Here is a 72089-nt window from a genome sequence, read left to right on the forward strand (position 1 = left end):
ACAAGCAATTGATTCAATCATAGAAAACCTGGGCAAAGTTATTCATGCTTCCAAAGTAATAGCATTCAATCACAAAAACTCTGGAGCTCAAAACCTCACATATAAGCTCATTCACATTTGACATACACATCCTGCTTAATATCACAATCACAATCACAATAATTTGCATTTGTTCACAAAGCTTGTGAACCACTTGTTTAAGCATGTAATGTGCACATCTCAACATCAATCCATATCAAAGCATCATCAAGCATTACTTATCAAACAATCACAATCATAGGCAAACCATCATAACAGATAAAGTTTCCAATTGAGTACATCAAACCCTATTCTAAAACACAAATAAATAAGTTCAGAAAACCAAACAAAAACATAAGTCCTGCTTAAGTTATGATAGCATTCATCAGTAAATTGCCCCAAAATAGGTAAGTGGAGCAGATTGGACACATCATCTAGTGTGACGATCATCTCACTTACCAGAAGAAGAAAAGTATTCTTCTCAAGTGCTACCGCTCTTTAAATGCTAGGATGAATCCCTAATCGGCGTAGTCATATGATAAGTTCACAAAGGGCATCAGACCAACAATCATGATAAAAGGCTCAATTGTCTCATGATATAATCGAAATTTATTAACTTTTTTGTCATGGGAGATTGCCTTCATCTCTCCTTGATCCTACATAACAACAAGAACAAAATATATAACAATATATATATATATATAACCAATTAACTACGAATTAACATTTAAATTGTGTACTAACTCGATCTTACTACAAGGCAAATGCAACATGCTGCTATAATGGGTAAATAGCGATGAGTCTTGTAGACCTCCTGGAAATCCACCTACTTAATCTTCTTATTGAGCAACATCCTCATGCTCAACATACTCTTGATCAACATACTCCTCTTGCTTTTCAATAATAAGTTATTTCTCAACGACATCAACATTAGTTTCTTTTGTACGTCCTCTACGCCTTATGTCGTGGTCTTATTCTCTTTTCATCCTGTGATAAAGTCTCACCTCGAGGAGTAGATGCATCTCTAGTTCTAGCCATATATATCAACCAAATATGTTAAAAATAGAAGATATTAAATACTTATATATCCATAAAAAAGTAAAAAAGTAATACAATATTTCAATTTTCCAATATTTCAAACAATATATAATTAACTAAATATAATATCAACTTAGGAAATAAAAATATAGTATTATTAAAATATATCAAATATTTGAAAATTAAAATTTTTCAAGGATATATAAAAAATATATTAAAAAATAAATCTAATATAAAATTACATAATAAAAAATATTTAAATATAACATTACAAATTATAAAAAAAACAAAATTAAATTCATATATTTATAAAAACTATAAGAATATATTTAAAAAAACATATTTATAACTAACATAACCAATATATATTTTAAAACATATATATATATATATATATATATATATATATATATATATTGTTATATATGAAGATTTTTATATATAACTAAAAAAATTTAAATATAAAAATTAAAACATAACATAACAAATTAAATAAATAAAATATAGAAAAACAAAATAGAAACCATAAAAATTCCACAAAGTATAAAAAATGATAACAAATTATAAAAAAACAAAATTAAAACCATACAAAGTCTAGAAAATATAAAAAACATAAAAAAAATAGTCAACAAAGCCTTAACCGTATTTCGAAATACGGTTAAGACTTTCGATGTCTCCATCCCTGATTCAACACATGTACACATCCTACCATTTCTTTACACACATTGCATTGCAGATTCAATTCATTTCAATCATCAATGAACCAGCACAACAACAAACATCAAGAAGAACCACCACAACAAGAGGTTGAACTTACCCTCATTGTGCATGCAGCAACGTGAAGATGACGACTAGCTAGCGAGAAAAAGATGGAAGACAATGCACCACCAACACCATCAATATGTGATCAACACAGACACACCACCAAACTGCAAGCAAGCAAAGAGATGAGGGAAGAAGAGGGTAAGAAAATTTAGAGGAGGCAGGGGATGAGAAAGAAGACCACGAGGGTGAGAGGCGTGGGGGAGGAGGAGAAAAGAGTGTGGAGATGTAAAGATTAGGTTTTCAGATTGTAAAAATAAAAGACAGAAGAAGTTTGACTAGTCAAAAATTCTGTTAGAAGGACAAAGATGGAAATAAATCAAAAGTTAGAGGTGCAAGAATAAAGGATGAAGGGGGGTGTAGGAAGAAAGGATTCGGGTATAGGAAGAATTAGAAGTAACCTAAACCCACGAAGTTCTCAAACTTCTAAAATATATAATTTCATAATTAAATTAAGTGACTTTTTATTTTTTTATAAAACACGTTATTTAATAAATACTAAAATATTAAATTAAATATAATAAAGAATAAAAAGTTTAAGATTCTTTTTAAAATTTTCGCTCCCCATCTTTTGATGGTTTGTGTTGGTCTTCCTTTCTCTCCCTTTCTCTACTTTTTTTATGAAGAAAAAGAGAGTTAAACATAATATGTTTTGTTTTACTTTTGAAGAAAAAAATAATTTTCTTTTATCCTACTTAATAGTGAAATATTATTTTTATAGTACTATATATTTAATTTTATTTTATTTTATGAGTCTTTTGTATAGTAATTTTTGTATGAATATAAGAGAAAAAGTTAATTATTTGTGTTTTTTCATATAATTTATTTTTTAAATCTTCGTATTTTTTAAAAAGATATATTGATGAAGAATACAAAAATAAATTAATATTTTAAGGGTGATAAAATGAAGATTATGTGAAGATGAAAATAATACAAATTCAACTTATTCACCTATTTTAAAACATTATATTAATAATCTAATTGTTCAATTAGAAAGAAATTCTTTTTTAAGATTGGGTCAATTAGACATTTACAATTTATATACTCATATATTGGCTTTTCATTTACAAAGCCATAAACACTACATTAAGCTATCATTTATTCTCTATTATTGTCTAATAACTACAACATTAAATTAATGACCCTTACACTCTAAAACTGATAAAACTCTTAAACAAAATAAATAACCCAATTAAATCTATCATGTTTAAGTTTATCCTAACAGTTTCAAGCCTACTTCCTTTCATGCAGTACCCTATTGAACAAAATACTCCTCGTTGCATCATGTATGAAACACTCTTCATCAAAAAACTTCAAGAAGCATGACATTTGCAAGGACTATAGTGTTAATCACACATTGTTCCTGACAAAATCAAACATTCAAGAATGAGCTTTCTTCATTCAAATATAAATTCAACTGAAGAATGCATGGAAAAAAAATATTGAGAGGTTTCATTCTTTATGCGAGAAATTACTCTCTCATTAATCAAGTGATTTTCAAGGCAGAATTTCTTAGTTGATTAGTTTATATTATAGCATTCTCAAAATGAGTTTGAGCAAGAAACGTTTTACAAAAATCATGTTCACCCCATTTTGTCATGATCTTTTTTTCATCAATTCAGTGTCAGTTTGGAAGACGATCAATTAAACAAGAGAAAGATGGTCTTTATCTTTGTCTCTAAGCAGATCCAGTTTAGTCCATTTGGCACGCCTTAAGAAAAGGAAGAGAGTTCCAGCTTGACATAGCAGCCCACAAATCAGACCAATCCATAAACCCTATACATTTTAATACAACTAAAATATTAAAACTCATGAATGCAAAAAGGTCTCATAATCATGATGATGCTTCAAGATATCAGAGCAAAAAACAATCAAAATATTTTATTTACCTTATACTGCAAATTGGTCTTAAATCCCAGGAGACATGATATTGGTAAGCCAACAAGATAAAAAGTTGAAAGATTAATGTATGCAGTGGAGTGTTGCAGGCCACATCCTCTGGCTGCCCCTGTAGCATTAAACACAGTTTTCACCTGAGAATTTGAAGTTTTTCAGATTTCATATAATTTCTTGGTTTTTTAACTTTTCAGACACAAATGTTTTTCTGAAACAAATAAGGGCCAGGTCAAACAATTAAAGGAGTTACAGTAAGGGTAAAATAATGGGAGGTAGGACAAGGAAATTTGACAAAAACATCAAAGATGTTAGCACAATTTAAGAAATTCAAACCTTGCATGACACCTTGAACAGCATCTAGTACTATAGAAATGGCAAGCAAGGGTGTCACTGAAGTAAACTCGTCTTTAATTTTAGAACTATCACTGAAAAGCTGAATCCAGATATCATGTCCAAATCCAAGCGCCAAAGCAAAGCAGAAACTAAGGAGGAAAGAGAGCTTGACAGTGACATTCATTGCATGTTTAGCTCCTTCCGGGTTGCCTGCTCCCAATTCATTGGATACCCTTGTGCTGTCTAAGTTAAACTTCAACTTTTCAATTCATGTACTATAAGGTTGATTCAGAACATTTGTAAAAATGCAAGCAAAGAAGAATGTGTTCAACCATCTAACCTTGCAGCAGCCCCGAGACCAATAGGGATTGTGTATGCAATGAATTGTGTGTTTAAACTGCAGATTTTTTTAAGATTGTAACAATAGTAAATCATTTGAATATTTTGTTGTTTTAGAGGAACAAGAGTATAGAGCTATTGGAACTCTACCATATTGCAACCAACGAAGTTGTTATCTGTGACTTTGGCAGTAGACCACTTAAGAATACCAGAACTTCAAAAGCCCAGTACTCCAAACTTGCATAGCATAAACAACAGATAGTATGATGATAACATTAATTTACAATAACATTTTCATAATCTGAACTGCAGAAATTGTTTCAATACACATTTATATCATGTATCTTTAGCAAATTAGGCTACTTCTACTGATTTAGCAAAGAAAGATCCATAGTCAAAAGGACTAACAAAATGAAGGGTTGTTTTGTGGCTCATACCATACCATTGCAGCAGAGGGAAGAGCCAGTTTAATGTTTGTGAATACGTAATGGAATGAATGCGTTGAAAAGCCTTGCCATGTCTGCTTGAACTTCTTAGCATACATGACATAAAAGGCCAGTAATAGCATTGATATCCATTGTGAAATAGAAGCTGCAACTGGTGAACCTATGAAGCTCAGACCTGACCACTGAACCAAGGCATATGCAATACCAATATGAACCAACAATGGAAGAGCTGAAAGTACAACCAACGGCATTACCACAGATTGTGTCTGGAGAAACCTCAGAATATTTTGCAAGAAGCTGTATGCAAATAATCCAGGGATCAAAAACTTCATATAAAGAGCAGTTGTTCTTGCAATGTCCTGAGATTGATGAAGAAACACTAGGACAGGTTCTGTATAGAACCAAATAATGGATACCATGATGGAAAAAATTAGAGATATGATACAAGAGGCTTGTAGGTAAATTCCCAACACTTGGTATTCCTTTGCTCCAAATCCTTGCCCACACAGTGTTTCCAATGCCCCACTCAAACCAACCTAATAACAACAGAATAAAGCTATGATCAAGGAGTTTAATCTATTTATTATTTTGTAGGAAAGGGTTTTGAAAAGAGAGAGGAATTACCATGACTGCAGAGCCTGTGACATTGAACCATGAGTTTGAAAGAGTAGCACCAGCAAGCTGAAGCTCTCCAAGGTGACCTACTAGCATGACAGAAACCGAAGTGATCAAGTAATAGAATATGTTAGTAAGAATCATTGGAAGAGAAAACAATAGTTGATGCTTGGCCTCTTCCATGTCCAACACTCTATTCCACCACCTTGTGTTCTCTTCTTCATCATTAGTTACCCTTAATAGAGGTGTTGCTGTGCTATCTGAACTGGGACTTTCATCCATTTTCTCTATCTCCTCTTTCATCTGCTCTATGCTATCCATGTATATATGCGTGTGATGAGGAAGCTCTTCAGTGATTGGTAATCCCTATTTATATGTTCTCAAACCACTAAATTTTCTGAAACTATGCACCAGAAATTACTTCATGACAGATAATTTCTTAAAGCAGATGTTTTTGTGTTTGATCATAAAAGCAGAATATGAGAAATATCTTTGCTCATCCGAATAAAAAATCTGGTGGGTGTTGTGTTCAGGCTTTCAAAGTTTCAAGCACTGGATCATGTTTGGACTGGGTCTAGTATTAGAATATTCTTCACAAATATGCTAGTGTTTGTCTGATCCTGCTCCAATCTGACCACGGCCATATGAGAACAAAGATTTGCAATAAAATTATTATATTTTCAGGAAATCTTATAACGAAATGGTATAGTGGTTGAACAAGCTGGATGAGATACTGTTCTGTATTTTGGACTAAGCAAAATTCTTTATGTAGACTCTGTTTTTTAATGCGTCAGAATTTCATATTAGGTAGAAAATGGTAGAATAATATATAGAGAAAAAGTAGTGGTACAATCTTTTATCTAAATGTGTTTATGATGATATTGTCCAGAAAAAGAACCCATATCTTTTGTGTCATTCTTTTTAATGATTTCACCGAAATTGGAGTTGAAGATTAGACTTCAAGAAAACATATTTAAGTTCAAACTAATCCTAGTGATCTAATCTCTTGGCTCAATGAAGATAAACTCTACTTATTTACTATGATGTAATTTTATTATAAAATTATAATTATGCTAGTTTAAAAAAGATTAAGTTTGGATAAATCGTGCGAAATTGTATGATTTGCCAAAACTTCAAATTATTTTTAAACTTGTACTATTTTTATAATTTCATAATGAAATTACGTTGGAATGGTAAGAAACTCGAGTTCAAAAACCATCAAGAATGCATGTATTAAAATTATCATGAAAATAGTATCCACCACAGAAAAAAAAGGAAGTGTTTGCACTTCTCTCAAGATGAATATAAGCAAGAAAAGTGCTGCCAAATTATGTCCATTCCAACCCATGTGAGATCACCTTTTACATATATAGAATGTGAACCTTTAATTTTCGCCAGTTCACCGTCAGTTTGGCAGATGTTTATATAAGAAGAGGATGGTCTTCGTCTTTGTCTTCGTGGGAAAGATCCAATTTAGACCATTTGGCACGCCTCATGAAAAGGAAGAGAGTCACCGTCTGACAAAGCAGTCCACAAATCAGACCAATCCATAAACCCTATATAACAAAGCAAATTCATGACAAATATATTAGTAAAATTAGTTAAAGCCGTTTCACAGAATCAAGATGATTCTCTTTTATATAAAAACAAACATAACCAGCATATGCCTTCAATATTTTATTCACCTTATACTGCAAATTGGTCTTAAATGCTAGGAGACATGAAATTGGCAGACCAATGAGATAAAAAGTTGCAAGGTTAATGTAAACAGCCAAGTGCTGCCAGCCACATCCTCTGGCCACCCCTGCAGCATTAAACACAATTTACCTTATAATAATTCTTTGTTAATGTTCAAGGTACAATGATAACACATGTCTCTTAGAAATCCCATATTAACTAGAGATAAGACCAATATATAGTATATAAGTGGGTCTCACTTTATAAACTGGTTTTATGGGACTGAGTTAGGCTTAAAGTTTACTTCGTAACATAATATCATAGTCTGATTAGAGTATATCCTAGCAATATTTGTTGGACATATTGTTCTATCCGCTATCAGACCACTATTGGAACACCCATTAATATTAGTCTTACGATCAAGATGTATATACCTCGGCGTGAGAGGGGGTGTGCTGGAGTCCCACATCGACTATCGATAAATCCAATTTAAAATATATAAGTGGATGCAAACTTCACCTTATAAACCAGTTTGAGTTAGACTTGAAGTTTATTTCTTAACAAAAAGTGTTGTAAAATAATCCAAGTAGGAGTTTCACACCAGATAAAATTGACAAAATTAATCATCATATATGTAAAAAATCTATAAACTCTACATTTCGAGGTTTTAGATAGATGAGACTAAAGTAACATACATATAACTTCTTCTAGTGAATCTAATTGTAAAAAATCCCACAAAAAAGTAACGAAGAATTCAAACCTGACAAGACACCTTGGATGGCATCTAGTAATATGGAAAGGGCAAGCAAAGGTGCCACTGATGCAAACTCCTCTTTGATTGTAGCACTATCACTGAAAAACTGAATCCAGATATTATGACCAAATCCAAGTGCCAAAACAAAACAGAAACCCAGGAGTAGAGAGAGCTTCAGAGTGACATTCATTGCATTTTTAGCTCGTTCTGGGTTGCCTGCTCCCAATTCATTGGATACCCTTGTGCTATCAAAATTAAATTTCAACTTTTCAATAATTTATTAGAAAATATGTGAAGTAATCGAAGTATAGAGAATGTGTTCAACTGACTAACCTTGCAGCTGCACTGAGACCGTAAGTGATCATGTAGGCTACGAATTCTGTATTTGTACTGTAGAGTTTTTGAAGATTGACAACATTAAACTACATGAACATCTCAATTTAATTAAGAATAGAAATATAAAGGCAGTTAGAACCTTACCATATTGCAATCAAAGAAGTTGTTATCTGGGAGTTAGGCAAAAGTCCAGCTAAGAAAACCAAAACTTCAAAAGCCCAATACTCCAAACTTGCATTACATAAACAACAAATAGAGTAACAAGGAACTTATATTTATACACAAAAAAAATATAAGAAATTATTTTAAGGGTTAAATATGTTTTTAGTCTCTAAATTTGGATGCAAAATTTGAATTTATTTATGTCTCAAACTTTGATAAATTTTTATTCCCAATTTAAAAATGAATAGATATAGTACATGTAATACAAAAGTGTTAACTTTTTTTAAAGGGTATTCTAACACGACATTTGATCTTAAATATGTCACATTATATAAACAGTTTAAATATAATTAACCTGAAATATAGTTTAAAATATAAAAAAAAATTTCAGGACTAGAATAACTATATTTATTTATTTTTCAAACAGTTGGACTAGAATAACTATATTTATTTATTTTTCAACCAGTTGGGCTAGAATACCTATATTTATTTATTTTGAAGATCAAAATGTATCAAAATTCAGATAGACGAAGGAATTTTAATTTTGCATCAACAGAAACAAAAAAAAAACATATTTAAACCTTCATTAATCTATAAGTTGCAATGTAAGTTTAGAAATGAAGCTACTGCTCCTCGATCAGCTTTCTAAGATGAATAGTTGGACTAACAAAGTGAAGGGTTGTTTTTGTGTTCATACCATACCATGGCAGCTGAAGGTAGAGCTAGTTTCATGTTTGTAAGTACGTAATTGAATGAATCCATTGAAAATCCTTGCCATGTCTGCCTGAACTTCTTAGCATACATTACATAAAAGGCTAGTAATAGCATTGATATCCATAGGGAAATAGAAGTTGCAACTGGTGCACCTGTGAAACTGAGACTTGACCCCTGAACCAAGGCATATGCAATGCCAATATGAAGAAGCAATGGAAGAGCTGAGAGTAGAACCAATGGCATTACTACAGATTGTGTCTGAAGAAACCTCAACATGTTTTGCAAGAAGCTATATGCAAACAATCCCGGGATAAAAAACCTCATATAAAGAGCAGCTGTTCTTGCAATGTCATGAGATTGGTGAAGCAACACCAGGATGGGTTCTGTATAGAACCAAATAACGGATACAATGACGGAAAAAATGAGAGATATGATGCATGAGGCCTGTAGGTAAATTCCCAGCATATGATATTCCTTTGCACCAAATCCTTGCCCACACAATGTTTCCAATGCCCCACTCAAACCAACCTATGACAAGAATAAGTTTTCAATCAAACAATAACATCATTCTTATGTATTCGTTATTATTATTATACCACTATTGACGAGGTATTACTATAAATTTAGTATCAACTTATTGTGTAATAGAGCAATACAATCTTCTCTGATTGCATTCAGTGAGCATTGAGAAAATGCTATGGTGTTAAATTTGGATAGATACTTATACGCCAAAAGTGAAGTATATATTAAGTTAAGAACTTAGACAAGTAAACAAGATAATAAAGTGGGAAGTAAAAATGAGATGAAGAGAAATGCTTCTCTTTATTATGCAAAACAAGAAAAAATATACTGAAAGTGCGCAATCAACCTATAAGTTGACACAACGATCATTATGTACGTGATGTGATGAATGTGTTGTAATGTTTCGTGTTCATGTAATTATCATTAATAATAATAGAATAATGATAAAATGATATATATTTAAATTCATTTGATACACAATAAAATAATCTTAAAAAAGTAAATTTTTATATTTCTTAAAAATAAAAGTAAAATGTAAGAAAAAATAATGTTAAATGAATATAAACTATTTATGTCCGTATGAAAGTATCCTTTCTATTGTCGTGATAATAACAATAACGTCTTCTCTTTCACTGTTTCAGGAAATATAATTATTTCTGTACAAATTTTATCATTATGGACATGGTTCGGCTGACTGAGTCATGAAACATTAATAAAAGTAGTTAAACAGGTTTGCCAACATATATTATAGTTGCAGAGACAAGTAGCAAATCGATTACTGTTTAAATCGAAAAGTGTGTAATATAATGAAGCCTATGTATCTATCCTCTACAACTAAGCATAGATTTAGAATCTGTATAAGAATACAACACTTTTGCCTGAAAAAAGATCATCGGAGAGATTATTTTTAATCCAAAATTTTGAAACATTTATGTTTAACTTTACTACTTTTATCCGATTTGAAAGTTAGAGACACAGTTAAATTATTTCTATAATGAAAAAAACATTTATATGCTAAATTCCAACAAGACATTGAGGAAAAGAAAGTAAAGGAAAGAAGTACCATGAGAGCGACGCCAGTTACACTGAACCATGAGTTTGCAAGAGTAGCACCAGCAAGTTGAAGGTCTCCTAAGTGACCAACAAGCATGACAGAAACCAAAGTGATTAAGTAATAGAACAAGTTTGTAAGAATCATAGGAAGCGAAAACAAGAGTTGATGTTTGGCCTCTTCCATGTCCAAAACGTTGTTCCACCATTTTCTGTTTTCTCTTCCCTTAATGTCAGATTCTTCCAACAGAGGTACTCTTGTTCTGCCATGTGAACTGCTGCTTGCTGCCATCTTCTCTACCTCTTCTTTTCCCTTCACCACGTAAACTTTATTGGGTAGATATTTCTGAGGTGAAGCTTTTCTCGACGATCACCATCTCTCCCTATATTGTCAAACATGTTTACTACATATAAGACCTATAAAACTTACACCTACTTTAGTTTTAATTCAAATAAATAAATATTAGGTGTAATTATTTTCCCTCCCGTCATGTCATGTCACCTTTTTTTTTGAGTTTTGAACATAAAGAAACAAACAAAAGTAAATCGAAAAACACAAATTTTTTTTTGGACGTTCTACCTACACTCTGATTTATTCTGCACCTTACTGATTTCTTCCTGCATCTTTAACTTTTTTAAAACTTTTTGAAAATGACACATTTAACTTTTAAGTTAAATAATTTGTATAAAATAAAAGTGTTTATTAAAAAGTAATTTAATTTTTTTTTAAAAAGACGTAATATACGTGTTTTAAACTATATATATATAGTAATTTTTTGTGAAAATAAAGTTTTAAGGATTTAGTTTCTTTTTATTCTTCTCTGATATTTTAACATAAATATGTTAAAAGGAAAACGGTCATGATAACTTTAATCGGATATTATTAAAAAAATAAATGAAAAGAAAAACAAACTAACACTGTTCTTTTATTGAATATATATTTTTATTAATCAGTATGATAAGGATAATGTCTTATTTTAATAAATGTTGTTATAAAATATAATTCTTTTACCTTATAATTATACTTATTTAAGGAAAAATTAATTATAAAATAAAATATTATATATTAATTTTATAAGAAAAGAAATAAAACAAGATTAAAATTTCTATATTTAAGATTTATAATCTAATTTTTAATATTTATTTTAATTAATGTTTAAACTAACACTAACTATTTATTTTTAGTATTTACTAAAGTTAATTAAACTATTTATTTTTAATATTTATTTTGATTAATGTTTTATATTTATGAACATTTATTTTAATTAACTCTATTTATTTTAATTAATATTTAACACTAATTTTTTAGTATTTATTATATTTAATTAAATTATTTATTTTTAGTATTTATTTTTATTAACATTTTATATTGATGAAGATTTATTTTAATTAACTCTATTTATTTTAATTAATATTTAAATTAACGCTAATATTTATTTTTAGTATTTATTAAAGTTAACTAATATAAAACCCTAAAAAATGATATTTTTAGAAGTAGTGGTAGTTTAAAAATAGTAAAACTCGATTATTTTAATATTAAATAATTTTATTATAAATAGTTTTGTGATAAACGAGTTTCATTATTTTAAAATGTATTATCTCTTTAGAATATACTTTTTTATAGTTCTTAACCTTCTCTCTAAGAGTTCTAACTCTTAAGTCATTTATTTGAAGATCAGGAGGTACCTAATCGACCACGACAACGAGGTCTACAAATCTATCCGATTGGTTTATACAATAGAGTAAGTAAGTTATAACTCATTTTTTCTCTTCGCTCTTTAATTGAGTCCATGCATGGAAGTGTCCATTGCATGTGTGTTTTGTGTTGTTCTTTGAGCTTCTTGGTTAATCTAAGGTCCTAAGGACTTTTTCCTTTCACAATTTGGTGATTCAAGTGTTTCTAGAGTTTCCTTACGGTGTAAGCAACAGTCGAGGTTTCTTTGATAACTATGCAAATTTCTTGAGGTAAGCTTGCTTTGTTTGATGTTAATCATGCATGTTTGAAAAAAATTTAGAAATCTTGAACTAATTGTATGAGAATTTTCTCCTATGAGTAGTTGTAGAATAATGGATTGTGCGTTTTGATTGTGAAATGATGAACTATGATTTTGAAATGTATTGTATGATGATTTGATATGTTATTGGATGTATAATATGTTAGAAATCTGTGATAAAGTTGGTTGATTATGAATGGATACAATTTGACTTTGTTTAGAGCTAATTTAGAGGAAGTGAAGTGGTGAAATTTTGATTTGGGAGTTAGGTGCTCTAAAGGTCAGTTGGGATAGTCTTGATAAGTCACTTAGGACTTATTAGAGTTCTTAAGTCACTTAGGACTTATTAGAGTTCTTAAGTCACTTAAAACAGTGCCAAAAAGTGGTAGAATGCAATTTAGGTCCATAGGTTGAGGTTTGGTAGATTTTGAAGTTCAATTTGGTTAGTAAACACTTTAGCATGGGTGCGCTGAATTATGTAGTCTCGCTGAGTGAACTCCCCGTTGAGCGAGAGGTGAGTGAGCAGAACCCACTGTTTTTGTTTGTGCTCAGCTAATAAACTTGGTGCGCTGAGCGAGTGGGCTTTAACTAAGCGAAGAGACTTTGTGCGTTGAGTGAGTGGTCGAAGGTTTGGCACACTGTTTTTTGTTTCGCCTAGCGAGTTGGGTCGTTGGGCGAGATGGTTGAAGGTCTGGACCACTGTTTGGACATTCGCCTAGCGAATAGAGTCGCTAAGCGAGTAAGTTGGGGGTTTGGACCATTGTATTTTCATCTTTTGCTATTTCTTGATTTAGAGTGAGGCTTTGTTTCATCTAAGAATGTAGTATGATTATGTATGAGTATATGTGTGTATCAAATTCATATGTTCAGATTTCAAGTGAAGGTGTGTGGTTTCAAAGTGGTAAAAGTAAGTTCCAAAGTGAATCCTTTTGGTGAGGTTCAAGTATCATTAGTATAAATGCAGGGAGCTCAGCCTTGGGGGTTATCATGAACTCCAATGGTTTTTCATTCTCAAGTAGAGAGGATTGACACATGTGGTGAGGAGTAGTAGGAGGTCTTAGTCTTGGGGGCTTCCAATATGCTCCAAGGCCCAAAACAAACTAACCTTTCGAGTGTGGTAGGGTGAAACTCGTTGGCAATGACTTTGAAAAGTAGTAGAGGCCACCACAAGTGTACGACCCGCCATAGCTCAACATTCATACTAAATTCGGATAGTCAATCTAGGTCTCTGCATGTTAAGATGTTTGGGTTGATGTATGTGATATAAATTATTTATGTATGCGATGTTATAAATGTGATATGATTTCTTTGGTATCTAGCTTACCCTTGCTTTTCTGTTGTCTGTCTTTGTATGTTATTTCTCTTTTGCGATGATCACCTAATGGTGTGAGCTTAGGGATTCACCTTTTCAATTGTTCAAGCTAAAGGTTAGGGATAAGCATATGAGTTATTAGATAAATCTACAGAATTAGATCTCTTCTTTGAAAGAGACTTGTTTTACCTAGTTGTTCTAGTAGCATCTATGTAACGTTTCATTTTGATAGTTTTATACTATTAAAATGGGATGTTCAACTAAATTATTTATTTTTAATATTTATTTTGATTAACATTTTATATAGATGAACATTTATTTTAGTTGTTGATGTTAATATATTTATTTTTAATTTGTATTTTAGTTAATTAAATTGGCACATGCACAACAATAATTTTATATATTATAATTACCGCCAATGTATAAAGTGTATTTTTATATTAAATGTAACAAGAATTTACGTAAAAAGATTTTACTCTAAAAAGTTTATAAATTTATGTTCTGGTTGATTTTTTAATTAATGTTTTTTTTTCTTATATTTAGAAAAGTAAAGTGATATATATTTATATTCATTTGAGACACGTTATAAAAGTAAAATAATCATAAAAGAAAAAAATGGTATATCAGTATTATTTCTGGAGTTAGAGTTATACAAGATGATTGTTTATATATAGTTTTTTGACAATTTAAAAGTAATTATATTTGCAACAAATTAGGAGTTAATTGTATTTTTTCTTGTATTCAAAATGAATATGTTTTAAAAAAAAAGAAGAGTCATGGACTGACCCTAATTCATATGGTTTTTTGAGAAATTTTGACCTGTGAACTTTTTCAATGTGGGACTTTTTGGTCCTGTGAATTTTTCTGACCCCAACCCATGTGGGTCAGGACCAAACCATATGATATGGCCAAATTGACAAGTCTACTCCTAACAAACTCCAAATTGCCTTGCAACCTAAGTCTTCACGCCTTCTCTCCTTTAGACCGTGCGACGGAGTTACCTACAAAATGTATTCTGATGCTTAAGTTAGTAGACAATCGTTTGGTAAGTAGAGTTAACTCTTGACAATGCAATAATTGCAATCACCCACATCTTTACGTTAAACATATATTTATAAGTTTCACAATGAATTTTTAATAAGTCTGACCTAATTACTGCCCAATAGTTAATAAACATAATTTACCTGTAAACATATTTTATCTTTAAGTTTGATCATTATTAGAAAATTATTGATCGGTCCGTTTTTTTTAATGGTTGTTTGGTTTTTATTTTAACTACTCTAAAGTAAGGACTGGTTGAGAATAAGAACGAGACTTTTGGATATGTTCAAGATATAATGACAATTTTGAGCTCATAAAGTCTAACACATTTCTAAGGATTTATATGGATTGTTAGCAATTTTGGGTATTCATATATTTGTGACCAGTGAGAGATTGTTAGCAATTTTGGGTATTCATATATATATATAACAAATCATTAAATGTGTTAGGAACATTGTATTTTATTAGCCAATTATAAAGTGATCTAATTAAGTAAATGAGGCTAATGACATATATGTCATGAAAGTTTTATTGTGTAGAGACGAGTAATAATTTTAATTCTTTGAATGGACTAAATTATGATTATTGAAACTAAAGAAAAGTAACCGTCAAAGGTTACATAAATGGTTGTCCTCCTCTGTGAGCAAACGTATCATTCCAGTTTTTTCTCTTTATCTCCATCAAAAGAGAAAATATAGAGAGAACTATTGTAGAGAAAATCAGACACCACTTCAGTTTATTAATTATTCCTAATGTCTAATGCTTTAAGAAGTATGTTTCTGCTTTACTCGATATTGAAAACTCTTATATTTAAGGGTTTATTGTTTATGATTATTATTAATATGTAAATTATAAATCTTACAATCCAATTATTTAGTGACATGTGTTGATGGATCACATCGCAATTAAAGAATTTCATTTTTAATGAGAAAATTGTTAAGATAAAGATTATTGCAAAATGTCATCAAATGTCCCATAAAAATAATAAATGAATTAAATACTTTTAAGTAACAAGAGTTACCTTCTAATTATCAATTATAGTTTTTAAGTTAGTAAATATGTTTGATACAAAAATGTAAAGAAAGAATTATGATTCATTTTCTAATATTATTATTTTTTTTGTTTGTCTAACTCTCGTATCATACGCTCTTTTGCTGGTTTATTTTTTCACTACTCCTTCTACTCTACATCTATTTATATATTGGTAGAATTTGTATGGTATGATTACTATTTTTTTTTGTCATGGAAAGAGATATTGTATATCTTGCTTATATCCCATTTATTAAGAGATAAGTTTTGTACAATTTTTCTTTAGTAATTTTAAAATTGTTTTAATATTTTTTATTTCATATCAATTAAATATTCATTTAATTTTTTTATATATCATACTAAAAATTTAAAATAATTAAATAATCTAATAATAATGTGATTAAAAACTATATAGTATAAACCAGCCAATCAATGCAAAATATCGAAACGAGAGCGGTAGGTCAATCTATCTAAACATGTGCACTAGTAAAGATTGATCGGTCACTGAACATGTTAATGACCGATCAGTAACTGAACATGTCAATGACCGATCGGTAACTTACATATTAAGCACAATATGATTAATTAGATAAAACATGCTTATGAGACATTGGGTTGCAATTGGGTCAATTTTAACCAAAAGCTCATTTCGAAACCTATAAATACATAATAAGGTAAGAAGGTAAGTGAATTATATTTATTGAATATTTGACTTAATTGTAATAATCGATCGGTAACTGAAGCTAACTTGAGCATTAAGGTAACAAGTACTCACCTGCTCGGATTTGGACAATATTGAAGAAGATTCAATAGAGCCTAAGGAAAAGTGAAGTTAAGAGAGGTGACTGGATCAAATTATAAAGGTATACATAATGAAACAAAAACATTATATATATTAGAAATATAGCATTATAAATTTAAGACATTGCACATTAAATATTCCAAAAACATATTTTTTAAAGTTTAATATAACATAAAATTGTATGTTATCTTCTTAATTATACGTTTAAAATATATTGATATTACATACCCAAATATATATATATATATATATATATATATATATATATATATATATATATATATAAATAAAACTATATATATAATAAAACTAACATATAAAAGATTGCATAAATAAAAGTCTACATACTTTTTCCAATACACGATATTGTAAAATTATTTTTTCCTAGGTTAAAACATGAACATATAAAATCATAAAATTTGATGACATCAATACCTTTCCTATTAATTATAAGTGACTCTTCACAACTTCAAGTGTTCTGAAAGCCACACTTGTTTAGCACTTTATCATTGGAATCCCATGAATGTGAGAAGAAAGAAACCAACCCATTGGGTAGCAATTTTTTTTTGTCTTCATTGAAAACAAAATAAAAAAAATGGAGAATCAGATATGTCAACAAAACAGTTAAATATCATGATATTCAACTTTTATAGTTTCATCTCTTTAAAAAAATATACATATAAATATAAATATTCTATATAACGCGTTTTACAAAAATGACAGTAATATTATTATATTAAGATTTTATACAAACTATCTTTCTGTGTGACTCTGAATTCTTAAATTTTTCCTCTCATGAATATATTATGAGTAGGGTATGATATAAATATTATGTCTAGTTCATGTTAGACCTCTTTGGGGTACACGTATAGTTTTATTAAAAATATAGTAATCTATTGTTAGTATTTATTATATTAAATTTGTTATCCTATGTTTAAAATGTTGAATTTATAAGATTATTGGAAGTTAAATTTTGTATCTGGTTATGTTTTTTTGTTATTTCAAGAATAGTTCCTAATGTAAAGAAAATTAAAATGACCTATTTAGATTAATAATATAATAATTCATTATTTCTTTTAAAAGTCTTATAACAAATTAGAAAAAAAGAGAGACTTATATAACATATAAACAAACTTATACTTTCCAGCTGTAGGTGTTTCAAGTACATAAAATTACTCCATTTTACCTTCATATAACTATTAATAAATAAAAAGACAAGATGCTGATTCATCATCCCAGAAAAGGAATCAAAACAGAAGAAAAAAAAATAGAGACAAAGTATATGTTCTTGACTTTATTCCAAATTAATTTCTTTAATATGATACACAGCTATCCTGAATCCAGATAAAAAAAAATTTTATCAGTTTTTCAGTTCTCAAAGTTTTTTTCTTTTTATCTATATATTCTATCTTTACTTCATAGTTTTAATCCCTGTCAAAAAAATAATAGTGTAGGATAGCAAATGGACCCCTTTCTTTAATAAAAGTTAAAGGAATCCTACGTTTCCATCTCATATGCCAGCTCACCATCTTTAATATTCAGATTTTGATGTTTGGTAAATTTCATTGTTATGATTTGAAAGTCTTTAATTATTCTCTCTATTGGTTGCTGTATTCTGAGCAATATAATCAGAGAAAAGCAAATATAGCACTGATAAGTGTGAAAATGTTAATGATGAGTAGGATTGATATATTAATAACCATACCAAATTCAACTAAAATATCTTAATGTTTCATTAATAAATTTTAATGGTGGTGGATATAACAAAAATATTTTTAATCATTTTGGTTAACTAGTTGTCCTGGTAGAGAAACTTAGACATTATTAAAAATAAGTTAAAAATAAAAGGTAGAAATATATATATAGCATGATGTCGGTGTAGCTAGAAACCATTTACAAATGAGTGCACAAACAGGAGAAAGAAGAAACAGAAATAGACACGTGTTTTAAGTTGAATTTAACTTATTTTCCAACTCCATCAAATTTATGGTCTTCTTCACAATAAATCTTATGTTGGACCTTTCAAGTTCAAGCCCTCGGTTATCATCTTTCAATAACTTCTTTGCTTATTGGGAGTAAACATGATCAACTATAATAATTGTTGCAACCTTTTTCTTGATGAGGAATTTATTGCATCATGTACATGTACCATCACCAAGAAATGTATTGACAAAATGTATTCACTCCATTAAGTTGGTTGTTACGTGTCTCCAACATTGTCTGTTGTTTTACAAGTTCTTACTTGTCCACTTACATTTTCATTTCTTATATAAGATATGTATACAAAATGTTAAGCAGAATGTAAGCAAAACTAGTAAAATTTTGTTGATTGAATTATGTTTCAGACGTGGATTGTGAATTGTGAAAAAACAAAATTTGGTATATTGAAATTATATGATAAACTATTTCATTGAGTGATGAACTAATTAGTAAACTGTTTGAGTTGAGTTTGTGATTTGTGGATTGATTTAGCTATAATGGAATTATCCAAATTGCTCTATTAAAGGTTTAAATTTTGAACTATCATATGGTAATTGGAATTAAAGAAGAGTGGAATCACTAAGATAAACAAATTGGATAACCTATAGTAGACAATCAAAAAATTATTTTCTGGTATAACACTTAGTGGTATCTGAAAATCCTGTTAAATTTAATCCTAAAGTCAGTGAACTGCAATTTAGTGTTGGATGCGTTAAATTTAAATTTACTAAGTATTCAACTTATATAGAGGAAGATATTTAGTATGAGTGTCGAAGGAAGTCTTCATCTATAGATGTGAAATTTACCTTGTCATACTCCTTGACAGGGATGTGACTCTATCATGATATAGTTATAACTTTTGAGAGGTATTGGTGAGTACGATAAATGTATGGTTTCAAATTTTACTCAATACACTAGTTTTCTAAAAGTCATATCAATTGTATGATAATGTATGAAATAGTTATAAGAGTCTCTGTAAATTCTTAAATGTGACGTGGAGTTTGTAACAATATGTGTAATTTTTCTTTTATTTAGTATTTAAGAAAGATAGTATGATTTTAAATTATTCTAACTTATCCTAGCGTGTTTTTGTTGTAATGTTGGTATCTATATATTATGATCGTGTATTTCATTAAAGGAGAAAATAATGCAGAGATCAAATATGAATAACACAGGATTTCCATTGGAGGTTTAGTAGTTACATAGTAATAACATATATAGAGGTAAACGTAAAATATAAATGTGAAAATAATTAAATGTAAACATTTTTAAAATATAAATTAAAATTGTTTTTTAATAGTTAAATAAAAAGTTATATTTAAAATAATAATATATAAAATAAATTATTTTATTTGATTATCACACATCTTCCTACAATTCTTTATAAAGTTAAAACGAAAGTGAATATATCAATGTCGATTTTTGTGTAAATTCTTTTATTTATGCTCTTTCCTATCCGCACTTTTCTATCACATCTATCATAGATATTATACTTAAAAATCATGTTTTATATTTTATTGTAAAATACTTAATCTAAAAAAACTAGAATATGTTCTACTTTACTTTAACAATCTTAGAAGTATACTATTTTTACTTTTTGTGTAGAAACAGGAAAACAACAACACAAGGTTAATAATCACATATTCCCTTGTTGACAAAAAAATCAAAAAGCATAAACTCTATAAAAATATAAAACTTTTGGGTACTTATTATGATAAAAATTGAAACTTAATTATATATATATTAAAATTTACAAGAATCTTAAAACTTAAAAGTTTTTTTATTTATTTATTAACCAAAGTAGTAATTAGATAAAATATTCTCAGCGGAGACTCAAATTCAGGTATCGTTTAAATCTAATCAAAATCAATTTGGGTAACCTTTAGCTTTTTGGAAGTCCATCTCTAAGCAAATGGCAAAATTGAAAAAGTATAAAATCTAATATGTAAAACGTGCAACTAATCTACATACACTTTTCCCTTCAATGAAGCAGTAAAGTCAAGAACCTCTTCTTTTGCTAAGTATAAAATAAATCAACCTAACTGTCACCTTCTGTAGCCATTTTCCGTTTATGTGACCTCTTTCTTTTCCTACTTCTCTTCACTTCATTATCTCCTTTCATGTCCTGCATAGGAGCAACAGTTAATGAACATATAACAAATATGTGGGAAAAAAATTCATTTTCAAAAATTCCTGACAATTGCTCGCAGAACCAAAACACAGTTAAATAGGAATTATATTTGCTAAGTTGTTCTGTATTTTTCTATGTACAAAAAAAATAGCATAAATTATATGGTTTTAATTTGAATGAGCTCATCTAATGATTGATGGACAAACTTTACACAAGAGTGGAAGAAAAATTAAATCGAAGATTCACAAGCCAAGTGTTTATGCGATGATATTGAAAAAAAATAATAATAGAAACTGCAAACTCTACCTTAGAAGGACCAATATTTTGACTTTTACTTTTCTTCTTGCACGAAAGTGGGTTTGGACCCTGCAAAGTTTAAAAGCACTGTGACAAAAATACAAGAAATACTAAATGGAAATCATAAACTACTAAAAGTAATATAGTATAAGAATATTTCCCAGTTATTAACGTAAATAACTACTTTGGTCATCAATCTTTCCTAAAACAATTTCACCAAGATTTTCTGTTAATCAATGCCTGCATATTGTCAAACTTTCCACAAATAACCTTAATGCTTGAGAATACTTTGTTTTCCATTTACAAGAAATATGTCATGAAGGTGACAGGCCTAATATACGTGATAAAACCACATAATTGAACACAACGGAAATAATAGATGAAGTCATCTTGATCATATGTTTTCCTAGGACTGTGTGATTAGGCTTTTTTCTAAATGAAAAATTACAAATAGCAGAATGCCATTATGAACCTGTTTGAATTTTATTCTAATTAAAATGTTCATCATAATGTAATTCGATAAAAACATATTTTCTTTATGATAAAAGAATCAATTCATTGCATAATTAATGTACCAAAGCTTTGTTTATTTTATTCCAAAAGCCTCGTATGGTAATAAAAATTGAAGTTAGGATAAAGCACAAGCTTAAATTATAACCTTAGCTCTTTTTCTCTTGAACTGAGGTTTATCCTTGATTGGCATCCGATTCCTTGCAAAAGTATTCGTTTTTACTGCCTGAACATTTATGGTCTGATCTCCTGAATCCACATTTTCTATTGTTTCAGCAATGGAATTGTTAGCTTCCTCATGGGTTAGTCTATTCATCACCCTATCCTTTAATATCTTGTACTCTTTCTCATTCATATGCAACCGTCCTTCTTCAGAAGTTTTGACATATTGCCGTTGAAATGCAGATGGGGATTCAAGAAAAAGAGCATTTCTGAGACCATATATGAGAGGCACACCAGGTACCTAGTACAAGCATATTAGAAAGAATAGTATGTCTGAACGTGCAATTCTGCACATCTTGCAGCACTATAAAAGCATTACATCTCTTCAGCTGACTTTATACAACAATAACCAGAGATCACATAGAAGTATATAAAAATAATACATCGTAAGTTATCATTTACAGAAGCACATAAAAACGTTATATAGATGCCAAGGCATCAAGATGTTAAAGAAATTTCTATGTAACCATTCTAATTAGAAATAGCTATTCCAAATGACTCAATCAATAACCCCAAGTAGGAAGATACTTCACACAAAGTAAGGTGATGCAACTACACTGGATTGTTTGAATGTGATTAGAAATGGGAGATATATAATTGGATCACAATATAGGAGATATTAATCAACTGAACATTTCTATGATTGAATCTGTATCTAAAAGAATAAAAGATAAGAAATGCGATATAAAGATACAAAGATGAGGCAAATGCACTAGACATGATAGTGTCTTGTTTTCCACACTTCAATGTATCAACTAGTTTCAAAAACTTGTCATAATCTTAGGTTTAACAAGAAGTTTCAAATTCATATTGGTAGTTTGGACAGACAAAAATTCTTCAAGATTGTTATTTAATTGTCAATTAAACACTAGGCTCGTCGAATACAATAACATATATCAAACCGTAGATTCAATTCCACAGGAAACAATATTTGATTGTTGTTCAATTCAAATCCACCCCATCCCACCAACCAAGGTTTTCAGATAAAAGAGTTTTGCCTGGATAATAAATTTCAAAGATACTTGTAAGAGGCTACAAATAACCTAATACCAAGATAATGTATTCTAAGTCCAATAAGAGAGACTATTATAGTTGAATATCATTCAAAAAGTAGTTCAACAGTTATACAGTTTTTACCATGATTACAAAGACAAAACTAAAACGAAAAACATATCTAACCATTGGAATCAACTTTTCAAACAAATAATATATGATGCAAACCTCTTGCAGCTTGTTTCGGAGGTCAGTGTCCTGACTAGCAACAAAGAAATGCTCAGAGTTTTTTTCTCCAACAACCTCCTTGATGCAAGCATCTGCACCCACACATTTATCATGCTCACATCTGCAAATTGGTTAGAGTAAATATCAAAGTAATGACCATCTCAACATAATACCAGCACTCAAAATATTAAAACAACATCAAGTACTAATCCTGACCAGTTTAGGAAAAATTTAAAATACATAAAAATACAGTGGTCAAAGAGTGTAATTGATAATAAGTATTCTTCAGTATTCAAATTTTCATAGAAGCACCGCATCAATTATGTCTTATGGACTCAAGTTGGGTAATTAGTTTGACACTTTGCAGAGGGTGGTCAACATCCCAAGTCTCAATTTTTGAAAGAAAGATCTAGATTGGTAATGGAATATGGCCTCCAACCTGAACTTTTAAGTAAATATTTGGTATAGAGCAGTGAGCTGGCTCATTTGGCCTCCCAATTTTGATGGTTAGAGATAGACAGTAAAGAAGCCTTCCCTTTGCGTCTGTCAAAATAATAGGGTTTCGTAGAGCTGTCAAATTTTTTCAAAGCCCTAAGGCCAACCCTGGCCTTTTCTATACTGAGACCCATTTTGTTTGACCCATGTCTGAGGGGGACTTTTCCAAAGCCCCTAGCCCCCAAAGCTCCAGAAAATGGGTTGGGATTAAATTAGGGCCGGGTTAGCCTCCTAGCCCCCAAAATCCCACTGTTGACCCTTGACATCCCATTTTCTTCTGGACAAACGTTTGCTGCGAAGAGCTTTACAACAATGGCAACACTCAGTGGAGTCTACGGCGGCAGCGCATGGCGGTACAGGCAGCGACAACACACAGTGGAGTCAACAGCAGCACTTGACGACAATGCACAGTGGTATAGGCGGCGGCGATAGCAACGATCGAGTGGTTGAAAAGCGACGATTGAGTGGTTGAAAAGAAGAATCGTGAACGAGGTTATCTTTTCTTTCAAATACTTCTCGTGCTTTCAGTTTCACCGTGATGTTTTGAGAACAGTCCAATCTTGATCAGGTTATTGTTTGGTTTCTCATATCATTAATGCATTTTCATGCTGATTTTGGGTGTAGTGAATGTCTGGTTCATGTATCATAAAAGTCAAATTCGCCCACTCTCTCATTTCAGAGCTTCTTGATTTGTTTTTTCTTTCACCAATTTTTTAATGTATTTGGTTCAATTCCACATTCTGTTGCATTTCTTGTTGTAGCGACCTGGACAATACCCACGAACCATCGCATACTGTGGCACCCTTTCACCTTCTTGGTACTTCACATGTCGCACACCCATATGTTACTTTTTTATTTTTATTTATCTACTTCTTTCAAAGTTTGAGTCTTTTTGTATTTTGGCTTCAGTTTTTCTTCTCTTGTCTCAGGTATTCTCGTCTACTTTCAAAGGGTTGTTTCTGAATTTGGTTTTGCTTTAGTGTAAGAGCTGCTGGGATATGAACTTGTATTCATACTTCTTACTTGGAATGAGATAATTGTAGTGTAGATGTATCAGTCTATACTAGTCCATTATCAGTCAATTTCAGCTGAATATATCTGCACACATGTGTATTGATCGCTTTTTTATGTCAAGCATAGTTGTATGAATCTCTTAGGTGCTAATCGACATTAATCCTTTATTTTAATGCAATTTATCAATGAAAAGTAGAGATTCTTCTCTCAATTTTACGCATGGTTTTGTTGTTATCAGGGAGAGAAAAGTACATTGCCTAGTTCATGAGAGATATTTGAGAGTTCTAGTGCTTTTTCATTTTTGGGATGTATCTTTCAAAGAGTTTCAAGCATGAAGTTGTTGTCATCCTGTGGTTTTGCTGCTATTTGCTACATGCTGCTGGGCAGAATAACATCACTAGTAATGTTGAAGGTATGTGCTTTTTTTTTTGTATTCTCTGATTGCTTTGCTTCTATTAGGAATGCACTGATGTTTTTTGACTAGTTGGATCATTCATGACATTATGTAAGAGTCACTATAATTAAATTATTTAGTTTAGAGTCTTATTCCTGTCTTCTTTATTCCTTTACATAAAAATTGGAATTTAAACACAGGGTAGCTGGACTTGTGCACCAATCATTCTTTAATCTCAAAGGACCCTTGCATGAGGGGGTGTGCAAGGGATGTACTATTAAAACCATTTATTTTCACCTAACAACTTAAGATTTTGAGATACTTGTTTCGTGATAGCTTCTCTTTGATATATTGCTTGGATTTGTTTCTCTATTGAACATCACATTCACTCTAGCTCTCACTTTTCTAGTTAGTCTTCTCTATAGGAAGACTATATATAGGTGGGGGTTCCTCTATCTTGGGTCATGTTTTTGTTCTGTTTGAGAGAGTAGAGAGGATTGTTAGAGTGGTGTAAGGAGGGATACATTGTCCCTTGGCATTGTACATGTTGTTTTGCCATCCTAAATCAATAACACGAGGTCTTTTCAGTGAATTAGTTTGTGTGAGTTGCAATTACTAAGTTTCTTCTATCAAGAAACGTAACAGAAGTAAGTTCCTGAAACACTGGTCATTTTATAATTCCTATCTCATGATGTGTTTTCAGTGATAAGTTGATTAATAGGAATTGTTAAATCTGCCTACAAGCTTGTTACCCGATTGGCATTGGCTCAAGTCTTTTAAGGTTTTTGTGTAATATGTTGAACTCAGACGATCAATTGTCACCATACTGACTACCGTTCTTGCCTATCAAATACTTTCAACTCATGCAGTTAACATATTAATTCTTAAATCCAGAAAATTATTCTTTGGTACGTTTTGCAAAAATTTGAGAGTGGTTGGAAGATTTAATACCTGCACTTTTTTCAGAGTCTTTGTTTTCATTTCTTTTGCTAAATTTAATGTTTATGTTAAATGTGTCTCCCTCTCCCTATGTATGGAAGATCATGTAGTTTTTCTTATTTATACATATTTTGTGATGCCTTTAGAATCTATGCCTAATAAATATTCAAGTCTCAAGAGCTTTTTATTTTCTTTCTAACCCATACTATATCTCATTTGTTTCGCTATCTACTTTGTTATATCCATGAAACAATGTTGTATCCTATCTTCAACTGTACATATTGAAGATTTGCATTACAGGGGAGACACCTTCATTTTGTAAAGGACCGTACTCCAATATTTGTATACCCGTGGCTGTATTGGCAGCAGTACCTGGTAAAGGAGGAGGGTTGCTTGAAAAGCCAGTTATTGAGAAAGTCGCCCCTGACCGTGAGTCTGAATTTGATTTGAAGTAAGCAGGAGTTTTGTCTACTTCAAATTAAGATTTTCTAGTTGGAGATGGTACTATTGGGCATGTCCTGTGGCTTGGACCTTATATGGATTGGCAGCATCACAGTTTTTGGATGTAACAACTACAGTTGAGGTAAACGAGACAGTGAAAGAGTTTCTGAGAAGATACTTTATCTATAGAGATGATTTTGTTGGAGTTGTTGCAGGTGTAGTTGTTGGGTTTGCAGTGCTATTTGCTACCATGTTTGCTCTTTCTGTAAAGGTTTTCAATTTTGAAAGGCGATAGAATAGAATATATGCCTTCAAGTGAATGCTAATAGTGTAAAATATATAAAAGAGAAAAATATATGATGTTAATGGTAGTTTTGAATTAGGTGATGACCCCTTTGAAAGCATTGAATTAAAGGTGGCTTATCACACTTCTCAGTTTGGACTTCGGAGCTACTGTAAGGTGGCATTTAATCAACCGTTTGTCCAACCAGGTTCAATGTCTCTGATTCATCTAGAGAGAACATTGACCAATGGGTTTATATTTTTTTCATCTAGAGATAGGTATATTAACATTTCAGTTGTATTTAAATGAGTTTATATTTTTTTTCATGCTAAAAAGGAAAGCCCATGGGCTGGCCCTGACCCATAGGGCTTTGGGGGTATTTAGCCCTATGGGCTTTTTTAATAAAGGACTGTTTTGGCCCTGTGGGCTTTTTTGGCCCCAATCCACATGGGCTAGGGCCAAATCTTATCAAATGGGCTAACTTGACAGCTCTAGGGTTTCGGAGGGAAGGGTGACCAGTTGGTTGTGGAAACAAATCCAAACACAGCCTCTTTACATATGCAAGGGAGGGATAAGGACATTAGGGTACTTTGGTTAATTAGTTAGGTATGGAAGGAGGGAGGGATAAGGACAAAATACTATGAAATTGATATTAACTTAAATTATGTGATATATTCCAATGCAATGACAATATGACCACTAGTCCTAGAACACTAAAGGCAACAAATCATGAAATACAGAGACATGATCAATCCTAAGAGAAATGAGAAAATAGGAAAGTAATTCTAAAGGATAACCTAAGATGGTATAATATAATATATTTCAATACATTCTAATATAATCAAATAACAATTGAAGTAGTCGAATCTTGCATCAACATGACTACGAGTGTCAAATATTTTGGTTACTCCAGTCCAGTCATTGTTCAGTGTATTTAATCCAAGGGTCCAGCTTGTTCCAGACACATATTTAATCTAAAAGTGACCCCTTTGCAAAAAAAGCATAAATCCAAATGGTTCCAGTTACTTGGATTCAATTATCATTCATTGTGCAAGAAATATATTCATTGAAGCAGTAAAGCTAATGAAACAATGCATCTCACATCATAATTGCTCGAACAGTGAGGTAATTACCTAGCAACTATAAGTTTATGAGCGTTCTCCAGACTCTCAGAATATGAGCTACCAAGTCGCTTCAACTCAGCCAGAACACACCTGCATCATGTCCGTCAAAAACCCCAAAGGGAAATAAGAAACAAAAATAAAACCTCCAAAACAAAAAATAAATAAAAAACAGTTATATTTCATACCAACTAGAAATAAATCTAGCTTAAACGCACACAATGAGAGAGCAACCTGGTTGTGTAGAGTTTGACAGAAGCACTGAGGATATTGCCAAGAGCGATGTCAGCGGGGGTTATTCGATTCACAAGAAGGTGATGCACAAATGTTCCATCACATAAAACCTTGAAAGGCTTCCGAAAACCAAAGCATGTAGTGTAAAATGTCAAAGTTTTTCTATGCCTCTTCTGCTTTTTCACCTTCATCTGGAACAACACACAACAAGACAATCGAATCACGTTTAAACGGGAATTATCTCAGATATTAGACCATTAGTTTTGTAAGATTGAATGAAAGGAAAAAAAAAATCAAAGGTTAATAAGCAAAATGCATCATAAGAGCAAAATTAATGTGGATATAAACAAATTGGCTGTTGAGATTAAGAAAGAACTTCGATGGAAAATAATTTCAATTCGGGAGAGAAGAGGGAGCTGACACTAGAGTGAGTAAAGAGGAAGAGATGTTTTTGTTGGGCCTTAGTGGGACAACCAAACCCAGGTACACTATAAGAAAAATCAAAATTTCCCATGGACAAAATTAATTCAGAACACTCAAAATCCGTGAGTAACAATGTTTTTCCCATGAATTTCCCCCGAACAAAAATTTGTGAGTAATATCCTCATAGGAAAAGTTTCCCACAAATTTTTAATTTCCATGGGTAATTTCCATTTGAAGTTTTCTCTGAGAAAGGATATAGCATCTCAGTGGGTAATTTCCCACGAATTTTGTTTAGAAAACATTATAGCCTTTCCCAAAGACATTTCCCACAGATTTTGCATGAGTTCGCATCACCATTTTTCACAAAAAAAAAATCCGTGGAATATACATAACTTTTTAAAAAAATATATAAAATAATCAAATATTAATTTTTCTTTGGTATTACAAAATGTATACATTAAAAAATATATTTAAATAACCAAATTCCTGCTGCGTGCTATAATATGCTTGAGGGATTATTTCTGGTCCAATGCAATCACCGATAAATCAGGGAGAAATGCAAATAAATATCCCTGATGGAGAAAGGTGGCACCGAGCTACAAATTACCAACAGAAAGGTTTCAAACTCCTTTAGAGATGATGCACAAAGCTAACAAGAAGTATGAGGTGGGTAAAGTGACCCACGAGGAAAAGGCAAAGCAGAGGCAGTTGAGAGGCATATTAAGCAATTAACTCCTAAAAATTTTGAAAAGCTTTTTTGGTAAGGTTAGAGCAGTTAATATTGACTAGCATGTGCAATTTAAACCTACAAAATTTTATTCTCTTTTGGAGTTTGGAATATAATAATTTAATTTTCTTACATTTTGGGTGTCAAAAAAGAACTAGGAAGCTTTCATTTCATGACTAGATTGCCAAGAATATACAATAATTCTAATGATAAAGACACCAACATAAATGAACTAGGGGACTGTAATGAAAGTTCTTGGGATAATTGGATATGGAACGATGATGAAAGCCTAATTTATTCTGTTCAGTCAGCTTATGCAAGTCGGCCAAACTAGTTACAGTTGGCACCAACAAAACCTTTAGTATTACAATAACTAGCCATGAACCAAACACCACATGTAGTCCTAAGCTAACAGAAATCATTGTGGCAACATAACATATGAGTAACAATAATTGGAATAACAGCAACAAGGGCAAATAGGTCTAAGCTACTTGTTCTCACAGAGACATTCCATTTACCTTGTTCTTCGATCTAGAATATTAAACTGTATAAAAAAAAGGACTAACCCTTAATTTTCATGTAAAAGTTCCTCTGGTTTCTCTTGCTCTTATGTCTATCAATCTTGACCTTTTCCTATGGACTATAAGGACAAATACTACTACTTTCTTTCTATGATCAAGCTACACACTGCATGCCAAGTCCACTGCTCAGTGTTAGAACCACTGAAACAAATAGAGCCAAAACATCACACCAGAGATAAACACATATAAATAAAATTCACGAAATTCTTTTGAGGCCTAGCCTGTCATAATTGTTGTTCAAATAGCAGTATATGATAAGCAAAAATGTATCAACCGTTGAGAAGGTTCAAACTCGTTATTTCAAAACCAATACATGAAAATCAAAACAACTTCAATTTGGATTTTTCTGTTATTTGAGAAATCTAATCAGCGAGACCATTGAAGAGCGCAAATCCAAGAATCAGAATCAAGAGTAGAGATCACCAAATCATGTAACCAGACAGCTTGCATTGCTTCTGTCCCCTATGAGATTGAAATGGTGGGAATAATGGAAAACTAAATCAAGTTAAAACTCTACCAGAATTCAAAATCTAAGACAATGAAGATTCCGAGTCTTGTAAATGTATAACTTGAACAATTTAATTGCCGGAATCTCCAGTTAAAACAGAATAATAATATTAATTTGATTGATACAATTGAAGTAAAAAAAAAACATCTATGAGTTCTTACAACGTGCATACAAAATTTCACTGAAGAAAAAAAAAATTGCCCTTCAAAATATCAGATTTCTTACACGGGTACACTTGAGTTTGCATAAATATATACCAATCTTAACATTATACGAATCAATAAAAAGTACATACCCTTTGGATTACACGAAAGCTGAGACCTCGCGTCACGAAACGAAACAAAACCCTAGAAGAGGCACAATCACTCACAGAGAGCTCGCGGATGTGAGGTGACTTTCTCACGGCACCGGCCGAAGCGGAGCGGAGGTTCTAACGAGTTCACTGACGGAGCAGAGCGGAGGCGAGCAGGTGGCGGAGTGGAGTAAAGAAGAAACGAAAGCAGCCAAGTCCGCCGTTATGATCAAGCACGGAGGAGAGAATTAGTTTACAAAAGGGTATTAGGGAGGAGAGGAGGAGAATTGTTTTTCAATAATAGATAAAAAATAAATACCCAAGTTAATACAAAATACCATGGTTCTTTTTGTTTTATATTTAATCATTTAAAATAATAATATTTCATATTATCAACCATAATATTTATATATTTTTCATAATTTAAAAATTATACATAAAATTTTGAAATTTTAGAAATAATTTTTAATAGGAATGCGGTGGTTATGATTAATGATTATTAATATTTAATTAAAATCTATAAGTATTATGTTAATATAAAAAATTAAATATTATATTTTATAAAAATATTATAAAATATAATTATGACTATAAAATATGAATATACTTTTTATAAGACGAAAGACTTTTATATATATAATTAAGATGTAAGCCTCCATTCACAATGTTTTTTTGTTTGATAAGTAAAGCTTTATTTAGAAGTTAAAGCACATATTTCATATTTTTTTATGTTAATGTTGTATTTATTAAAAACTCTTGTTAATACTAAATATAAATTAACTTATATATATTATTTTTATCTTTATTTTTTATCTTTAGTTAGTTTATAATTATTTTTTATTTGTATTTTGGGTTTACATTATATTTTTTTATTATAAATAAAAGATTCTATGTGCATATTTAACACAAGAGAGATTAATCTTATAAAAAGTTTTCACTATATTTAACATAATATCTAGTCAGGTTATTTTGAGGAAAAAAAATTGTTGTCTCTATCACTACACACATTGTTGCCGACGACGACACCATTGACTATTGTTGGTGACATCATCGTCTACCATCGTCGTCTACGGCCACTACTAGAGTTTTAATTTGGCTTAATACCCTATTTTGTCCCTAGTTTCGCTCGAAAATGTCAAATTAGTCCATCATTTAAAAAGTGCGTCAATTACGTCCTTACTTAATAAAATTTATATCAATGAAATCCCTTCCGTTAAATCCGTACAAACGACGTTAATTATTTTTCTCTCTCTTCTACTTTAATAATTAACGCCGTTTGTACGGATTTAACGGAAGGGATTTCATTGATATAAATTTTATTAAGTAAGGACGTAATTGATGCACTTTTTAAATGATGGACTAATTTGACATTTTCGAGCGAAACTGGGGACAAAATAGGGTATTAAGCCTTTTAATTTCAACCAATGATCACACGAATTTTATTATCTCCTTCAGGCAACCACCATGTCATCAACAATTGATGGAAGCAACTCCAAGCTCAAGCAGCTCCACGACTCAAAGTGACGCAGTGGAATGAATTGATGAAGGAAAACGGAGGTGCACGCCATGTGTTTGATGAAAGGTTCAGCGAAGGTTTGGTGAGTGTATGAGGTTTCTCAAGCTTAGAAAGCCTTCAAAAAGGAAAGGAAGCTAGAGGAGGGAGTGCAGAATAAGCACAAAGAAGTGAGCTCTGAAAGATAAACATGGAGAATTCTTAACAGCGTTTCTTTATCAAATTCAAAGTTAAGATTTACATGGAGAAGAGCCTCTCTTTTATAGGTGAAGAGAGGACTCCATTTTTAACTTTGCTAAGCTTCTAAGAATCACAAATGAAGTGTGCTAGAGAAGCTAAGGAGCATGGGACGCAAGGTTCAGCCAAGCACACATTAAAAACGTGCAAAATGTGTAAAAGCTGTCAAAAATGGCTGAGCACACGGTGCAAGTGGCTGGGCAAATTTACAATCTGGAAGCCAATCTTCTTTGGTTTTCCAATCCATAAGGCATTAGTTTTAATCCAGAAAACACCTAATTTCTTCTCTTCTTTGACTCCTTTGTTTCCTTTGGCTTTCCAAGCTTCTTTGGTTGATTTTCCATGGTCTTTAAGCTTTATTTAATTCTTTGACTCCTTTGCTTCCTTTGGCTTTCCAAGCTTCTTTAGTTGATTTTCCATGGTCTTTAACCTTTATTTAAGGCCTACAAAACAATGCAAATGTTATTTAGAAAGTAATTCATCTAAGACTTAGATAAGGAAAGAGCTTTTGTTGAAAGTAGTGTCGTCAAAATGGGTTGAAACCCGTGAGCCAACCCGGCTCACCACGGGTTTGAGCCGGGTTGGGTTGGAAAAAAATGCAAAATTTTTTATGCAGCCAATTTTGACCCGGCTCACACGGGTTGAACCCGTGGTGGGTTGGGTTGGTGAGCCAACCCACCTATTTTTTTTTTAATTAAATTAATTATTCAAATCCTATTTTTTTTATTGAAATCAAATTAATTAAATTAATTATTCAAAATGCACAACCTTTACTTAGCAATAGAGCCTTTCGCGTTGCTGTCTTTCCAAAAGTTCCCCTCTGCAAATAGAACCCTAAGATTATAGATTAGATAATATTATAGATGGAGATAAAGAAGAAGATGTTTCAACAAAGCATAATACTATGAATTTATCCATTCAGGACTCCAATTTAATAGATGGATAATATTATAGATTGGATAATTCAGGAATATATCATTTGTTTTATCTTGTTTTTAGACCTATCTACAAGCATGACAATTTTATCTTGTGCTATATATTTTTGTTAACGACTATATGTAGTTTCTTGGTCAAACGATTGTGTATGTCTCATTAAACTAAATTGGCAAAATTTTATGCTTGATAGCTTATAATATATATAATAATTGGTCCAGTTATTATTGTTTCAATTTGATCGATCAAAGTAACATGTTATAAGAATATGAGAAGAAGAGGGTGAAAAAAAAGTTAATTAAGTGAGCCAATGAGCCAACCCGTTTAACCCACCAACCTGTGGTGGGTCGGGTCGTGTTCGAATTTTTTCGGCTCGCTAATAAATGAGTCGGGTTGGGTTGACTCACTAAGTGGCCAATCCGTGGTGGGTCGGGTCGGGCCAGATTACCCGTTTTGACAGCTCTAGTTGAAAGTCTTTATTCACTTCCCTTTCTTAGTTAGTCTAAGTTGATACTTGTTTGGATGGGAAATCCCAAAAGGAGTTGCCATCATTCCCTCCCTCTTTAAAAACAATTTGTCCTCAAATCGGGAAGAAAGAAAGAAGCACAACTTTGGTTTTTGTTTTCCTCCTGGATCAAAAATATATCTACAAAAGATAGCAAAAATTAGTATGATTAAGAAGATGTATGCAAAGATAAGAAGACAAAATGAAAGTCTTGTATTTTTGAAAAATATTTTCTTAGAAGTAGTATGGGAAAAATTTAGAAGTCTATTTGGGAGAGCTCTCACTTGAAGTGTGGAGCTGCTTCCATCAACAACACCTTCATCGAAGCTCCTACAGACTCTCAACGCCTTTTGAAGTTGTAGATTTGTTCCCTTTTCTGTCATGCTTGGTGGCACGTATTGTCTCCTCTGAGGTAATGATTCAGAGCGTCGAGGTCGCTCTTTTTCCTCTTTAAGGTTTATCGTGCGTGGTCACACGTTCCATCTCCTCTCAAGTAGCTATTTAGAGCATCGAAGTTCCTTTGTTTCCTTTTTCAGGTGCCTTGATTGAAGAATGTTGAATTTTTAAGGTTTCTCTCTCCTATTCACCCATGGCTTCTTCCGCTATTGTCTCTTTTGGCCTCCCTTTTGTCACCATTGCATTTGACCCATCTATATATGCTTTTTCTCCCGTGCCAAATATGGTTTTTGTTAGTTTATTTATAGTCATGGTGGCTCTTCAACAATGACCTCTTCCTCAACAGCAATTTGTAAGAAGAGATTTATGTGGAGTAACCTCCCAGATTTGTTGCTCAAGGGGAGTCTTTTGGGTTGGTATTTCGTCTTTTATATCGTCTTCACAAATCGTTAACAATTTAGTGTCATTTGAGTGTAGAAGCATATATTTTCGCAAAGTCTTTATTTATTATATTAAGGTTTAATACCTCTTTTGGTCCCTCGAAAGAGGGGTTGTGTTAAAAATGGTCCTACATTTTTTAAAAAGTAACAAATGATCCTAAAAAAATGGGTCAAGTTAATCCTTTTTGCTAATGGCGTCAAAATTTTACCGGTGTAGGTGCCCCCTAGACAAAACATGATGAGGTGTCGAGTTTTAATGATTGTGTGGCACTGTCAGGGTGAATGAGGTGCAAAATAAAAAATTGAATAATCCTTTAAAGGGAAATAAATAATTATTAAAAAATGAAATAATTACTAAAAAATGTTGAATTGGGCGAAGATTCCTTTTAATTTATAATTAAAACATTTATGAAGAGTTAGGGTTTCATTAACCACTATAAATAGCAATTTCTAATTATCTCTAATCTTAATAGGTAATTTAATTAAAATCACTTTAACTCTAATTAAATTTCTAAAAGCTGATTCACTATCAGAAACCTAATCAAGAACTTGTCTTCTTCTTCCCAATCTTCTTTTGTTTCTTTCACGCTAACAACCCAACCCTGAGTTCTTCTTTCTCGCGGACAACTCTACTCTGAGAGTTATCCTTGTCTCGAGCAAAGGCAGAAGCCTTGTGGCGGCAAAGACAACAGAGATGCGGGAGCGAGACGCAGGCGGCGTTTTTGTCTTCTGTGGTGGCTGGTGGTGTGTTCGCGAGGGACCGTGTGAGGAGATCATGTTGAAGAAGGTCGTGGTGGCTCGCGGTGGCACGATCTGGCGAGTACTGTGGCGGAATAGCGAGGCCCTTCGTGGCTTAAGGAAAACCCTCTTCTTCTTCTTCTCTATTTTGGGTTGTTTCGCAAGGAAGCACAGACACGACTTCTTCGCGACGCAGTGGTCACGACAGAGGCAAGTTGTTTCTTCGCAGAGTCGGGTTGTTTCTTGACCACTTTTTTCTGACATGAAAATTGAACTCCTCCACTTCTCAAATAAATGAAATATTTTGACAGATTTGTGGTATTTCAAAATTTTGAGGATTATTGAAGATCTTGTAAAAAGTAACTCCACACATAGATTAATAATTAATAATCTTCTAAAGAAATGAAATTAATATTACAGAAATGAACAACTCAGAAATGCATGAGGGATTTTTATTTGGAATGTAGAATAGAGAATCTGACTTCAGAAGACAAAGAAGCAGATTGAGTGGAGAGTTTTTTACTCCTGAATCTGAACAGTCTCAAAACTCCTTTGAATAGAAGCTTTAACAGCATCCAATCTATTTTTTTCACAATTTTAACCTCACTACCATGCAATAAGATAAACTGGACATGTCATTAAGTTTTGTCTAGGGGGGTAGTTGCACCGTTTAATTTTTGACGCCGTTAGCAAAAAGGATTAACTTAACCCATTTTTTCAAAAGTTGGGATCATTTGTTACTTTTTAAAAAAGGTAGGACCATTTTGAACACAACCCCTCTTTCGAAGGACCAAAAGAGGTATTAAGCCATATTAATAACAAGCTTAGTACATAACGATATTTATGCATCGGCTTGAGGAGGAATGATAGATATATTATCTTTATCTTTTATCTTTAGTTAGTTTGTTATTATTTCTTATTTGTATTTTAGGTTTAACCCATATTTCTTCTATTATAAATAAATTAATCTCATATATAGTTTTCACTATATTCAACATTATGCACGAACAACTCTCTCAAACACACCTTTGTTAACTTTAGAAAAGATATCAGCTTTATATGATCCCTTTCTTTTCTCATTTATTTGGGTGAAAGGTTTACTACGAATGTTTGATGAGTCTAGAACTACCAAAATGGGTTATCCGATCCGGTCCGATCCAATCCACCAGGAGTTGCTCACGTAGTGAGTCAACCTAATTCTTGTTAGTCAGTTCAATAAATTTGAGTATGCCCCCGACACACTACGTGTTAATGGGTTGACTTAATTAAAAAATAATTACAACCTTTTTTTTCTTCAATCTAACCTTTTTTTTATGTGGAACTAAAATCCAAAAAGTTTAAACCTATTTTAATTTTTTTTCTCATTTTAGACAATAAATAAATCATTATTCTCAAAAACTAAATTATATTTCTAAATAAAATCTAAATAATTTCAAAAGTCAATTATAATTGATCCCAAAACTCTAAATCATATTTTTTTTAATGTTTGAGTTAGTGAGTCAACCTAACTCACCATGGGTTCAACTCAGGTGAGCCAACCCGACTTACCATGGGTACAACTCAGGTGAGCCAATGATAACGATTGAAAATACCATTATCTGTGATGTAATTTTGACATTAAATGCACCCTTTTCTGCTTAGAAACTTGCTTGGAATCATGTTTTTCTGTTAAGTTGTGTGAATAAGAGAGTTGAGGTTGAATTTGATGAATTTATGACTAAATTCCCTTGTTTTGGCAGGAAATAAGATAATACGGAAAGTACAGATGAAGTGCCAAGGAGATGAAGCTCAGAAAGGCCTGGAAAAGCACCAAAAGGGAGGAATGTTCGAAGCTTGGGCGCCCTTTTTGGAGGCTTAAGCGCAGAAGAGTGTAGCTCACCACCTGAGCGCCCCTTTTGGGCGTTTGAGCGTCAGGAGCATGAAGCTTGGGCGCCCCTTTTTTGAGGCCTAAGCGCTAGGAACCACCGCTCACCGCCCGGGCGCCTTAAGTGGGGCGCTTGAGCGCCAGCGACATGGGTCGAACTTCGTTTCTATTTTGTTTTCGCTCTATTTGAAGGACCCAACCGTCCTAAGTTTTATCATCTCTGGCTGAAGCAGCACAACAGCACACTCTTCTAGTCTTTGAAGGCAGATTTGGATGCGGGAGCTTCCATCCTCTACTTTTAGGGTTTTGCTATCTCATGCTTTTCCATTATTCATCTAGTTTCATTATGTGTATGGTGAACTAAACTCTATTTGTTGTTGGGGGATGATTTAACCTTGTGAACTCTCATGTATTTGAATTAATTCTTCATAACACATGCTTTTTCATTAATTGTTAGAGTAATTCATTTGTGCTTATTACATGCTGTCGCAACCGGGATCGCAACGGGACGACGATCCGAAAAAACGGGTTTCGAAAAGAGATTTAGAGTCGCCACCATAGTTTATTTTGGAAAACTACAGAAAAACCATAAAATGATAAGGCATGGTCTATTAGAACCAGATTCTTGGTTCGGGAGTCGGTTACGTGTAGGGAAGGTATTAGCACCCTACAACGCCTGCCTTAAGGCAATACCTTTAACTAAATGCGCAAATATGGATGTGGTTTTCAAAGTGTTTAACTTTCCCTTAAAATAAAACTCTAAAGAAAAACAATACTTTTTAGTTTTTTGGGCCCGACAAGGATTGACCTTGCTCCTACGTATTCCCATTCAGAATGAGAAATCAGGGTTCCGTAGTTCTTTTAGAAAACTGCTTGAAAATTTGTTTGAAAATTTTTTGAGAATTTTGCTTGGAAAATGATTATGGATAAATTTGGATTTTTGGGGAAATGAACCTGACAAGGACTGGCCTTGCTCCTACGTATCTCTACTTTTGATGGAGAATCAAGGATCACGTAGTTCTGGCAAGCAAGACTATTTGTTGTTTGAATGTTTTTAGTTCTTGAAAATTTTATATTTTTTTGGTATTTTTAATTAGGAGAGTGAAAAGGTTTTTAGCACAAGGACGATGCGTGCGATCACACATGTGCCTAAACCTTTAAAACATATTTTTGTAATTTTATTTAAGAAAGAGAAAAGGTTTTTAGCACAAGAACGATGCGTGCGATCACACATGTGCCTAAATCTTTGAAACGTATTTTTGGCATTTTTTTTGAAGAAAGAGAAAAGGTTTTTGACACAAGGACGATGCGTTCGATCACACATGTGCCTAAACCTTTAAAACATATTTTTGTAATTTTTGAAGAAAGAGAAAAGGTTTTTAGCACAAGGACGATGCGTGCGATCACACATGTGCCTAAACCTTTGAAATATATTTTTGTAATTTTTGGAATTTATCTTTTATTTTTGTATTTTTCTTTTTGTCTTTTATTTTATTTTTATTTTTTTTATATTTTTTTTTTGAACAAACCCGACAAAATATAAGATACAATACACAAGAGTAGAGTTATCACGGGCTACATACAGTGAAAGAAATAAAAACTTAAAAATAAAGCGAAAGAAACAAACCAACAAGAATAGGAGTGCAGAGATGAAAACCAGAGGTGTGGAGAGGTGTGGAGAAAAAATGGACTCTTTTACATCTGCCAGGGGTGTAAAGATGAAATTTGGAGGTGCGTCCCGGTGTTTGCTTGTCAGACCCGAGGTACCTTTCTTGTTATTTGTGGGAGTGTGAATAGGAGTTACGCCTCAACAGCAAGAAAGGAGCAGCCCACGTCGAGCCTTTCATTTCATTGTTCAGAGATCTCTTCTCCGTCGAGCTCTCTCCACCATCATCGCGTGGCCGCCACTGTCGAACTTGTGTTTGGGTGCTAGAAACTGGTTTCTGTTAAGTTCAATGGGGTGAGGATGATCAAGGGTTCTTTCGGTGGAGGCAGGATGATGATGCTTTTGGGTGGTGGGTTTGGTAAGAGATGAATGATGGATGTCCTCGGTATAAGGTGTTGGAGGTAAAAAAATGGAAATATGGTTGGGATGTTACGGATGAGAGGGAGCCAGTGCCCCTATGTCGCGGTCATGAGTTGTTGGGGCTTGATGTTTGGGTGATGGAAGTCAAGTTGGGATGGTTACGGGTGAGGGTGATGGCCGCGAGATGTGTTGGAGATGAAGGTGATGATGTTGGCTGTGTGTGAATATGGAGGATGGGTGCTTGGCCGTGTCAAGATGGCTGTGGTAGTGGGTGAATATGGAGGATGGGCAGTTACTAGTAACAGTGGGCGTAGGGATGAAGAGATGGATGTTGGAGGAGGTAAGGAATTGGGAGTGAAAGGGAAGTGTGGTTAGGTGGTTGCGGACAAGAGTAGCAGAGGGAGACAGCGTCCCTAGGCCATGGTCATGAGGTGTTGGCCGTGTGTAAGGATGAAGGTGATCAGAGAGGGATCAGTGGTGCCATGAAGGGATCGTCGTGAGAGGCAAAGGCCCTGGTCAGAGGTGGATGATGAATGAAGAGTAAAATCCACAAGATCCCCCTTTAGGAGATGAAGGTCTTGTGTTTAAATTGGGAGAAGATTGAGAATTGTCGGCAACTCTGATTGGAGTTCCTCTGTCGACAGCTGTGATTGGGGGAGTGTTTGAAAGTGGAAGAATTTGGTAGGTAGATAGATAATTGGAGGGTTGGTGAAGTGGGGGAAGGTAGAAGTGGACCGTTGGAAGATTGTGGGAATCATTACTGGGGCCCAGGAACGACGGGTGATCAGGACGAGCGGTAGGAGGGAAATTACCAGGACGAGCGGTAAGAAAGGCCGATGGTGGACGAGCGGTAGAAAGGGGAGGTGATGGACGAGCGGTTGAAAGGGGAGGAGTGATCTGGACGAACGCCTCACCACACTCTTTGCCGATTGCTGTTTGTTGCTGGGCCGAACGCTGGACGAAACTAAGCACGAACGCTGAAGACAAACGTCATTGAGACCGAACATTCAAATGAAGACCGAACGTTCACTAACACTATGACCGAACGGTAAAACTGAGAGGCCGAACGGTTGAGGACGAACGGCCGAACGGTTGAAAAACGACCCAACGGTTGAGGCTGAGGACGAACGTCCAGAAGGACCGAATGGCCGAACAGTCGAATAGTGAACGGTTGAGGATGACCGAACGGTTGAGGCCGAGGACGAACGTCCTAAAGGACCGAGACGAACGTCTGTGATATTATTAACAAAGAACGAACGTTTGCATGTAGAGGGAAGTAACCGATCGTCAAAAAGATTTGGAGCAGAGAAGCGAACGGTCAGAAAGACAGAGGACGAACGGTCGCATAAAGGCGAGGACGAACGGTCCGAAAGGCAGAGGACGAACGGTCGCACAATGCAGTGGACGAACATCACGCATGAGAGAGGACGGAGCCGAACGTCAGAGGACGAACGCTCTTTTTTTATTTTTACTTTTATTTTTTATTATTTTTTTTTTTACTCTTTTTTTTTATTTGACACTCATGATGAAAATAAAATAAATCTGTTGGTATATCCGGACGAAATTGGGTGTTGACAACTGCCCCTCTTTACTTAGATATTGCTGAATAATATGAAAATTTTGAATTTTCGTATTATTGGAGTAAAAGCTAAGTAAAGAAAGAAACACTAATTTCGTCTGGATTTCAAAGTGGACAATGAACAATAGGAGAATTTAAAACAAATATGAACAGGCTAACAGAATTGAGGTGTGTAGACATTGCGGAGGGTGTAACAATCCTATGAATGAGGTGTACAAACCTCGTGGAGGGTGTCGCAACCCTATGGATGAAGTGAATGAGGTGTGCAAACCTCGTGGAGGGTGTCATAACCCTATGGATAAGTGAATGAGGTGTGCAAACTTCGTGGAGGGTGTCGTAACCCTATGGATGAAGTGAATGAGGTGTACAAAACTCGTGAAGGGTGTCACAACCCTATGAAAGTGAATGAGGTGTAATAACCTCATGGAGGGTGTACCAACCCTATGGATGAAGTTGATGAGGTGTAAAAACCTCGTGGAGGGTGTACCAACCCTATGGCAGTGAATGAGGTGTAATAACCTCGTGGAGGGTGTAACAACCCTATGGATGAAGTTGATGAGGTGTAAAAAGCTCGTGGAGGGTGTACCAACCCTATGGAAGTGAATGAGGTGTAATAACCTCGTGGAGGGTGTACCAACCCTATGGATGAAGTTGATGAGGTGTAGAAACCTCGTGGAGGGTGTACCAACCTTATGGAAGTGAATGAGGTGTAATAACCTCGTGGAGGGTGTACCAACCCTATGGATGAAGTTGATGAGGTGTAGAAACCTCGTGGAGGGTGTACCAACCCTATGGAAGTGAATGAGGTGTACAAACCTCGTGGAGGGTGTACCAACCCTATGGATGAAGTTGATGAGATGTAAAAACCTCGTGGAGGGTGTTCCAACCCTATGGAAGTGAATGAGGTGTAATAACCTCGTGGAGGGTGTAACAACCCTATGGATGAAGTTGATGAGGTGTAAAAAGCTCGTGGAGGGTGTACCAACCCTATGGAAGTGAATGAGGTGTAATAACCTCGTGGAGGGTGTACCAACCCTATGGATGAAGTTGATGAGGTGTAGAAACCTCGTGGAGGGTGTACCAACCCTATGGAAGTGAATGAGGTGTAATAACCTCGTGGAGGGTGTACCAACCCTATGGATGAAGTTGATGAGGTGTAGAAACCTCGTGGAGGGTGTACCAACCCTATGGAAGTGAATGAGGTGTACAAACCTCGTGGAGGGTGTACCAACCCTATGGATGAAGTTGATGAGGTGTAAAAACCTCGTGGAGGGTGTTCCAACCCTATGGAAGTGAATGAGGTGTAATAACCTCGTGGAGGGTGTACCAACCCTATGGATGAAGTTGATGAGGTGTAAAAACCTCGTGGAGGGTGTACCAACCCTATGGAAGTGAATGAGGTGTATTAACCTCGTGGAGGGTGTACCAACCCTATGTATGAAGTTGATGAGGTATAAAAACCTCGTGGAGGGTGTACCAACCCTATGGAAGAAGTTGATGAGGTGTAGAAACCTCGTGGAGGGTGTACCAACCCGATGGAAGTGAATAATGAGTTTGATTGCTGGGCTCGACCATTGCCTTGCAGAGGGCCGAGATGCCAATGACAGAAAGTAAAATTGGGCTCGACCATTGCCTTGCAGAGGGTCGAGATACCAATGACAGAAAGTAAAATTGGGCTCGACCATTGTCTTACAGAGGGTCGAGATTGCAAAAGAACATTTGAAATCGACCATTGCCATGTAGAGGGTCGTTTGAAAATCTGGACTTGACCATTGCCTTGCAGAGGGCCAAGATCGCAGGAGAACAACCTGGATTTGACCATTGCCTTGTAGAGGGTCAATATTGCAGAAGAAAACTTAAATTCGACCATTGCCATGCAGAGGGTCGTTAGAACAATGACTTGTTTGATTGTTTTGAAATTGAAATTTTGGAATTTGTTGAAATTTTGAGATGTTGAAATTTTTTTGAATTTTTTTTTAAAGTTTTAGAATTTTTGAGATGTTGAAATGCTTTGATTTTTTTTTTTGATTTTTTTGTTTTTTTGATTTTTATTTTTTTTAAAAAAAAATTTGGAATTTTTGAGATGTTGAAATATTTTGATTTTTTTTTCTTGAGATAGAAATGGGTGTCCATTTTTATATTTTTTTTTTGAAATGAGAAACATGGTTGATGTAAATTTGGAAATTACAGGAGAAAGCTTTGATGCATGTTGATTTTTTTTTGTCTTTTTGAAAGAAGGAGATTTGATGAATATTCACGAAAATAAATTCAAAGTTTTTGAAAATATGTACATGATGTTGACTCTAATGATTTTTTTTTGAAAGTTTTGAAATCAATAAACAAAGTGTTGCATTTTTGTACAAGGATTTGAAATCTCGATATGTAAATTTTGAAATTTGAGGAGAAAACTTTGTTGTATGTTGATGATTTTTTTTTGTCTTTTTGAAGGAAGAAGATTTGGTGAAAACATGTAATTTTGAAATTGGAGGAGAAAACTTTGATGCATTTTGATTTTTTTGTCTTTTTTGAAGGAAGAAGATTTGGTGAAAATATGTAATTTTGAAATTGGAGGAGAAAACTTTGATGTATGTTGATTTTTTTGTCTTTTTTGAAGGAAGAAGATTTGGTGAAAATATGTAATTTTGAAATTGGAGGAGAAAACTTTGATGTATGTTGATTTTTTTTTGTCTTTTACTGGAAGATTATGAAACTATGACACCTTTTTTATTGAGTCAATTTGTTTTCTTTGAAATCATCAAATTTATGAAGATTTAGACCTTCATTTTATTTTTTTACAATGGATGTCAAATTCTAAAGTCAAATGTTCAAAATGGAGCTTGTGTGCTGGACATTTTCTGATGAAAATACCTGTGTATACATGCTTGATATGAGAGGTTGGTTAAAATGGTAAGAAAGATTTTTGGCAGGGTTTAGAGGAGACTAAGGTGACTTTTTGGGCATATCATTCCTCATACAATCATTAATGAAGATGTAATATGTCAATGTGAAATATGATATACCCAAAGGTTACCCCGGTTTGGCGTTTGTGAAAAGGAATGTGAGAGGATAAGTTATGAATCAGGGAGAATATCATGTGAGATTTAAAAATTGCCCCAATTTTGGTGGTAATAGATTTATGAAATTCAGGGCGAACCAAAATCATGCGAGGCCCAACAAGGGATGCCCCAGTCTTTGTATGAGCTTTGAATATTCAGATGAAAAATAAATGTGAGATTAACAAAGTTGCCCCATATTTTGAATGGGCCAAAACATATGAAACTCACAAAATTGCCTTAGTTTTGAAGAATGGGCGGAAAGGTTATGTAACACTTACAATGTTGCCCCCTAGTTTGGGAATCGGGGAAAGAGTTTGAACGGGATATGAATTTGTCCAAAAATTTGTGATGGATATGGAAATGATTGGCTTGAAAGTATTGCCCTAATTGGCTTGATTTTCCTTCATATAATCTTAATCAAATAAGGAGTTCCCTTCTTCCGAGGACGTTTACTTTTTCATCATTTTTTTTTGACTGCATTGTTAGTCATTTTGTCTTGTTTCAAAATTAAGCTTTATGAAAATTTAAGCAACCATTATTCAATCTGTGTGGACTTTTATTGGGCTTGTAATGTGGCTTGGGCTAAGGGGTATTGAAAGAAAGGATATAAAGGCTCAAAGTTTTATGGGTTATTTGAAACAAGGGTTACCATCTACACTTTGTATCAGCTATTTGTCAAATCTGTTTTGACTATTTTGCCCTTTTTCAAATTTCATTCTTTGTTTGCCATCACTTTGTGATTTTTCCATTTTGCTTCACTTTTGAGGAATTCTCTTCATTTGATCACTAAGTGTGTTCCTTTGCAATTTGAGTCGACTTCTACTGTGATGGTAACCCTTGTTTGGGTAAATTTTGAAAAGAAATTTCTTATTGGCTCAAATTTGGTATCAAAGGATATATCTTTTTTTGGATGAAGAAAGATGGCCACACATCATTTCAAATTTTGATTGTTTTATTTTCACAAGATTAATTAGGAGACAAAACTAAATGATCTCAACAAGAGTCATTTTTTCTTTTTTTATTTTTTTTTATTTTTTTTAATTTTTTATTTTTGTCTCAACGGATTCAAGGATCTTCCAAATGAACAGCCAATGCAGGTAATGGAAAATCTACCCGAGTGTAAAACTTTGTGTTTATTATTTGGGCTTAAGAACATGATTGGGGTCAATCTTTGGTTTGGTGAAGGTTGAAGGATGATGATTTCAAGCAAAGCACACACAAATATTCCTTTAGGAAATGTGATTTAATTATTTGACTATAGAAGATTCTGACATCCATTACACAATTTTTTTTTGAAATCTCATAAAATGGATGATTTGCATTGACTCAACATTTGCATATTCTTTTTGGGTTTTATGAATGAAGAAACGTAATATGAAGTAAAATGATGATACTAGCTGAAAAACATATTTTTTTTTAATTTTTTAGAGAAAATTGGGTTTGGTGGCCAGTCGAGCTTCGCTTTGTGGGCCGGTGTTGAAACTGGGCTTTGCGGGCCAGCATGGAAACTGGGCTTTGCGGGCCAGTATGGAAAACGGGCTTTTTGAATTTTGAAAATTCTTGAAACTTGTGATTTGAGAAATGTTGGCCGATGTGGAAACCGGGCTTAAGGGACCAGTACGAGCTGGGCTTAGGGGGCCAGTGTAGGAACTGGGCTTTTATGGGCCAGTGTAGGAACTGGGCTTTTATGGGCCAGTGTAGGAACTGGGCTTTTATGGGCCAGTGTAGGAACTGGGCTTTGCGGGCCAAAAAATTGATATGAGAAAGTTTGATTCAGAAAAACGTTTGAAAAATAAAAATGTTTTTATTTTTCATTCATTTTTTATTTATTTACAAAAATGTGAAAAAAATTAAACATATTAGAAAATTTTTGTGTTTTTATCTCTTAGAAATAGAATTTAATGAGAATTATGCATGTAACTGGGGCGAGTTGAGCTTGAAAATTGTCAGATTTTTTTTTATTTTGAAATTTGATTTTTTTTATTTGTTTTTATTTATTTATTTTTTTTGACGGTTTTATTAATTAGTTTTGTTTTTTTTTTTTGAAGAATAAGAAGGATTCGATAACCATTCATATGAATGAAAAAGGTTTCGATCAGAAATAAAAACGTTTGCTTTGTTTTTGTTGTTTTTATTTTTGAGTCAATTGTCTTACTTGCAATCATCAAACTGGTCATTATTTCCAATGCTTAGAAAAGTGAGGAATGTCATACATCTGAGATCTAACTTTGAGATTATTATATTTTGACTTTTTCTTCCGAGACGTCAACACAACATGCTTGAAGGATGAGAGTTGTTTAGAATGGTTTGGAAGATAATGGGATAGCCATGTCGGCACGTCACCTCATGCGCTCCTATGAGGCACCTAAAAGTTGCCTCGGTTTTGTGTAATGAGTATGAATCCATGATAATTCGGGTGAAAAATCCAAGTAAGATCTACAAAGCTGCCCCAGTCTTGGGATTATAGGTTGATGAATTTCAAGGAAAAGGCGCGTGGTGAGATCCACCCAACTGCCCCAATTTTGAGATTATGGATTGATGATTTTCAAGGAAAAGTCGCGGGGTGAGATCCTCCCGACTGCCCTATTTTTTTTTTTTTTGGTTATGGGTTCTTTTTAGAAGTAGTGGGCATGAAAGGGTCGGCTAAAAGGTGGCCCCAATTGGTTTGATTTTCTTGTGCATACCTTTGGCTAGTTGGCAAGGAGATCCTCTCTTCCTGAGACATTATTCATTTTCAACTCTCTCTCTCTCTTTTTTTCAATGGATTCAGGGATCACCAGACCAATTTTCCCCGGTGTAAAGGTTTACTTTGTTACTGAGGGCACTGACAGTAATTGTTGGGGAAAATCTTTTATTTTGAAGGGTGATATTTTTCAAGCACCATGCGCACAAACGTCTCGAGAGAAAGCATCAAATTGTTACTTTTGATTAGACATTTGACCTCGGAAAAGTCTGACACTGTAACTTTTGTCTTTGATTATCATTTTTTCTATTTTCGAAAACACGAGTTTGGCAATTTGCAAGAAGACAAGTGACTCAAGATTTTCATCAATTTTTTTTTTTATGAAATCGAGTTAATTTAATTGGGCTTAAACCCACTCCACTTCCTCTGATTGAACCCCAAATGGAAATACCGCCTCCATCCCATACACAAGCAAGAAAGGCGTTGCCCCAAAAATTAAGAAATTGTAATTTTTTTCGTTTTTTTTTTCTTAGAACGATTCTGAGACAAAATTAATTATGAATTCAAACTTTATTTATTTATTTATCAATTTTTTTCTCTTTTTTTTTATCAAAAGAAACATGACACATTTATAGAAAGAAAAAGACTGATAGACAAACTTGAACAATTAATCTCCCTTTTGTGCCTTATCGAAGGTTGAGTGACTAAAGTTCTAAGGCCAAATATATGCACTCACAAGGATAGCTTCCTAATCCTTAAATCAAGGCCACTAGAGCTATGGCTCTTTTCACTGTTTCTCCACAACAGTCAGAGTAATCAACTAGATGTGGAGACACAAATGAAGAGAACAGACTCTAGCTGGAGTTCTCACGATAGCCAGACAGGAAGTACATCCCAGAGTGACACCGTTACACAACCCCTCTATTTCTAAGTTGCGCTCAGACCCGGGTATAGGGCCTCACTCATGATATGCATATTGTGTGGAGGGAAATTATAATGTAAAACAACAATTGCAAAAATAAACACAGATAAGTAGACATATCAAACATAGATAAGGAACAATTATTTCAAACATAAAGAAAAAGTAAAAAAAAAACTCACATGCAATTATTCCAAATATCAACCACATCGAATTCGCTTATCTAATTAAATGGCCTGACTCTCTGACGTCCCCAGTGGAGTCGCCATCTGTCGCAACCGGGATCGCGACGGGACGACGATCCGAAAAAACGGGTTTCGAAAAGAGATTTAGAGTCGCCACCATAGTTTATTTTGGAAAACTACAGAAAATCCATAAAATGATAAGGCATGGTCTATTAGAACCAGATTCTTGGTTCGGGAGTCGGTTACGTGTAGGGAAGGTATTAGCACCCTACAACGCCTGCCTTAAGGCAGTACCTTTAACTAAATGCGCGAATATGGATGTGGTTTTCAAAGTGTTTAACTTTCCCTTAAAATAAAACTCTAAAGAAAAACAATACTTTTTAGTTTTTTGGGCCCGACAAGGATTGACCTTGCTCCTACGTATTCCCATTCAGAATGAGAAATCAGGGTTCCGTAGTTCTTTTAGAAAACTGCTTGAAAATTTGTTTGAAAATTGTTTGAGAATTTTGCTTGGAAAATGATTATGGATAAATTTGGATTTTTGGGGAAATGAACCTCACAAGGACTGGCCTTGCTCCTACGTATCTCCACTTTTGATGGAGAATCAAGGATCACGTAGTTCTGGCAAGCAAGACTATTTGTTGTTTGAATGTTTTTAGTTTTTGAAAATTTTATATTTTTTTGGTATTTTTAATTAGGAGAGTGAAAAGGTTTTTAGCACAAGGACGATGCGTGCGATCACACATGTGCCTAAACCTTTAAAACATATTTTTGTAATTTTATTTAAGAAAGAGAAAAGGTTTTTAGCACAAGAACGATGCGTGCGATCACACATGTGCCTAAATCTTTGAAACGTATTTTTGGCATTTTTTTTGAAGAAAGAGAAAAAGGTTTTTGACACAAGGACGATGCGTGCGATCACACATGTGCCTAAACCTTTAAAACATATTTTTGTAATTTTTGAAGAAAGAGAAAAGGTTTTTAGCACAAGGACGATGCGTGCGATCACACATGTGCCTAAACCTTTGAAATATATTTTTGTAATTTTTGGAATTTATCTTTTATTTTTGTATTTTTCTTTTTGTCTTTTATTTTATTTTTATTTTTTATATATTTTTTTTTGAACAAACCCGACAAAATATAAGATACAATACACAAGAGTAGAGTTATCACGGGCTACATACAGTGAAAGAAATAAAAACTTAAAAATAAAGCGAAAGAAACAAACCAACAAGAATAGGAGTGCAGAGATGAAAACCAGAGGTGTGGAGAGGTGTGGAGAAAAAATGGACTCTTTTGCATCTGCCAGGGGTGTAAAGATGAAATTTGGAGGTGCGTCCCGGTGTTTGCTTGTCAGACCCGAGGTACCTTTCTTGTTATTTGTGGGAGTGTGAATAGGAGTTACGCCTCAACAGCAAGAAAGGAGCAGCCCACGTCGAGCCTTTCATTTCATTGTTCAGAGATCTCTTCTTCTTCAGCATGGGACCAAAGGAGGCTGGGGTTTCTTCATCATCCACGGCGGCTCCATAGCCAGCGCCGCCGCACAGCTCTTTGGCCAGCCGGGAAGGTTGTCGGCGACGTCGCCTGTGCTGAAAGCACCACCACTCATCGTGGCGTCCTTCCCTGGGTGCGCGTAAACTCCGCCACCGCGAAGTATAGACAGCGACACCGCTGCTCGCACCTCCACCATTCTCTGCTGCCAAGGTCATCGCCGGTCGCGCGCCAGCTGCTGCTGTCACCGAGTCAGGGTCCTCGCTCTCCGTCGAGCTCTCTCCACCATCATCGCGTGGCCGCCACTGTCGAACTTGTGTTTGGGTGCTGGAAACTGGTTTCTGTTAAGTTCAATGGGGTGAGGATGATCAAGGGTTCTTTCGGTGGAGGCAGGATGATGATGCTTTTGGGTGGTGGGTTTGGTAAGAGATGAATGATGGATGTCCTCGGTATAAGGTGTTGGAGGTAAAAAAATGGAAATATGGTTGGGATGTTACGGATGAAAGGGAGCCAGTGCCCCTATGTCGCGGTCATGAGTTGTTGGGGCTTGATGTTTGGGTGATGGAAGTCAAGTTGGGATGGTTACGGGTGAGGGTGATGGCCGCGAGATGTGTTGGAGATGAAGGTGATGATGTTGGCTGTGTGTGAATATGGAGGATGGGTGCTTGGCCGTGTCAAGATGGCTGTGGTAGTGGGTGAATATGGAGGATGGGCAGTTACTAGTAACAGTGGGCGTAGGGATGAAGAGATGGATGTTGGAGGAGGTAAGGAATTGGGAGTGAAAGGGAAGTGTGGTTAGGTGGTTGCGGACAAGAGTAGCAGAGGGAGACAGCGTCCCTAGGCCATGGTCATGAGGTGTTGGCCGTGTGTAAGGATGAAGGTGATCAGAGAGGGATCAGTGGTGCCATGAAGGGATCGTCGTGAGAGGCAAAGGCCCTGGTCAGAGGTGGATGATGAATGAAGAGTAAAATCCACAAGATCCCCCTTTAGGAGATGAAGGTCTTGTGTTTAAATTGGGAGAAGATTGAGAATTGTCGGCAACTCTGATTGGAGTTCCTCTGTCGACAGCTGTGATTGGGGGAGTGTTTGAAAGTGGAAGAATTTGGTAGGTAGATAGATAATTGGAGGGTTGGTGAAGTGGGGGAAGGTAGAAGTGGACCGTTGGAAGATTGTGGGAATCATTACTGGGGCCTAGGAACGACGGGTGATCAGGACGAGCGGTAGGAGGGAAATTACCAGGACGAGCGGTAAAAAAGGCCGATGGTGGACGAGCGGTAGAAAGGGGAGGTGATGGACGAGCGGTTGAAAGGGGAGGAGTGATCTGGACGAACGCCTCACCACACTCTTTGCCGATTGCTGTTTGTTGCTGGGCCGAACGCTGGACGAAACTAAGCACGAACGCTGAAGACAAACGTCATTGAGACCGAACATTCAAATGAAGACCGAACGTTCACTAACACTATGACCGAACGGTAAAACTGAGAGGCCGAACGGTTGAGGACGAACGACCGAACGGTTGAAAAACGACCCAACGGTTGAGGCTGAGGACGAACGTCCAGAAGGACCGAATGGCCGAACGGTCGAATAGTGAACGGTTGAGGATGACCGAACGGTTGAGGCCGAGGACGAACGTCCTAAAGGACCGAGACGAACGTCTGTGATATTATTAACAAAGAACGAACGTTTGCATGTAGAGGGAAGTAACCAATCGTCAAAAAGATTTGGAGCAGAGAAGCGAACGGTCAGAAAGACAGAGGACGAACGGTCGCATAAAGGCGAGGACGAACGGTCCGAAAGGCAGAGGACGAACGGTCGCACAATGCAGTTGACGAACGGTCCGAAAGGCAGAGGACGAACGGTCGCACAATGCAGTGGACGAACATCACGCATGAGAGAGGACGGAGCCGAACGTCAGAGGACGAACGCTCTTTCTTTATTTTTACTTTTATTTTTTATTATTTGTTTTTTTACTCTTTTTTTTTTATTTGACACTCATGATGAAAATAAAATAAATCTGTTGGTATATCCGGACGAAATTGGGTGTTGACACATGCTTTGTTTAACTCATTCATAGCATGATGTATGAATTGCATGAGTGCCGAGAGGTTCCTTATAATTCAGGTTCTTGTTGAATTCTCCCAAGAGTAATATTTCTCAGGGATGAGGGTATGAGTCTTGGTCGTCTTAAAGCTCTTGATCTTCACATTTAATTGCTAGGAATGCTAGGAATTGCATGAACTGGTGATTAAGGATAGACTTATTCGCTGAGGGAACGAGTTTAAGTGATTTAGTGAGTGACGTTAACATTAATGCATAAAGAAGAATTCTTACATACATGAAAGGAAACTTGGTGAAATCTAACCCCAACAACATATTTATCTCATATTAAACAACGTCCGTTTATCACTGTGCTCTTCTGCTATTGATCAAACTACATTCATATTTAATTTTTTGTCTTTGCATCTGAAACCAATGATCTCGTTTTCTTTAAGGCTTAACTAATCGAGTTATCACACGACTGTTTAGTGCCGAGAGTGCTCTGGGATACGATACTTTTATATTACTTGTGCGATTCGGTACACTTGCTGATTCATCAAGAGCCAACCCGACTCACCATGGGTTCACCCTAGGTGAGCCAACCCGGCTCATCATGGGTTCAACCCGGGTGAGTTGGGTTCTTAGTGGGCCAGGTCCATTTTTAACTTGTACTGAAATTTGTAATTTTTTTAACTCAACCTAATTCGAACCCCGTGTTGGGCCAAGTTGGATGAATAATACTCTTCTTATTCTTTTAGGTCAAAATATGTATATTCATCTCGTAGTGTTTATTTAAGCCTGACACACCTTACCCAATCTCTTAGCCTAAGATGCATCAAAACATACGTTAAGAACCAGAACAATGGGGGCCAAACGCACAATCACATCCTTAGTAACTTGCAATATTTGGTTTGATTTGGCTATTTAGGCTCCTGCAATCTCATTCTTAAGATATTCCAACAACTAGATCATGCTCTAAGGGGTACCCCAAGACAAGCATTAATCACAAACCAAATCAATGTAAAACATAAACATCCATAGAAAAATTGCACATAAGAAAACACAAGAAAATAAAACACACAACAAAGTCCAAAATAGTCATAGATGCTCAAATTGTCTTGTGTTGGAACATAAATTCCCAATAGAGATGCCAAAAACTTGTTATGATATTGGCAAGTATACCAAATCGTACAAGTAATAAAGTGAAAGTCTAGATATCGTGTTTCCAAAAGACTTGTGCAACACTCAACAACTCTCACAATTCATAATTCAATTAGACAACGAAGTTCACACAGACACAATTTTTTTTGTGTATTTTTATCAAACACTTGGTGTGCATGCAAATTTAACATAGAGTATCTATAATTGTAAAGACTAGATTTCATTCACTTCATTCTCATGCATTCACAAACATCTCAACTTCATGTTAAAATAAACTCACAAATATACTTAAATCTTATCCCTAGAGACTTTGGGCCTATGATAACTCATCAAAGTTCAATCCCTTGGATCCTCAACAATCAACCATGCATTAAGTGTATGAATCTTGAGATTACTAATGAATTATGTTCTATCTTTAGATACAAACTCCATTAGGTACTTAATTTTGGTTTTAGGTTTAAAAGACATTTTCCAACATCCAATGAACCAAATATCAAACTATGGATGGCCAAAAAAAAGCAAGCATTAAGCATATAAATCAAATACTAACATTAAAATACAAAAGCATATGTATTAACCTCACAAAATACACAAGAAATAAATTTAGCGCTCCATGGTGGAGAACCTAGGGTTTACAAAATTGAAGAATAGGAAAGAACTTGAAACCATAAATTAGAATCAAGGTCACTCCTGAGGTTATTGGTAGGTGCTTCACACTCCAATGACGTCTCCCATTCGCATCTTCACCTCTAATTTCATGACCCATTAAAAAACACATTGTTTGACTCTAATAATTCCTTACTCAACTCTTAGTCTTTGAATCTCACATGAATAACTTCTTAAACTATCATCATTGTAAACATTATGGGTGCCTCAAATGTTTTTTAGTGTTAAAATAGAATCCCTTCATCACTTTTGGAGTGAAACATCCTAAGACTATCATCAGTGTTTAGAATGAAACATTAACATTCCAAAAGGTGAAAATAAGAATTGTTGGGTCTACAAACTATCTAGGGAGCTTCTTTAAAATGACCCTTACATAGTTTTTTTTAAATAATAAGTTGTGTTTACTAGTTTTTTAAAAAAGCATTTAACAATATAATTAACCTTCAATATAATTCTATCTATTTCTTGCAATGACTTATTTGTTTGCTCTACTATATAGGGTTTTCGAATTAAAATGTTGTGATGAATATCATTATCAAAAGGTTATCAAAATCATTCATGTGTAAACTCTCTCCCATTATCACTTTTGATGGATGCAAAAATTAAACATCTTTATTTTCACTTTCTTATAAAGCTTAGAGAATATATTGAAAGCTTCATCCTCATAGGCAAAGCATTTAATGCATGCCAAAAGAAGCATTTAAAGCATATGTAGAGAGCATTTAACGTAGCCCCTGTATTCATGCATGATCAAACACAAAAAAAACCCTTTTTTGAGTTAAAGTTATTTAGCAACTAAAAGAAATTTACATCGACTCTTTTTTTTCATCCTATATAGAATACCCTTTTAATAAGAAAACCATAAGAGCATCATACATTCAAAATAATGAAACACGGTTAAATTTTGTGTGTTAAATTATATTAATTTAATATGTGATTCGTGTAATTTAAAAAATAAGTTTGATGTAAAGATTTAATGTGATGATTATTAAAATATAAATGTATTAAAGTTATAAGGATTATTTTAGAGTTATTAAAATTAATCTCTCTCTTCTCACTTCAAAAGATCATTTTGATATTTTATTAAAGTTTGTAAAGTATCATAAAAGATAGACAAATTTACTTCTCTAAAAGGGGTTACGTTTGTGAAAAAATAAAGTAAAAGTTACATTTTTGAAAAGATAAAGAAAAAAAGACCTTGGCAGAAGGCGATTTCCTAACCGATAATTTCTATATCATTAAGAAGCCATTAGAGATAAGTAAGAGAAGCGAAAACATTGATTAGAAGAACTTTGCATAGGATCTAGATAAGTTTTCTTCCTTCATAATTATGTATATGAGAATTGTGAGAATCATGAAATTCAAGATCCTGTATGTTTTCCTTCAATTGAAATTATAGAAATTACTTACATTGGTATCAAAGCCAAGTTTCTGAATTTTATGATTCTCCATTAATTATGTTTTTCCCAATAATAGAAACCTTAATTTTGAAATTATGAAATTTAGGGATTTTAAGACTTCTAATGGTTAAGATAAACTTTAATGGTTGATTTATATTTCGTTGCATTATGCTATTAGTTACATTTAATTAGCATTGAATGAAAATCTCATGTTATGTGAATTGAAAATGAAAGCCACAATTATATTTTTCGTATTATGTGAATTGGAACTCATTATCCTCCTATTGGACACTTTACTGATATTGAAGTGTTTTAATTTCACTATTATTGATGGGAAAATAAAAGGCACCAACTTTTATAAACTCCGGTGCATTTCACGAAATGTTTATTTTCATTGGATACAAAGTTCTGTTTTATTTTAATTGGTTGTTCAATGATGGATGCAATTGGATTAGATTTATGCAATTATGTGAATTGAAATGTTTTTACTATTACAAGAATATGCATTAGTCCCATTTATCCAAATGTTTTTTTAATTAAAAGAATGCATCCCACCTTTTTCTAGATGCACATTTTGTTATGCATGTTGCTTTTGTTTCATGAACAAAAGGCATGCATTAAGTAATATTATTAGAAATGTGCAATGTTATTTATTCTACCTCTAGACCCTGGTACATTTAAGTGAATTGATGTGAATTCACATGAATGTGGGATGAATGTTTTGCAATTAATTTTCATGTTATGTTATGGAATGGAAAAGGCTATATGTGAATAATAATAATTAAAAGGTACTTATTCTTTTATTTGAAAAAAAGGATGATAAATTATTGTTGATAGGGGAACAATGTGAATGCTAAATCCAGTTCCCATGTGGTTGGTTTTTGATGATGACAACACATATGTGTTATCATGACAACAACAAAAATGTGTCCTTATGTTTTATACATATGTTGCTAAACTGATTGTTATGCATACTCACTATGATCATAAATGTGTTTATTCTTATTGTATGCATTCTCATGTGTTCATATGTTAAAACCACTTGCACAAAAAAAATATGTATGAAGTAATCGATTACACTGGTTTAGTAATCAATTAAGTTCATCAGATAGCTTATGCTTAAATCTGTGGCAAACTACATAAGTTTCAAATCGATTATATTATGTGCAAAATCAATTAAAAATTGTCTTTGCAAACACCTGTTTGAAATGTGCAGTGATGTGTTTTGAGAAGAAAAAGTTTTCAAAAATTGTCTAAGTGTAGGACTTAACCGAGTACAATTAAGTCTGGTATTATTTGAAAATTGTTTTCAAGCTAAGTCATAATTGTAACAACGGTCACATTTTCAAACGTTTTCACTTACTGTTAACATGCAATCGATTACATTATTTACATATTCGATTAAATCTGTTGCAATGTAATCTTGTTATAACTCTGGTAAAGCATAACCGATTACATTATTTTTTTAATCGATTAAAGTGCGTCTGTGATACCCTGTCGTTAAAGCTATCAAATTAATACTACTTTTCAAGACAACTTCAATATTTCCAAGTCAATAGTCAAGAAAGTAGATAGGGTTAAAGTAACCCTAAGTCGTCTCCACCGAATACGAAATTGTTTTTCAATATTTTAATCTTATGAATGATGTGCAATGCTAAAAAAATGAAAGTGAGAAACTATGCTAATGAAATTAATGTTTAAAGAATGTTTGAAGAATAAATAAGAAACCTAGAAACAATTATGATGAAGTAGGCTAATTCCACTACTTTTCCAAGATAGATTCATCATCGGTTATTCATGGATCATTGTTCAATTGATTATTGTTCAAGTTTCAAATTAATTAAAGTACATTCTTAATTAATTTGAGGGCAATCATGCAGTTAATCAAAGTAGATTCTCAATGAAATGCAAGACCTTTCTAGATTATTCACAATGAATTCAACCAAAGTACATTCTCAATTAATTATAGTTGAAATTATTACCACCAATCAAAGTACATTCTCAATTAGTAGCAAAAACCCATTTAATCATATGAAAGTTCCTAAATTTAATCAAAGTGGATTCTCAATCAAACCTAAAAACCCTTGGACTCATATGATTTATGCATGTAGATTCAAACACCTTATGATGCAAAAATCATTGCGTTTAATATGATTGAGAGATGAAAGACATAGAAAGAGAACAACTCAAATCAATAATCAAAAGAAACAATTGCATTAATTCAACTTAACCTCAAAATCCATAATGAAATTACAGTGGAATAGCCCTAGAAGCTTAGGCCTCCATGAACGGAGTAGAATACATGGCAAAATAAAAGTGAGAGGAGTGGTGGATGAATGAGTTATGATTTCTGTCTCCCTTAGGTCTATTTATATAAGTTTGATATGGCTTAGACTCTGAATCTTCTGTTGATAAGATCTTTTATCTTATATCTAATATCTTTCAAATATTCAATAGATTTAATCAGTTTTTTAGAATATTTGATAATATCTTTTCTAGATTTAAAAAGATTTGGCAAATATTATCTTTTGATTCTTATTGATATAATTAAATAAGGTAATTATTTAACAATATCAAATAAAATACTTAAGATATATTTTCTCCAAATTATCTTTTAAAATATCTAGCAGATTTAAACTTGCCCAAAATTACACTTTTCTTGAATCACAAGGTAAATGATTAGCAATGCAGCGGAAACTCAATCGAATATGCAAATAACTTAATCAAATGAATAAAAGAGAGTAGGTATCAGAAAATTCAAACGTTATGTTTTTATACTGGTTCGACCATGCCTACATCCAGTGTCCTTCCAACCAGAAGAAGCAAATGCACTATAAAGATCAAGGTTTTTATAGAGACCTCATGTCAAAAATATAAACCACCTCTCTAACCCTCTAATCTAATATAGGCAGTAAACAACAAGACCAGCAGCAAGAACGCTCTTTTCTGCTGTCTAACCCTTTGAGGCACCCTCAAAGTCAAGAACACCACCATTTTTCTTCTTGTAATCACAATAGGGAAACCAAGCCAATCTTCAAAAGATTGCAAATCCTTATCACACAGTAAACACCCAAAATGTGCAGATTGATCAGATGTTTGAAACACAACAAGTCTTGCTCCTCAACAAATCTCAGAATCCTTGATCACCACAGTCAATCTTGAAAGATCACACAACTTTCTGTAAAGAATATGAAAGTGTTAGAATCACAAAAGTTCTTACAGAATTCAAATCAGCGTCAATTTATAGTTAAACACATATCAGACACATTTTAATCGACTTTGCTACTAACGTAATCGAATACATTTTATAATAGTTTAGCAACAAACACAACAATTAATTGAATGTACAATTAATACAATTGACTATCATTTAATGCTTGGTCAACACAATTAAAAATATGACCGTTATGTTAGTTGTGACAAGCATTTAACAGTTTTTCAAAACATCAACCAACTTAGTCGAATACAAATCACATGCAATCGATTAAGAACCAATACTTAGCACAGTTTTGAAAACTTTTCTTCTTGAAAAATCTCATAGCACACTTGAAAAGATTCTGTTCAAACACACGAGTTTTAATCGATTCACCCCAAAATGTAATCGACTTAAAACTGTTGTTTTGCCACATATTTAAAGTTCAACTAAAGTTCATGTGGTTTTCCTTTTCCAAACACATATGTCATGCATACACATGTAAAATCACATATTTAACACAGTGATATGCAATGAACAACACAATCATGTTCTCATGTATGCTCATACAGATTTAACACAGTAAAGAAAAACATATAATATGTAAACACAGAACATGTAACACATAATATACATGTGTTATTAATTATGTGTTATCATCATAAAAAACACAGATATTTCTGAGATTGGGTTAAACAACAACTATGCTCTCCCTATCAACAATCTCAATACTTTGGATAACTGTATTATGGGAGGTGGCTAGTTGTCTAATAGTTCTTTGTGCTATTCTGTTTGGGTTAGGATCAGGTATAGGATTAGATGGTATATTTGTCATTGAAGATAATGAAGGTCGTATGGCTTCAAATGTAGGAAGTGTTCTCTCAGTAGAAACACCCAAATTTAAAACTTCTCCGCAGCTTACGCCAATTCCTTTCAACTTCCAGGTTAATTTGATAAAATTCTCCTAGGTTAGCTATGGTCATGCAATACGCAGTTTGCTTGAAGTTTTTTCTCTGTTCTTGACTTCTCTTTTTCTTTTGTTCTTGCTTTAGAGAAAGATTTCAAATAAGAGATAAGAGAGACTTTGTTTGGGTCCACTTCCAAGAAAGAGAGGTGTGTCACAATGGACAACTTAAGTACCAAGTCTTTCCTAGCCAGAATATATTCAAACTAGCCTCAAATACTTCTCAAGAGAAATTCTTAATTAAAACAAGAACAAAGATTTTGCTAAAAATAAGAATAACTAAAGGGTACAAAATGATTCAAACTAAATTAAATGTATATGCGTTAAATAAATAAAATAAACAAATATAGATAAAAATAAAAATAAAAATAAGAATCAAAATACTAACCGTATTCCCCAGCAATGGCGCCAAACTTGATACGCTATCGTTGAAGCTATCAAATTAATACTACTTTTCAAGGCAACTTCAGTATTGCCAAGTCAGTAGTCAAGAAAGTAGATAGGGTTAAAGTAAGCCTAAATCGTCTCCCAACGAATACAAAATTGCTTTTCAATATTTGAATCTTATGAATGCTATGCAATGCTAAAAAAAATGAAAGTGAGAAACTATGTTAATGGAATTAATGTTTAGAGAATGTTTAAAGAAAAAATAGGAAACATAGAAACAATTATGGGGAACTGGAGGCGAATCTGGAGGCGGAACCTTCCTCTTCTACTCTTAGGGTTTTACTATCTCATGCTTTTCCATTGTACATCTAGTTTCTCCATGTCTATGGGGAACTAAACTCTATTTGTTGTTGGGGAATGATGTAACCTTTTGAACTCTCATGTATTTGAATTGATTCTTAATCATATATGCTTTATTAATTAATGGTTAGGGAATTCATCTGTTCAATGCTTGCTCTATTTAACTCACTTAGTTGCATGATTTATGAATTACATGAATGCCGGGAGGTTCCTTACAATTCAGGTTCTTGATGAATTCTCCCAAGGGTAATATTTCTCAGGGATGAGGGTATGAGTTACATGAATGCCGGGAGGTTCCTTACAATTAAGCTCTTGATCTTCAGGCTTAATTTTCTAGGAACGCTAGGAATTGCACAAACTACGAATTAAGGCATGCTTATTGCGTCAAGGAATTGGGTTCTAAGTACTTTAGTGAGTGACGTTAACATTAATGCATAAAGAGGAATTCTTATATACATGAGAGGGAACTTGGTGAAATCTAACCCCAACAACATATTCATCTCATATTAAACAACATCCATTCATCTCTATGTTACTCTACTATTGATCAATTTGCATTCATATTTTATTTTATGTTTTTGCATCTCAAACCAATGATCTCATTTATTTTAAGTCTTAATTAATTAATTTATCAAAAGACTGTTTAGTGCCGAGAGTCCTCTGGGATACGATACTTGGTCTTACCATTTTATATTTCTTGTGTGATTTTGTACACTTGCCAATCCATCAACAATAAGTTGACATCAGAGGATCTATATCTGCTAAATGCAATAATGTTCAGGATACCAACAAACTAGGTAGCTGTGTTCAAGAAACATGTCATTGATGTTGGTAACAACGACTAGTGTAATCTACTCTATGGTGTGTTCATAAGCAAAATTTTGTCTCTTAGTGAAATTGCTCTTACTGGTGAAACCAAGATCACATGCAACAAAACCAATCAAATTGGAAAGGTAACTCTAACATGCATTGGTTTGAAGAGAACTACTCTAGGATGGATATTCAATGATGTACAGAGTCCAACCAAAGATCAAGATGAAGTACCTAATTCTGATAGTGAATAAATCTTACTATCTCCTAAGTCTGAGTTTGAAAAATTTGTGGTAAATAAGTTTGAGAAAGTCTCCAAGAGAGCTAGCATGATGAAGAAATCACTTATGAGAATGAATGAAAAAATGGACAAAATTATAAGAAAAAAAGTGGAAAGCTCCACATCAACAGAAGAATCAACTGATGGGGTTGAAGAGTCATCTGATGAGGATTCTATGGAGTCATCTGAAACAGAATAAGGGTCTTGTGATTACATCTTTTAGGTTGTTTTGGTTGTAGTGATTTATTTTCTGTGTTGACTGTATTGTCTTGTTTTCTTTTGTAATAGATGACTTTATATTCCACTCTTGTCTTGGCTTTATCTGATTGTACTCTATGGTTGATTTTAATGACATTAGAAGTTATTAAAATTGATTATGCTATGCCTGTATGCCATTGAATTGTTGATTATTGTTACATTCATACATTTGCATACTTATATTATACATGTGTTAATTCCTATATCATATTGATTCTAAAATGCTTGATCTAGGAAGATCTTGAAAGGTTTTGTAGGAACATTGCTTACTGGATGGATAAAATTGGCAAATCAATTCACGGGGAAGCAATGAAGTCGATTATGACTGAGGGAAAATCGACTGTATATCAACAGGGGTTAAAGATACCAATATTTGAATATCTGATATCTTTAACTATTGATATATGTTCTATTAACTGTTTTCTTTCAATATATCTCTTTGTTATAGTTGACTTGAGATGATTAAGAGATTATATTGCTTTTGATGAATGATATTGTATCATTGTTGCATTGATGCTTTTGACATATGCTGATATATGCTCTGATATATATTGTGAACACTATTTTGTGCATCTGTGTTTTGAGATTAAAACATGCATAATGATAGGGGGAGCATTGCATATACTTTGAGATGTTTCACATGCCTACATTTAAGGGGGAGAGTATATATTATATCATATGAATATCTTTAACAGGGGGAGCATCATTATTTGTTTTTTGATGATTATCTGATGCATCTCTTTATGATTGATTATCTATATATCAATACCTTTGTGCTTACCTTTTTTGCTAATGCCCAAAGGAGGAGAATTATGTTGATTGGTAATTGATTGATAATCTGTATTGAGTTGTGCAACATGGTTGATTATTAATCATGGTTGTGCATCATAAAAAAAGGGGGAGATTGTTGAGATTGTTGATAGGGGGAGCATTGGTTTAGCTGAACCCACAATCTCAATAATATCTGAGTTTTTTATGATGACAACGCATAATTAATAACACATGTGAATTATGTGCTACATGTTCTATGCTTACATGTTATATGTGTATATGAGAACATGATTGTGTTGTTGTTGTGTTGTTGTTGTGTTGTTCATTGCATTTCACTATGATGTATATGTGATTTTATACATGAATGCATGACACATGTTTCTTGATGGAAGCTTAGCCATGCTTAGAATGACCTGGGCCTTGCAGACAAAGCTTCAAAAACAGAGAACAGTATTGGTGCAGCGGATTGAAATCAGCAGTGTGGATGCAGCGAAAATTGAGTGAGTTTGATTGATGGTTGGTGTGTTTGAGTGGAATGAGTATGTGTGGGAACCTCACAGCTCAGAAGGCCTTCCTACAATGGAAGGAAGCTAGAGGAAAGGGAAGAGAAAGTAGAGAGAATAAATGACTCAAGAGCAATAAGGCTGGAAGTTAATTTCAGCAGTAATTTACTAAGCTCAAAAGTCTTTTCAAAAGGGGAAAGAGGTCTCCTATTTATAGGAAGATAAGAGCCTCAAATCTGAAATGAAATTCAATCTAAAAGCAAATGAAATTAAAGAAAAGAAAGGCGCCAATTTTGCTTCAGCTTCAAACATGCCTCAGCACACGTGGGACAGCATCAATTCTGAAACGTTGGGTAGCTAGGTTATTGGCTGAGCTTTTTGATAGCTTTGGCAACAAACTTCTCCCTCCAAGCCTATCTTTTCACGTGCTCAAATGCTATGCTGGCAGCTGCTCCCTCCAATTTTATTAATCCTACAAAGCAAAGAAAAATGTGCTTTTAATTATGGGAAGAAGGATTAATGTAGATTACCTTCCATAGAAGCAAAATGGTAGGTGTTCCTTCTTCCTCTTGAATCCTCTTTGCCATGGCTCTAGTAAGAGGTCCAATGTGTGTCTTGGATGGTCTTCCATCAGACCCTCCCTCTTGAAAAGGATCTGTCCTCAGATCTGCTTCAACCTATTGATCATTCCCTGTGAAAGGAATTAAGTCGCAGATGTTAAAAGTATGACTGACACCATAACTTTCAGGGAGATCTAAGATGTATGCATTATCATTTATCCTTTTGACCACCTTGAATGGACCATCTCCTCTTGGACTAAGTTTGGACTTCCTTTGTGAGGGAAATCTTTCCTTTCTCAAATGAAGCCAAACTAGGTCTCCTTTTTCAAAAACTATTTTCTTTCTCCCTTTGTTGTTGTATTCTGCATATTTTTGAGTTTGTTTTTCAATTTGGATTTTGACTTTCTCATGTAACTTCTTGATGAACTCCGCTTTAGAAGCACCTTCTTTATGAAGAAAAGAAGATGATTCTGGAAGAGGTAGTAAATCAAGAGGTGTGATAGGGTTAAAACCATAAACAACCTCAAAAGGAGAAAGATTAGTAGTCTTGTGGACTATATTATAAGCAAATTCAATATGAGGTAGATGTTCATCCCAAGATTTGTTATTACCTCTTAATATTACCCTTAATAATGTAGATAAAGATCTATTTACTACTTCAGTTTGCCCATCAGTTTGTGGGTGACATGTAGTAGAAAATAGAAGTTTAGTTCCAAGCTTTTCCCATAAAGTTTTCCAAAAATGGCTTAGGAACTTCACATCTCTATCAGACACTATAGTTTTAGGTAAGCCATGCAATCTCACTATTTCTTTAAAGAAGAGTCTAGAGATATAACTAGCATCATCTACTTTGTGGCAGGGTATAAAATGAGCCATTTTACTAAAACGATCTACTACCACAAATATAGAATCATACCCCCTTTGAGTTCTTGGCAATCCTAAGACAAAGTCCATGCTTATGTCCTCCCAAGGGGTATTAGCTATAGGAAGAGGTGTATAGAGTCCATGAGGCATAATTTTGGACTTAGCTTGTAAACAAGCTATACATTTAGAACAATGCCTTTGAACATCTATTCTCATGTGTGGCGAATAAAATTTATTTTTCAAAATGTTTAGAGTTTTATCAACTCCATGATGGCCCATGAGTCCTCCTCCATGACTCTCTTTGATAAGAAGTTTTCTAATGGATCCTTGGGGTATACAAAGTTTTCCTTTATTAAAAAGATACCCCTCAGAAAGATAGAATCCATCAAAAGGCTTCTTAAGACATGATGAATAAGTGGATGCAAATGTTTCATCATTTTCATATAACTCTTTTATGTCATCAAATCCTAATATTTGGGATCCTAGGGTTACTAATAATGCATGTCTTCTAGATAAAGCATCCGCAACAACATTAGTACTCCCCTTTTTGTGTTTGATGACATAGGGAAATTGCTCAAGGTATTCCACCCACTTTGCATGTCTTTTGTTTAGCTTTGCTTGCCCTTTAATGTACTTGAGAGATTCATGGTCAGTGTGTATGATGAATTCTCTAGTTACCAAGTAATGCTCCCAAGTTTTTAAAGCTCTAATGAGGGCATACAACTCTTTGTCATAGGTAGGATAGTTCAAGGTAGGCCCCCTAAGTTTTTCACTAAAGTAAGCTACGGGATGTCCTCCTTGTATTAAGACAGCTCCTATACCTACCCCAGATGCATCACATTCTAGTTCAAAGGCTTTGGAAAAATCAGGCAAAACTAGAATAGGTGCATGAGTTAACTTGTGTTTCAAAGTCTCAAAAGACAACTCCTGCTTATCACCCCAAAGAAAAGGCATATCTTTCTTGACTAGCTCATTTAAAGGAGCAGCTATGGTGGAGAAGTCTTTCACAAATCTTCTATAAAAACTTGCTAACCCGTGAAAGCTTCTCACCTCTCCTACATTTTTAGGGGTTGGCCATTCTTGTATAGCCTTGATCTTCTCTGGATCAACATGTACACCTTCTTTTCCAACTTTGAAACCAAGGAAAATCACACTTTCTTGACAAAAAGTACATTTGTCAAAGTTGGCAAAGAGATTATGTTCTCTAAGAAGAAGCAAGACTTCTTTGACATGGTTAAGGTGCTCTTGAAGACTTTGACTATAAATTAAGATGTCATCAAAATAGACCACTACAAATCTTTCTATGCATTCCCTAAGGACATGATTCATTAATCTCATGAATGTACTTGGAGCATTGGTCAAGCCAAAGGGCATGACTAACCATTAATACAAACCAAACTTGGTCTTAAAAGCAGTTTTCCATTCATCTCCTTCATGAATTCTTATTTGATGGTATCCGCTTTTGAGATCAATTTTGGTGAAAAGATTTGCTCCATGTAACTCATCCAGCATATCATCTAGCCTAGGAATGGGGTGCCTATACATGACAGTTATGTTGTTGATGGCCCTACAATCTGTACACATTCTCCAAGTTCCATCCTTTTTAGGGACCAACAACACAGGCACAACACAAGGACTTAGACTCTTTTGGATCCATCCTTTATTCAACAATTCATTGACTTGTTTCTCTATTTCTTTTGTTTCCATGGGATTGGTCCTATAGGCTGGCCTGTTAGGAAGGCTGGCCCCAGGCACTAAATCTATTTGATGTTCTATTCCTCTCAAAGGTGGTAATCCACTTGGTACCTCTTTAGGAAATACATCATCAAATTCTTTTAAAAGTTTTTGCAACCCCTTTGGTAGAGAACCAAGTTCATGATTTATTGAAACAAGTGCCTCTTTGCAATAGAGAAGAAAATGAGGTTGTCCAAGAAAAAGATTTTTAGAAATGTTCAAAGTTTGAGGTTGGACAACTTCCTTATTTGAGGCATGGTTTAGGTTTTTCTCCTTTCCTTCTTTCCTACTTTTCTTTTCTCCATCCAACTTTTTTTTAAGAATTATTTGATCCTCTCTTACTTGTGAAGGTGTAAGAGGACACAAGATAATTTTCTTTCCCTTATGTTGAATGGTGATTTTATTGGTGACTCCATCATGTAAAGATGCTTATCATATTGCCAAGGTCTTCCAAGTAATATGTGCCCAGCTTCCATTGGTACTATATCACAAACAATTTGATCTTCATATTTGCCAATGGAAATGGGTACTCTTACTTGTTCTTTAACTACTATTCCATCATCCTCTTTGGTCCATTGAAGTTTGTAAGGTTTAGGATGAGGAGTAATGGTTAAGCTAAGCTTCTCTACCATTCTAGAACTACAACAGTTACAATAAGAACCACTATCCACAATCATTGAACATGTCTTTTCCAAAACTTTGCATCTTGTGTGGAATAGGTTCTCTCTTTGTGGCTGTTTTAATTCTACATGTTTACTTTCCAGGAGTCTCCTTACCATAAGTAAGTCATCATCACAAGGTAAAGCTTCTTCTTCTTCAGAAGTGGATGTTTCAGACTCACTATATGAAGAACCCTCACTTTCACTCTCATGCTCAAGGATGTAAGTTGACCTTCTATTGCGGCACTCAGATGCATAGTGCCCTTTTTCCCCACATCTAAAGCACTTAGTCTCCTTACTCTTATGATCTCTTGAAGGTTCTTTGACTTTTTCTTTTCCTCTCTCTCTCTCTAACTTCTTCATATCTTGGCTTGGTTAGACTACCCTCCCTCTTATACTCTTTCTTATGGTTAGAACTATGAGGGTAATCTTTTTTATGATTAGAACTATGAGGGTAATCTTTCTTGGTGGAGCTTTTCCTCTTGAGTTGTTGCTCTACCCTCACACAAAGTTGGACTAACTCATTGAGATCATTGTAGGGTATAAGTTCAACCCTATCTCTTATGTCATAGTTGAGTCCACTTTGAAACCTAGCAATTGTTATCCTAGGTTCTTCTCTTATCCCAGCTCTTAACATGAGTAACTCCATTTTCTGTCTATATTCCTCAACACTCATGTTCCTTTGTTGGAGTTTGTGGAGCTTATCCATTAATTCCCTATCATAATAGGTTGGTACATATCTTCTTCTCAAGGCAGTTCTCAACTCATTCCAATACCTGATGGGAGGTAAGTGTCTTAGCCTATGATCCTTGACCAAGGCTGTCCACCAAATTAAGGCATAGCCTTGAAAACTTAGAGAAGCCATGGTGACTCTCTTTTCATCATCTATTTGGTGGCACTCAAACAATTGCTCAACTTTCATTTCCCATTCTAGGTATTCTTCCACATCATCCTTTCCATGAAAGGAAGGAAGATCAATTTTGGGCACTCTTGGATGGTGCTCTCTAACTCTATGATGTCTTCTAGGAGGCATTTGGTAGTGGTCATCATTGTGATGACTACTATATTGTTCAAGCTCACTATGAGAAGATGATGATTCTTCTCTTCTCCTATGGGAAGATCTCTCTTTCTTTTTGTCTTGATTAATCAAAAGTTGACTAATCATGTCTTTGAGCTCACTAATCTCTCTATCCCTTTGTTCAAATTTTTGTTGAAATTCCTCCCTTAAAGAACTCTCACTATTGGGTTTGATGCTACCTTGCACACTTGATTGACTCATTCTTGTTAAATGAAATTTTTTTTACAAGGTTTTCAAAATATTTGACAAGTAATGAATGAAAAGATTTTCACAATTTTTTTTCTTTGTTTTTGGTGAAAAATTTCTAAAGAGATTCTAAAGGTGAAAGATGTTTCTAAGTAGCCCCCAGGAAGAAGAGGTGAGTCACTAATGGACAAGCTTAAAAACCAAGTTCTTCCTTAGCCAGAGTTTCCTTAGAGTTATCTTTTACCTAAGTTTCTAATTAGAAGTTCTTCAAATTCTTTTCAAATGTTATGAAATAAACCTAAAACCAAAGAAAGGTTGACTAAATGCTATGCAATCCTATATACCACGGAGACTTAAAAAAAACAAAAAGATTAAACAAGAAATTAAAGAAAGCAATAAAGATGCAAGAATGTAAATGCTAGACGGCCCTAAGTGAAATTGCAAGTGACACTTGGAGCCCCTTGACACACTTCCACACTAAGAAAACGAAATTGGACTATTACAATGTTCAATTGTGAACTTGAAATTGCTTCAAGAGCATTTTCCCAATTCACTTAACTCAAAACAGCAAAAAGTAAACCTAAATACACTTTTCAAACAGCAAATTCCGTGATATAGACTTGAAATGAGGCCAAGAATTTAATGAAAACTTTGTCTTCTTGCTGTTGCATAAAGCTAATTGAATTGGAGATGCAAGTTGCTGCTGTAACAAAATTTACAGCTTGTTGGACAGTGATGTTTAGCTGCTGTTGAGTCTTCCTTCTTGCTCCACTTTCAATGCTCAAACCACTTCCTAGGAGGCTACCAAAGTAGGAGAAGGATTCTGGTACTGGATGCCCCAAACAGCTTGCACATACACTCCAAAACTCAGCAAAATCACACCAATCAGTTTAAAAATCTGCACCAAACTATGCTGCTGTTTGCACCAAACTATGCTGCTGTTTTGAAACTTAGGATGCCAAACAAAATAGACACAGCAATTTGGAACAGCACACCAATGAAAGGTACACAAAAGGAACTTATCAAAGGCACTAGAATGGATGAAGAAAGCAAGAAAAACACAAACTGTTTGATAATTTTCAAAAGTGTTTGATAAAATGCCTCACTGAGTTTCAGGTTTGTTTTTCAAGACTTGTAATCTGGATTGATTGGTTCTAACAGCTTTTTAACACTTGATTCTTCTTCTTTTGATCATGTATTTTCATTTTTAAACATTGAACCAGCTTTTTCACAATCAAACAATGAATTTTACACTAAAATTACCAAAACAGTGGCTGGAAAAAAACAGAAACTGCACCAGAAAAATGAACTAAAATGGTGGTTTTGGAACCCAAAATGAGTAGCAGTGTTTCAGCAGCTTGGATGAATGTTCAAACAACTTTTATTCATGATATTAAACATGTTTAAACTCTTAAACAGCTGAATTAATGCTTACTACTCAAATTCACTGGTCCACTTCCAATTTTAACTCAAAATTGATGGTTTAAGTATCCAATCTGCATATAAATTCAATTTTGAACAAATGAACAGTATTAGCAACTTTTAATCATCCATTTAGACTTGTTCAAATTGTCCAAACACACAGAAACAGCAGATTCCGAATTTCACGCATGCTATGGCTCAATTATGCAGCAAAACCATCAATGAACCAATCAAATTTAGCTTTTCATGGAATCAAAGACTGGACAACAAATGCAATGACTCTAAGAAGTGTATAAACATAGATCTAAGCTAGATTTAATGTGCTTAGCATGACCAAATTCAGATTAGACCAATTCAAATAGATTAGCACGGTGAAGAGCTAGAATTTCAAGCTGAAATGGTGAATGGTTAAGGATTTTGAGCAACCACACTATGCATACTGCATTTTAGTGCTTATTCTGGTTTGCTATACCTTAATACACATTCAACAACATTATACAATGTTGTACCAAGCTCCAGAATCAAATAAAAACTGCTGAAACAGTTTTAGACGTGTTGCACCAGATTTAATTTCTGCAACAGAATTCACACCAAATTCAAATCTGATTTGCACTTTTAATGCTTCAGCTTGTATAACCCAGGCTAGATCAAGTCCTCATTGCCTTATTTGGTATATATACAGCTTGTTTAGCACTTGCAAATCAATTAACACAAAATACTCCAGCAGAATCAGGAAACTAAACAAAACAGAAAAAAAAAATACTGCAACAATTGCACAAGACTATAACAGCACTGAATTTTGAATTATAAGGCTGGAATTGACTCAAACAATGAAGTTTCACCGATTAAAATGAAAAGACAACATCAACACACAAAGGAAACTCAAATTGAACTACTGGAAAAGTAATACACAACAAAACAGAAATGAAAAACAACACCTCTGGAAACAAAACAGAACACACTGATTTGGAAAACTGAAACACAAAATGGAAGAGGAACTTAGCTCTGGTTTGCGTGGACAACCAAGGCTCTAGATACCACTTGATGGAAGCTTAGCCATGCTTAGAATGACCTGGGCCTTGCAGACAAAGCTTCAAAAACAGAGAACAGTATTGGTGCAGCGGATTGAAATCAGCAGTGTGGATGCAGCGAAAATTGAGTGAGTTTGATTGATGGTTGGTGTGTTTGAGTGGAATGAGTGATAACAGTTGAAAAACTGTTATTTTCATGCTTAAAATTGATACTAAAAGCAACCTTTAACCCTTAGAAACTAGCTTAAAATCATGCTGTTATTCATATTTTCAGAAATAAGAGAGCTGGACAGGTTTATGCTTGATTTCAGTGTTTTTGTGCAGGTTTTAAGGTGAATTTGGTGAAAGAAGTGAAGAAGGAGAGAGATGGAATCAGAAAAGACATAAAAAAGTGCAAAAGGAGGAGCCGCAACTACCGCTCAGCGGCAGTTTACCGCTGAGCGGCACTCAGGAAGTCACGGGGGATCCGCTGAGGGGCAAAATGGCCGCTGAGGGGAAGAATCGAGCTCGCGCACTTACCGCTGAGCGGTACTTTACCGCTGAGCGGCACTATTTTAGGCTTGGGCCTAATTTTTCTGTAATTTACGAATAATATATAAGCTTTAGGGTTTCCTAGGATTTGTATCTTTGGCTGTGACGAAGCAAATACTCTCTCTTCCACCCCTTTGAAGGAGGATCTTGGATGCTCAGGCTACCTCTTCACCTTTTTAGGGTTTTATCTTTCCTTATTTCATTATTGTTCATCTAGTTTCACCATGAATATGGTGAACTAAACCTTGTATTGTTGTTGGGGAATCAATGTAGTCTTATGAAACTCTCATATATGGAATTTGTTTTTACATCTTACATTTAAGACCTATGCTTTCTTTCATCATTAGTCAGGGTTTTCCTTCTTTGCTCAATGCTTGCTTTGTTTAACTCATTCACTGCATGATTATTGATTTTGTCGATACGGAAACGTACGGGGAAGTCTAGATCTGGGGAATTTCTCCCAATAGTATATTGGTTGCCGTTAAGCTCCTGCGCTGAATGAACTAATTATTAGGGATGCTAGGAATCGTATGAACTCGTAATTAGGGAGAAGCCTTCTTGAAAGGTAATTTAGAGAGTGGCATTAACAATGATGAATTGAATGTTGAATTCCTAAAATATATGAGAGTGGAAAAGATGAAATTGATAAACCCCAACAACATACTCATCCATTTATTCCATTGAAAGTATTTGTATTTCGTTTTAGCCATTGATCACCCTCATGCATACATGTTTATTTTCGTCTTTTGCATAGTAAAATCCAATTATTTCGTTCTTAAGTCTTAGCTAATCAACGAATCACATAACTAAACTAGGCCGTGAGTCCTTTGGGAGAACGATACTTGGTCTTACCAAGTTTATTACTTGAAACGATTCGGTCATACTTGCCGATTGTAAAACAAGTTTGTGACGCCGTATTTCGGTGTTCATAAATTTGTCCATCAATGAGTATGTGTGGGAACCTCACAGCTCAGAAGGCCTTCCTACAATGGAAGGAAGCTAGAGGAAAGGGAAGAGAAAGTAGAGAGAATAAATGACTCAAGAGCAATAAGGCTGGAAGTTAATTTTAGCAGCAATTTACTAAGCTCAAAAGTCTTTTCAAAAGGGGAAAGAGGTCTCCTATTTATAGGAAGATAAGAGCCTCAAATATGAAATGAAATTCAATCTAAAAGCAAATGAAATTAAAGAAAAGAAAGGCGTCAATTTTGCTTCAGCTTCAAACATGCCTCAGCAGCACACGTGGGACAGCATCAATTCTGAAACATTGGGTAGCTAGGTTATTGGCTGAGCTTTTTGATAGCTTTGGCAGCAAACTTCTCCCTCCAAGCCTATCTTTTCACGTGCTCAAATGCTATGCTGGCAGCTGCTCCCTCCAATTTTATTAATCCTACAAAGCAAAGAAAAATGTGCTTTTAATTATGGGAAGAAGGATTAATGTAGATTACCTTCCATAGAAGCAAAATGGTAGGTGTTCCTTCTTCCTCTTGAATCCTCTTTGCCATGGCTCTAGTAAGAGGTCCAATGTGTGTCTTGGATGGTCTTCCATCATTTCTGGATGAGGAAAATCACAAGCACTAGTGTTGAATTTTAATTGTGTGGCAAAACAATAGTTTTATGTCGATTTCATTATGGGGTGAGTCGATTAAAACTCGTGTCTTTGCACAAACATTTTTCAAAGAGAAACTTTCTCAAAACTATGATTTACATTATTACATAGTCGATTATATGTGTGTTGCATTCGACGAAGTCTATTACTATATTGAAATTCCGTTAATGCTTGATATAACTATCTAACGGTCATATTTTTAAATATGTTGACCAAGCATTAAATGTCATTCGACTGTATTAATTGCGAATTCAATTAATTGCTTTGACTGCTGCTAACTGTTATAACATAATTGTTATATTAGGCTTTATTAGTAGCTTAGTCGATTAAAATGCGTCAGAGATGTGTTA

The 72089-nt window shown here is 34.1% G+C and overlaps 3 protein-coding genes across 5 annotated transcripts; all 3 read right to left on the minus strand.

Annotated features, from left to right (window-relative positions):
* Positions 1-3460: 3460 nt before the first annotated feature.
* Positions 3461-6580, minus strand: LOC108334359 (protein DETOXIFICATION 18-like). 2 transcript variants are annotated; one of them, XM_017570150.2, is made up of 7 exons: positions 5517-6580; positions 4884-5428; positions 4597-4683; positions 4448-4504; positions 4108-4346; positions 3768-3886; positions 3461-3654 (listed from the first exon to the last, which is right to left on the minus strand). In XM_017570150.2, exons 1-7 carry the CDS (start codon positions 5826-5828, stop codon positions 3523-3525), a joined length of 1491 nt encoding a protein of 496 aa, XP_017425639.1. In that variant the 5' UTR covers positions 5829-6580; the 3' UTR covers positions 3461-3522. The 2 variants fall into 2 exon arrangements, with proteins under 2 accessions (XP_017425639.1, XP_017425641.1); XM_017570152.2 differs by lacking the exon at positions 3461-3654 and having other exon boundaries at positions 3774-3911.
* Positions 6581-6714: 134 nt separating this feature from the next.
* Positions 6715-11122, minus strand: LOC108334360 (protein DETOXIFICATION 19). The gene is made up of 7 exons (XM_017570153.2): positions 10736-11122; positions 9134-9678; positions 8419-8505; positions 8272-8328; positions 7945-8183; positions 7193-7311; positions 6715-7063 (listed from the first exon to the last, which is right to left on the minus strand). Exons 1-7 carry the CDS (start codon positions 11012-11014, stop codon positions 6929-6931), a joined length of 1461 nt encoding a protein of 486 aa, XP_017425642.1. The 5' UTR covers positions 11015-11122; the 3' UTR covers positions 6715-6928.
* A 9704-nt stretch (positions 11123-20826) lies between these two features.
* LOC108334389 (uncharacterized) lies at positions 20827-31010 on the minus strand. Of its 2 annotated transcripts, XM_052870825.1 has the most exons (8): positions 30717-31010; positions 29899-30054; positions 28183-28373; positions 27961-28041; positions 23262-23382; positions 21967-22281; positions 21318-21377; positions 20827-21005 (listed from the first exon to the last, which is right to left on the minus strand). In XM_052870825.1, exons 3-8 carry the CDS (start codon positions 28371-28373, stop codon positions 20919-20921), a joined length of 855 nt encoding a protein of 284 aa, XP_052726785.1. In that variant the 5' UTR covers positions 29899-30054; positions 30717-31010; the 3' UTR covers positions 20827-20918. The 2 variants fall into 2 exon arrangements, with proteins under 2 accessions (XP_052726785.1, XP_017425695.1); XM_017570206.2 differs by lacking the exon at positions 29899-30054.
* Positions 31011-72089: the final 41079 nt, after the last annotated feature.

Source organism: Vigna angularis, chromosome 11, assembly GCF_016808095.1.
Source record: "Vigna angularis cultivar LongXiaoDou No.4 chromosome 11, ASM1680809v1, whole genome shotgun sequence".
In the NCBI taxonomy this organism is placed as follows: Eukaryota; Viridiplantae; Streptophyta; class Magnoliopsida; order Fabales; family Fabaceae; genus Vigna; species Vigna angularis.

Bases quoted from the DNA above. Each gene is read 5' to 3' on its own strand.
- LOC108334359 (XM_017570150.2), bottom strand. From the start codon at position 5,828: ATGGATAGCATAGAGCAGATGAAAGAGGAGATAGAGAAAATGGATGAA. The intron at 5,429-5,516 runs GTAATTCCTCTC...TGTTGTTATTAG, and splicing joins TCACAGGCTCTGCAGTCATG to GTTGGTTTGAGTGGGGCATT. The intron at 4,684-4,883 runs GTATGAGCCACA...ATGCTATGCAAG, and splicing joins CCCTCTGCTGCAATGGTATG to TTTGGAGTACTGGGCTTTTG.
- LOC108334360 (XM_017570153.2), bottom strand. From the start codon at position 11,014: ATGGCAGCAAGCAGCAGTTCACATGGCAGAACAAGAGTACCTCTGTTG. The intron at 8,184-8,271 runs GTTAGTCAGTTG...TAATTTTGATAG, and splicing joins GGTCTCAGTGCAGCTGCAAG to CACAAGGGTATCCAATGAAT. The intron at 7,312-7,944 runs GTTTGAATTCTT...TTAATGCTGCAG, and splicing joins CATCCAAGGTGTCTTGTCAG to GGGTGGCCAGAGGATGTGGC.
- LOC108334389 (XM_017570206.2), bottom strand. From the start codon at position 28,373: ATGAAGGTGAAAAAGCAGAAGAGGCATAGAAAAACTTTGACATTTTAC. The intron at 23,383-27,960 runs GTAATTACCTCA...ACCAATTTGCAG, and splicing joins CATAAACTTATAGTTGCTAG to ATGTGAGCATGATAAATGTG. The intron at 21,378-21,966 runs GTTATAATTTAA...TAAACTTTGCAG, and splicing joins TCAAGAGAAAAAGAGCTAAG to GGTCCAAACCCACTTTCGTG.